The sequence below is a fragment of the Osmerus eperlanus genome, chromosome 1, assembly GCF_963692335.1.
Source record: "Osmerus eperlanus chromosome 1, fOsmEpe2.1, whole genome shotgun sequence".
Lineage (NCBI taxonomy): Eukaryota > Metazoa > Chordata > Actinopteri > Osmeriformes > Osmeridae > Osmerus > Osmerus eperlanus.
This window is the reverse complement of record NC_085018.1, coordinates 16651977-16711971: the sequence shown is the minus strand read 5'-3', so window position 1 is coordinate 16711971 and position 59995 is coordinate 16651977. Positions and strand designations below refer to the sequence as shown.

The following is a 59995-nucleotide window of genomic DNA, read 5'->3' as shown; positions in this document are numbered from 1 at the left end:
AAATGGGGACAGCTCAGTCATTTCCCTACTGCCTGGACTCCTGAGGACATAGCGTTAATTAGTTGCATGCTTTAATGGAGTGGACAGCTCTAACAAGGACACACAAGTAAATTGTGGAAAAGATCAAATAGAAATAGAAAAATGTGTTTTATCGCACCAGTAGATATATTGAAATAAATTCACGATCTAACAAATACAGGACATCAATGTTTTTTCTCATTCAGATTAATTATCATTGTTTTATCCATCATGATAAAGTGCTCTATCTGCATGACCAGTAGAGACAGCATCTGTCTCTCCAAAGCCAGATATGGAAATGTGATGATGGAATAAGTGGGATGGCTGGATCTCATAGTATGATGTGCTCTCATCAACCTTCAAGTCACCTGTGTACCTGTGATCTGTGACCCTGCTCTTGCTCTTCTCCACTGTGTCACATGACAGTTTAGATCATACTACTACTACTATTAAAAGTGACTGTCACTTTTTTTCTACTTGTCCGAGCCTATTCACAGGAGTCCATGAGTAAGTACCTGCAGTACAATACATTCCAGGTGAGACGGTCAGTTGCATCATAGCTACAGTTCCTGGTGTGCTAGCATGCATTCTGGAGTGTCATTTGATCCATAGTATGGAGTCTTTAGAGCAGAGGCACCATTCCAAACCTTTCACCAGACTAGAGGATATGAATAATTGTGTTGTGAGCCCTAGGGGGAATAACTGAGGACCATGTTGTTCCTCTGGAGCCTGTGGAAGTCCTTTCATCCAGATGGACATGGCAACATTTAAGACAATTTGGGACTGGGACTTATCTGTATTGTATTACACTCTGTGTGAGGGTTATCATATTTTACTTTGCTGCATGTTTTCAGGAGTTCTACATGTTCTAGGGACAATGTTTTTTTTACATGTTAAGTCCTGAGGTGCTTATTTTTCTTGTTATAATTGTCAGTCTATAGAGGAAGGCCTTCTTATTTTATGCGAGCATTAACTTCAGAAATGCGTGTGCTGTGCTTTCAATGTTGAGGACCTGGAGCAGGTGGACTCAATATAGTGTGTTTGCTCTATTCATTTTAGAAGTAGTTCTGTATTTAACTGTTGCAGACCTGTATATAGATGAACCCTGCAAAGTAAACAAAAAATCTTTCACACTGTGGCAGCAAGCCTGTGTGCGTGCATGCATGATTGAACGGACTCTATGATAAATAATATTGGTTTATATGATGTTGTGACGATGTTGATGATGATGCTGCTGGTGATGATGACGATGACGATTTTCCTTGTTCTCTTTCATAGAAGCTGACATCAATCACAATAATTACTGTCAAGGTTGCACTTTTGAAGCCATAAAAGCGTAGTTGATAAAACATGTGCCAGCAGATGATTGTTAGTGAGCTCTTGACAGAATGTGTTCACACCCAAACTCATCTAAGATCCCACATAATATCTGTGCGTTAGGCTTGCTACTGTGAGCATAGCCTACTGTAGTTTGAACTACAGAAAATACAGAATACACAGAAAATCTATCTATGCATACAGGCGTGTGGGAAACATTATTTTCGGATATAGTCTACCATAAATGATTGTGCCAAAATGGATTTTACTCAATACGTGTGGATAAGTGCAACAATTTATAATCCACCCTTAAAATACCAATTACTAATTAGCATGCATTTGTCCTCCGTGACAGACAGTGTGGCGCTCTGAGGCCACATCTCTATATTGGTTTGAGATAATTGATGTCTCCAGATTTTTCCATGACTTCAACTGCACTTTTTACATTCAAGCAGTTAAGAACCTCAATTATATGAGATTTGAGTTGTCAGTGTTTAAATTGCAGTAGTATGGATTTTTGCTCATCCAGTTCTGAGTTCAAAAAAGTGTGGAGAAAAACATTATGAGAAATTGTGTAAAGATTTGCATGATTCACCAGAGGAAGTGGCTGTCCGTGTAGATATTCAGAGAAGTCTTAAATAACAGATTTAGGGGCAAACTGAAGAGATGTGTCTTCTTTATATGTTGCTGTGCATGTTCAATCCCATACTGTAGTTCTGTGGTATCTCTTGGAGATATGTGGAAGCCTTGAGGGATAGGAAACCATTTTTTGTAAAAGGCAGCAAACCTGTCCAACAGGCTCTTGATGTATGTAAGGATATATAGTATTCATAGTCCTTCTGAATCTCCAACCTGTACTCTCTGTCTATCCCATTTAAGGGGCACCAAGTCTTTACTCAAGATTTAGAACAACAAAAAATTCACTTTGCAAGAATGTTTTAATCACAAGCAGTCATACTATTGAAACATTACATGCTTGCATCTTACGTATATGGATCAAAGGGCTGTAACCAAGACTTGGCCTTCTAGCTAAGGTTGATGGAAGTGAAGATCTCAGGTGTCAGTGCTGCACTGTGCAGGCTTTTACTACAGCTGTTGACGGATAAACTTTACCTGCCGGGAAGTTCAAGTTAAGGCTATTAATCTTTCAGCATTTAGGCTAGTGCACAAACAGGATGCCCCTTCTGGTGAATGTTGACTGTTGTGCCCAGTTAAGATACCCCTGTCTGTAACCAAACATTTGGTAAATGGTGATCCCCCCCCCCCCCCCCCCCCCGTTTCACTCTCTGTTCTTTATTCAGATGACAAGTAAACCAACCTGAGGTTGATCCACACAAAATACATTTTCATGAGCAAAGGTTTTCATTGACAGCAGCACATATATCATGTTCACCATCATCTAATTTTTACTACTTTCTCATTGCTCATGGAACTGTATTACTGACAAGGAATTACCCTCAGGTTAGACTTGCGTTGCTTGTAAACCTGGCTGAGGTATTTGGCAATTTGGAAAGAACATACTTCAAAATGGTTGTCTCCAAAAGTGAAAATTATGTTTCTCTCTCCATGACTCTCATTTCAGAGCAAATTCAGAAGTTAAATTGCCTTATTGTAATGTTTTTAGATATTTCATTACAGTGTGAAATTATAGATTTGAGAACTGATGAGAACTATGGCTATTCAGCAAAGTTGCCAGTGAAATGTAATGTTTCAGGTCACTGAGGGACTTTACCACGTTTTCTTTGAGTTTTGTTGTGTGTGAAGTGTGTATGAGGAGCACACAGGTACTGTGTGAGTGATGACAGGGATACACACGGCAGAGACAGCTGGAGGTTTCACACCACTGTTTGTGAGGTAACATCACACCAGCCTTCAGATATCTTAGCCCTCTGAAAGTCCTCTTCAAAGAGTTTATTTTAATGCCGAACTGGTGAACACAGGGCAAAGCCATCTATAAGGTATGGCACTGCAGGCAGAGATTATGAGGTAGAAACCTCAAACTAATACAAATTGCTCACATGTTTTCTCTGTTTCATTAGGTTGGCTTATATTCTTCAAAATTGGCAGTTATAGCTATCATATTGACTAGCCATTGTTAAAATCTCCATTACAGTGGCACGATCCCTTCTTGATAATCAAACTAGACTGTGCTCTGTACTTTACAATCTGTTTCTGGAGTTGGCATCTCTCTCATCAGACAAAGGAAATACAGGCAGAACCTCTTTTTGACCCCAGTGTTTCTGCTCTCCCTGCCAAGTAATAATTGAGCAGAGAAGTCTTTTAAAGCCAAACATTTCAATCATTACCTCAATATCATCTCACATTAATTACAATGTTCCTGCCTTGATCCATGCTGATGTAAAAGTAGGCACTCAACTTTGGCTGATACCCTCTAATGTCCCAGCTTGTCTTTCACAGCCATGCTGGTTGTCCTGCTCTAGCATGTTCTCACCAGTAAATGCAGGAAAATACTGTTTGAAAACAAAATTAGCCTCAATCAGAGACGTCTTCTGAGAATGACACAGGTGTTTTCTTGCCTGGCCTCATGTTCAGTCTGCATTATTAGCAGTGAGGTGAGCAGATTGTACAGTTTGTAGGTCAGGAAGGGGAGCCTCTCTGGACCCTTAACTACCTCATAAAACAGTATTGTGAGCCTGCAGATGGCACTCATGTTCTTGGACCCAGCGATAATTAATTCATCTGGCAAACATGCATCTTCAACAAAAAGACTGTTTCAGAATTTCGCCTTGCTTGTGTTATGATTTGTTTGGTTAATTACTGGAATTTTGAAATCACACCTACTAATGAATTCAGCTGTAGGCTACTAACTAATTTAATTTAATACATATATTTTCTCAGCACAGGAAAACAGCATGTCTAGGAAAATATACAAAATACTATTTTTGAAACACAACAACATTCACATATCACACAGCCTACGTCGTATTAGTCACCCGTACATCTGTAGACATTGTGATGTTCGCAGTATGTGAATGGAACTGTCCATGTTTATTTTCAAATAGAAGCATCCTGTCTTTTGCTTTGGATTAAGCCAACATCAACAGAGAGTTGACCTCTAAACAAACTCTGCTGTGGTGTCAGCCCATTGGTTATAATCGGGGGGCAACAGCTGCAAAAATCAGGGAACAGTTCAGAGGGAAAGAAATACTTATTCGACTATGCCACTCATTTCACTGTCATGTCTTTAACACATCCAAGAAAAGCCTTGAATTACACTGAATGGCTGGAATCAATATCATTATTTCCAAAATGATTGGTCGATAAGTTTGTGAGACAAAAAGTCTGGAAACATGATGATTAAAAAATCCCACTGCAGTTAAATGCAAGTAAAGAAAACCTGTCCTCAGGGTAACTTTAGATAAAATCACTCACAGGAATTACGAATTGGGGAGAGGAAGTGCCATGGCAGCATTGTGATTGAATTCCACTTCACCAAGGAACCTTGTGTGGTAGCGGGTCACCATGGCTGGCTGGCTGGCTGCCATTGGGAACACAGAGAGTGTGAAAGGGATGGCAAGTTTCCTCCTTTAGAGTTCCAAAGATGAGAAGCTTAGTGAGGCCTCCTTTACACACAGCAGTACCTTCTCTTCACATTGACTTGAAGATGTGGTTGGATCTCCAAGAACTCTGTCACTTTGACCTAATCCGTTTTTCTGCCTAGCTGTGGGGGAAAGTCACCTATAGTTTGATTACATTTGAATGCAAACAAGGCCGGAAAGGGGCTTGTGTGAGCATCTGAGGGCTTGACAGTCCCTCTGAATGGGAGCCCCTGTAGCCAGGGAGAAAAATGTGACAGGCAGCCTTATCACTGTTCACCAGGCAGACAATCTGAAAATTATTGCCTCTTTTTACTTCTGGGGGCCTAACCCAACACAGCACACTGGTTCGGATCTTTGCTGCTTGGCGATTGGCCCATATGGCCACATTCTAGAGCTTCATTGTCAATGCCTAATTCTGGTTGGGGGATAAGAGGATTAACTCTAACCGCTGTGGTACACAGGGATATACATTCATATGGGTTCCTTTGAGTATACTGGAGACAGTTTCCCCAGGGAAAGTGCACTTAAGTGCTGATGAGTTCTTTAACGTAAACTTCTTGATAAACTTTCAGGAAGGAAAAACGACAGAAGCAAAAGTACAGCTTGATATATGTGCTGACGTGGAAGGGACCTCCAGCAGGTTGTGGTGTCCTATGTAGTGGGTGCTAGTTCTTCTAAGGTCACACTTGGGTTGTTCCACTGACATCGATCTACGCTCTATAAAGGTTTTGTCCATCTTCATTACAAAGGAAAGCATCAGTTTGTTATTCAGCCGATGACTTAGTTTGCAAGAACGCCCATTCGTCTGCCAAAGCCATAATTGTACAGGCAGAATGATGAGGTCATTAGTTAATTGAGACTTAATTAGGCTCCAGATGTGAATGTTCAGTAGTGAGTTGTGATGCGCTGGTCACAGAAATTCCATGTGTGCTACTTGTGGAAAAAATGTACTGTAGGGGAAAAGTTCTATGATCTCTAGAATAGATCAGATTGAAACATTGATTCATCTCTATTGTTGTAGAGTTCTACCCAAGAGTGACTGAGCTCAATGAATACTTCACCAAAAACTAGACCAAACAAAAGGGAGTACCTGGGGCCCCCAGTCAAAACTGATTGCTCCAAACCACATATATTGTTGGTGCAATCCTCCAGCTACCAACAGCGTGACAGTCTGTGGTAGGTTGAATGATAAATGGATGTAATAAGTCTGTAGCTCAGGGTTACACCACACAGATCAAACAAAACAAACTGGTGTGTTTCCATGTGTTTTCAAATGCACGTGAAAACCACACACATGTAGAGAGTAGCTTTGTGGCCCAGAGTCCCACTCTGACTCTGTAAACACTTAATGTAAAGAGAAAGCAGTGCCACTGGTAGAGGATGTGTCTGTGTGGTATCATGACAAGGGTTACCATTTGCAAACAAAAATGACACGTTTTACAGGATCGCGCAGCTAAATATTTGTGTGTGCTCAGGTGTGCGTGTTTGTGTGTTTTATGTGTAACCAAGTATTGCAAATGTTTCTAGTTGGAGAACCAGATAATCCCACAGTGACATTTAACATTTTTAATTCATTGCACCCAGTCAAATGCACCTTCCACTGGGTAAATGCTAGTCACAGGCGATTGACTTTGTTGTAGCTGCCCTGGTAACTGGAGATCAATGTTCCTGTGGAACAGCAATTTATGGTGGTTGTGATCGCACAAGTATCGTCTGACAGTGCCATGCCACATTTTATTTCAAAGAGGTAGCAGTGACAATGGCTTTCAGTAATAATAGTATAGCTTTCCCCTCCGGGAGAGGCAGTGAATGCTATCTTGCCACACCATCTCTTTTCCTTTAAGCCTTGCACAAACCGCTGACATATCACACAAATGCCTCCTTTATTACCTGGCAGTGATTGTTTGCTGAATGGGGAATGGCCTCCAAGACCTCATAGGCATTCCAGCAGAGTGCTACACTGACTCTACAGGGAGCACAGCACGGCCCTTTGAAGGACACAATGCTGCTGGAGCTGATCCTGTGGCTGTGGCCCACAAGGAACCATTGCATACAGTGCTGCGTTGGAAGGAGCAGAGGAATGAACTCTGTTCAGTTTCACTGTGTGCCCAAGGGCACAGGATATCAGATGTAGAGGGTTACATACATAGTGCATTTGTGTACATGTGTGTGTTAAATATTGTCAATAAAGTTCAGTATCACATGAATATACAGTAGACGAGTTGATTTTATGATGCCTAACTGTCCAACTGTTGAGTGCCAGTGATCGGCAGGAGTCCAGAAGCCTCACATACTGTATCTTCCTCCCCCTCCTTCATTACCTTACAGCAAGTCTTCTTTTTCTGTTTCTCTTGAACAGTTTAATTCCATGTCAGTCAGCCTTGGTAGCATGGGTTATTTAATTAACATCCTCCGTCTGACATCACTGGTCTGACCAGCTGTGTTTTTCTGACAGGAGGATGACACAACAACACCTCTGACCTCATGCTGAACTGTCTTCTTAACCAATCAAGTTGTGGCAGGGATCCGCTCGTACAGCCGACCATCACTGGAACACAAGGGGTAAAAGGGGATGGAATTTCTTTTTACATCAATGATCTGGCTTGTAGCACCCGAACATATTTGTGGAAACTATGTGAGAGTGGAGAGATTGAGGGTTTGGTTCGACAATGCCTGCAGCACAAAAGTTAAGAGAAGGTTCCACCTGTTAGGCTGTTAAACTAGGCACTGGTATGACTCTACCCATTTCAAAGTTAACTCTTGGAATTAAAAACCTTCATCAATGATAGGCTGCCTAAGTAGAAGCAAATACTAATACTATTGCGTATGGTCACTATGAAAGGTTCAACACAAATATCAACTTTCCTTTCTTGAAAAAGCCTCAAGCTGTCTAAACAATAATAGAGGGGGAAAGCAACAAGCAACATGAGGCAACCATGGGAAAGGAGAATGCTTAACCCAGAGAAGGGGAGAGAGAAATATACTTTTTTTTCCTTTAGCCTGAAAAGTTGTATTCCACATGTGTTTGCTTGAGTTGTGGAAGTGCCAGGTGCAGAGTCATGCACCAGTGTTGCCCACGCTGTTCTTCCTGTTTGTTGACATTGTGGAATTAAATGTATTAATTTAACAGAAACTTCATATACTTGTTTCCTCCTTTTAAAACTGTGTACACGTTATCATTTTTAAATCATCCATACCATACCTTATAAATTACAATTGCACCTCAAACCCAGTTTTTTCAAAATATGCCAGAATTATACTGAAAGAGTGTTCAGTGTTTATCTATTGACACAGACAGCAGGTCATGTAAACCACAATTTATTGCAACCTGAGCAAAGCGGCAAAGTGTAATTCTATTATGGATTTGTCAGAACACTAGCCAGAGTTGTCAGAACATCAGATGCTGAGGGTGGATGAAAAGTCATTTCAAAGCTGAAGACTACAACCAGATAGACTGTTGCCAGTATTGTTTTCCCTCTAGTGAAAATACCTATCATTACCCTGTCAGAGCTCATGTGATCCTGTATTTAATGTGCCACATTGTCTCATATATAGAATGTATGTGTTAATATGATGCAAACCGATACCACTCAATACTGCCTTTGCTTCCAGAGCAAGACATTTAGCATATTTGGCTGAAGTCTTTTTCCCCTTCAGAATCCCTCCATGTCTTGTCACTTGTTGGAACTTGTTTTTTTAAGCAACACCGCTTAAAGAAAGAGAGTGAGCTCTGAGTTCATTGCTTCGGTCTTGGGCTGATGTTTCTATGTTTCAATGACTAAGCCACGTAGTCATCCTTATTATACCATTAATCTCCTTATTTCCACAGTTGTATCAGGCTGTGCCATTCCAGTGACCTGCCCCTGAACCACAAATTGACAAATCAAGTTTTTTTTTAAAGAAGGAGGATCTGAATCATTTTTTCCACATTTAACAATTGGGCTTTCTGACATTGATGGTGAAAGAATGTAAGGAGAATAAAGCTCTATCTAAATGTTATTTTTAAAGAGGAAATTGCAGAATATATACCAGCAAAAACATCCCTGTTTTACAAATTGTTGTTCTTGTTAGAAGTGTTTCCTCTGTGCAGATGATCATGATCCTCATTTATACAAGTTAGTAATAGGATATGAGCCCAAATAATTCTTTCAACATCCAATTGCTACAATTAAATCAGAATGTACGTTTGATGAGGACCTTATATACCATTGTGCACTGGATGAATGGAAACACAAACGAAAGACAGAACATCAGGCTGAGAGAGAGGCATTGCACAGGTAAGCATGTCCAGGGCAGTCACATAACTCAGAGAGGAAAACAAGGCTCAGGTTTCCACTGCACTCTTAAATCTCAGGGGTGTGGACCAGACAGTGGAAGGTGAGGGGGCAACAAAAAGTCCCTTGAAGCCTTTTGGGCTTGAAAGTCTTGGCTTGATGCTGTACCTGTCATGAGTGACTGAGGCTAGTCTGGTGCCTGTGGTTGGAAATCAAACACTTGGCCATGAACCAGGGTGAACTCTGGGTCAGTGCTGACTGCTACCAGTCATTCAACATGTCACACTGTATCAGTTCTGCAGCGAGGAGGTGGGACTCCATCAAGGGTCATCAGAATCATCTCCTTTGCCAAAAAATATGTAAAGAGTAGAGCTCCTCATAAATTGTGTTACAAGAAATACTATGTAAATACATGCAAACAAAGGAATTGTACAATGTAAAATTACATTTGGCACAGACACTAATTGCAACATATACAGAAATGTAAACAGTGTAGTCAGTAGAGTGTGCATAGAATGCATGACTTCTTCATGTCTTAAGCTCTCAATCCAGTTGTCTCCCAATGTCAAAGCATCTAAATCAGCTATCTTTATTGTATTGATTCATGTGGCATTGCCAGTAAGCAATGAGAATGTATCATTCCATCAAAATGGGATTCAGGCAGGGCCACTTCTGAATGCAATTCATTCATCAACCTAAGTCATTTGAAAAAGCCTCAATTGTTTTAGTGGTATTGATAGTGTTGATCTATCATCATGGTTTTCATTACTGAAAGCTAGTTCAGCCTGACTGTTACTCTGTCCATGTTTAGGTTTCTCTAGCTGTTCCCCCGTCAATGATGATTGACTGCATTCCCCATCCTAAATCAACTGTACATCGTGTGAGGTGATGAAACCGACAAGAGTTTGCAAATTAATTTGATTAATTTATGTACATTGTCTACCTTGTGTAGATTCACCTACCTTTCAGTCCTCCTCGGAGAAGGTGTTGATGGTTACTTTTTCCAGAAACCACTAAGAAGTAACAATCACAAGAAATGCATCACTTGTTGACTAACTTGTCTTCAATATACAAGTTCATGCTTTAGGCCAAACACATGGCTGTTTCTGTCATAATCCACTGTGACTGATACATAATTGTCAAGAAGTCCTTTGATTAAATTATGTTTTTCTGAACACAAGGATTGAAGTAGTGAGCTGGGCTGGTGTTTTCATGATGTTCTTCTTCAAATGGCCACAGGGTCTATTACCTCCCATATACTAGTACCGGAGATCATGAGTTTGACTCAATGTGTGTCATTATTGCATTCTTCACACACCTTTACAGTTAAAGAGGGGGGGGGGCAATATCTTCAGATGTAAACTTTTGTAGGGACTACTCATGATTGTGTTCCTCCTGTGATGTAAGCTCCAATAACAAGTAAATATTATACAACATATTCCACATATTGGCAGGAATTGCAAGTTGACACAAGTGTTGGAGCCATCCTAAGCCTCTTTATACATGGAGTGTAATTTTAGATACATGCCACACATGTTGCAGAAAGGCCCTCGGGAGGAAAATGTGTAATTAAGGGCATTTTGATAATATTTCCCTTGGCTTTTTTTAGGATCAACCCTGCTGTCAATCATCGAAGGAAACAAAAGCTGTTTAGGACCTCCTGTACTGCTGTACCTCCCAGTGTTTAGGCTACCTCAGCAGCACATCATGGATCCACACACTCCTGGGGAAAAAACTGAAGACCTACTGTAGGTGAAAGCACCCCTATGGTGAGGACCAAGTTGGGAAGAAACTGTAGCTTAACCCTTGTGTTATCTTCGGGTCGTTCTGACCCATCAGTCATTGTGACCCACCGTCGTATTGCGACAACTTTACCGCATACAAAAACAAAGTGAAGCATTTTCTTTTAACCGTTGGGCTGTCTCAGACCCCCCACATTGCGAAGGTTAAAAGAAAATTATTTTTATTTGGTTTTGTATTGGGTAAAATTGGGTAAACACAACGATGGTTCGTTATGAACCTTTGGGTCATGTGACCCGAAGGCGGCACGAGGGTTAAATGTATTCACAGACTGTTCAGCTGTCCAAAGTAGTCATCATCAAAGGTGTCTACTGTACATGTTTGCCTTCAAGTTTGGTGTTGGCATATCCAGGTCGGCTTACAATCCTAAACTAGTCTTCCAGATCCTTTTTGGAGAGGGGTTTGTAGTTTAGATGAAATTAGCAGTGAACTGATCATGAGGGACCATCATAACAAACAAAATACTAATGTAATACACTGACTACTACCATAAACATATATTTAATATTATATTAGAATATTCCATTACAGGAAAAACACAGCTTAAACAACAATGCAGATGTTTTACTAAAATACCTCCAAAAGCAATGTTTTATTAATTTCAAAACAATGTGAACCAAACGATATACTGCCTCTGAGATACCTCTTGTGTATCTGGCTCTCGTCCGTCACTATGTCATTGCTCGGTGAGGTATGGCTCTGTGGGACTTTATTCCCCCATAATGAAGGTGCTGAAATAATGACAGTTATTATACATGTTCTGTCATGTATTTGGGAAAGCTGAGTTAGTCCCCCACCTGCTCCATGGCCAGTGGATTCATCCTTAAATACATCTATTTAATGCAAAATATATATTCTAGAATCCTGATCTGAAACATAACACAGAACAGATGTCTGAATCAAGATTGGTGCTGTAAAAATACAGTTCTAATTTGTAAACAAAAGGTCAGTTTCAAAGCTAAGAGGCAGGGCATTGAGACCAGCGTTCACAAAGATAGATGTAGTGGTAAGGCACAATTACAATAACAACTATGAAATGGGCAATGCCATGAATCACTGGCTACTGTCTGTGTACAGGTGTGCACAGTGTAGGCCATCCAGAGTGGCCTTGAAAGAGTTGAAGTGAAAAGAACATTGTCAGACCCAACTACTCTGTTGATACATTAAACACTGAATTCTTTGGTGATGAAACATCAGGGTTTGTTGGAATGAAGGTATGATGCTGTGTCTAGCATGTGTTCAGTAGCATTACCGCATCATGCAGATATGAGTTTTTATAACCTCTGTAGGATTAGGTGTTGAAATAATTCATCCCCACAATTCAAAAATGGTCTGACCCTGAACCTTTCATGGTGTTGGTTTTAAAATGTGTCATTGTGAGATTCAAAGTAACAGGCCACATTAAATGAGAACTGAAATGGGTTAAGTAGTGGTAAACATCTATCTCTTTCCCACTGTGAAACAGGGAGAACATGTTTTTTACCCCAGGGAAACAGTTTTGGTGTTACTCTAACCAGAGCTGTTTGGCCAGCTGCCCTTTAAAGAGCCAGTCTATTTATGCAAAGTTTAGCTGTGGAATGTTTCGTGTCAATTATTCAGGGACTTAAGACCTTCACTATCATGTGGATTGAAATTCCATAAAATAGCATCCCTTACAATTGTAAAGCTCTTTTTTTTCTTCCCATTTGCCTATGGGACTAAATAAATAGCATCCAAAAGTTATCTGGGTTTTGCATAGATCACATTTTGCTAATGGGTAGCCTGGCTTCTCTGAGAAACTGGGGAGCATTTTTGGGGGGCACAGTGCAGTTGTTGTAGCAACGAGAGTGAGTAGTGAATGAAGCAGATGTCAGAGTAATCCATCCCACTGCAGCTCCCAGTCCTCCTGAAGGAGCAGGCCCAGACTGGGACACTTTCATCACTGCTCCCTCTCACTCTATCTAGTACTGACCTACAGACTAGACTTTAATACCACATTTGTTTGTTGATTCCTGTACTGTTTCGACATTGTATGGTAAATAAGAGGTCGATTTTATTTTACACAGCAGTCTAACTTGGGAATTAATTGAAGACACACACAATACTAGTAAACTGCTGAGGCAACATTTATTAACACTGTTTGAAACATGACTCAAAATTCTGTCAAATCAGATAGGACAACACAAACATGTACTAAAACACATTTGGCAAATATTTGCTGACCGTTAAGGTTTCTGTGTCATCATATTGTAAAATAGGCTCTATAGAGACAGACAATTTAAATTTGTCTTTGGTAAAACTGTCTCTATGTCATGATCCATGACAAGATGGTACTCCATGAAGGCTGTTGGTAGTGATTTCTACCAACATGTCAGCCAACTTAATCTGTTCAGCTAATCACTGGTAACAATTGGGCTACATGTAAAACTTGAAGAAATTTTAAATCAACTGATGTAACAGCATCCTATTCTGTCAATGCAGTTAACCAAGCGAGTTCTGTGTACAGGCATGTATCAACATAACATAACTGGCTCTACCCCTATTGTCAATATTTAAACAGATATGGAATGCAGTTATAAAAGGGTTTTTTACACAAAGAAACAAAATAAATAAAAAATTCATATAAAAATAATCTCTCATAAAATATATCCTATCAACCAAGTCAACAATGGGACAATGTCTGGATGCGCAAACATACTTAAGGCTGTGTAGGAGAGAATTAGCTTTAAGTCACTGTTGTCAGTTAAACAGAATCACTAGGGTTGTCATTTACAACCTCTATGATTTTCCAGACAACTAGCAGCAACAAGAGGGGTAAAAACAACAACACAGAAATATCTAATACCACAATTATTCTGACCCCATATTTCAGTAGTTAAAGTATGTGTTTCTTTTTCTAACAATGGAAACAATTTTTGTTCCAAACAATTGTCTTGAGATCTGACATTTGACTTGGCTCGCAAGTAAAGTGTTGTTACTGACTTGATAATCAGCTTCCATATTTCTGTTCCATCTTAAGCATCTCCAGTGTTTTATCTTGGAAAAAGTAAGCTGTGCACATATTGTATGAGAATTAGAGGAGTAAGGTAGAGTATTATTTGTATCTAAATGTGTATGTCATCTGTACATTTCACCAGTTTTAACTATTAATTCAACAATTAATTCTGATAAACATCAGTAGTTTCATTAAATAAATTAATATTAGTCTACTCACAAGATTGAAAAGTAAAATGACTGCCTTTAACATCTCAGTAGATTTAAGGCAAAATATCAGAAGGTCCAATTGTCCAAAGAGTTGATGAACTATGATACAGAAATCTATACAGACATCCAATACAAATGGGCCACACATCAGCAAGGTATCACACCAACGATGGTTTACAAATGGGTCCATAGAGCAGTCCTTGGAGCCATGGACCAAGTCAAAGTTATTCTCAGTGGCAACTCTGTCCAGTTTCATGTCACGGTAGATGTCCATTGGCAGCAGCACAAAATAATTAATTAATAATTAATAGTATTCTCTGAAATAAACTGGTGTTCGCAGGCAGAAAAGGTGTGTGCCTGTGAGGGCCATAAACACTGCAAATATAGGACATGCACTGACTGATGCAGGCCAAAGATCAGAGCAGGAATAATATTTAGGTATTAGGTATTCTTGTTCTTACTGTATGTCCACAGAGAACCCTGTCAAAAGTAAAATACCTCTCTCTCTCTCGCTCTCACACACACACACACACACACACACACACAGACACACACACACACACTACATTCACATAGAGTGCTCACAAATAAACAAACCTAGAATAAATGTGCATATAAATAGGTGTTCAATAAATATTTTCATTTACACGTGTACACCTCTGTCCTCTCACTGCAGGTGTTGCACTTGACGTAGCAGCACCAGAGGAACTTGCAGTTGCACTGCCACACACGGGAGTACTGGTGTGTGTTGTAGCCCCGGCCGCAGCACATCAGGTCACAGCTGTTGGCCTGCTGAGCCGTCTTGTTGCACATGCGGCCCTGAGTTCCTGTGCTGCCCGTCACAGAGTCTGCCTCACAGTAGTTAGGGGACTTTTCTATGTACACCAGATCTGTATCCATGGGCTTGCGGAAGGACAAGGGCTTCTTGAACTTTAGGAAGGTAGGCCTCTTGTTGCGGCTGGCTCTGACAGGTTCCACGTGCACTGCTTGGTTGTATTTGTCCTTCAAGATGTAGCCCAGCTGACGGAACTTGGGCAGGGTGGTCCAGCAGGTCTTGGTGGTGCAGGAGCCTGAGACACCATGGCACTTACACTCCAGCCTCATGTTCTTCTCCAATATCTACAATCAAGGGAAACTGACCATTTAAAAAGATCTGAAACTGTTGGCTATTACTATGACCTATCTATTTAAAAAATTAGTATATAAAGCATAAGAACTTCTAAATTAATTGGGGAATCATAAAATATTTTTCGTGGCATGGGAACAGTGTGAATTTACAGTGAAGGTAGTATTGCATATTTCATGGCATTATTTCAAACAAACAGCCATCAAACATTAACAAAGCCTCAATTGGTATGTGGTCTAAGCTGAAACATATCTGACTACCCCGTTGTATGGACTGTTCTACATAATACAGAGTGGTGTTAAGAATGGATATGATATAAACATTGTATGAATGAAGATTGTCGAGTACCTAAAACAGTAGTCTTGTGTGCAGTATACACAGATAAACCCAGGGATTCATGTTTCAATTTCTTTGTGCTGCCTATACTGTATGTGCTGTATCCTTAAAATAAATCCCATTTATACTATGTATGAACAATAAATACTTGATTTACAATATAAATCTATGGTTTTAACATGTCCACTGTAATCTACCTTTCTACGTAGACTAAAAGACAAACCTTTTGCAAATCCAAAACAAAAACGGCATACAAGTAAAGGACACAAGAATTAACTTCGGAAAACGTGTCGTTCAAATGAGGATATTGGCAGCCCTAAATGACCATTTCAAGGTTAGATCTACAGGTTTGGTTGGCAAGTGTTTGCATGGTGCATCTCTTACAGCACATGGAATGACATCAGCTAACCCTCTTAGTGAGCGGGAACTCTTATGTTACAAAAGCCTCACCCAGCTTTTTAATTATTCCACTCTCTCTCGCTCTCTTGTGACTTCAGACATTCTGGAGTCTCCTGGGTAATTGTCAGAAGCCTTGGGTGCATATCTAGTTTAGTTTGGTCATGCCTCTGTTCCCGGATAAACATTTCATTCAAAGAGGTTATTGAAGTGTCAATTTTTTTTACAATGTTTGCATGGCACCTTTTAGGTCATTGTTTATTCTTCTTAGACACTTACCAAGTTTGCCATTAAAGCACTGGCACCTGGAACACTATTAAAGGTGGCACAACAAACAAATTACAGGCTGCCAACTCCCCTGCAAAACTCATACTGATGCCAGTAATTAATCCAATATCCCCTGACCAGACCACTCAGACATAATTCCTATCTGGCGTATACATATGTAAACACGGAGCAAAATCTATGTAAAGTGGAAGAACATCAAAGACCACATAGATTAGCTATTTCTCCTAACAATGTGTTAGCAGTACAAAAATTCAAGGTGCAATCAAGTTCTTCCACAGACCTCTTTAATCTTCATCTGACAAGCTCCAATTTTATCTGCTCAAGAGTGTGCATGGGATTATAAATCACAACACCAAGGTTACAGTGGTGCAATTGTTAACTTGTGCCATCACAATCCCCTACACTCTACTTCCAGACTTGACCAAGTGGCTTTATGCTGTGGGTTAAACAGTGGGATAAGCTATTAAATTACTGTAGGGATGAGAATGAGCTACAATTACATCTTCTGAGAAATAGGATAATATTGATATTGAATACAGTATACTAACTTCAAATAATTAGAACGACTGCAGAACTACCAATAAGCACAGTCATAGAGCACACCTACCTTACGCCCCGCCTCGTTGTTGTGTAGATTCATCAGTGTCCTGGCATTCTGTTTAATTTCCCGAGCATCCACAAACACCTTGGAGAAGCCCAGGCCATAGCGGATATCAGCAGAGCACCCGCCCCACTTCCAGCCCTCGCCCTGTTGGTAGAAGCCCTGCTTCTCCTTATCACACCCGCAGTCGCTCAAGTTGCCCTGGGTGCACGCTGCAGTTATCGCATGGGCCACACCAGCAGCAATGATCGCATAGGTGAACGCAGCCTCCTTACTGCCTAGGAGAGAAAACAAATTATTTATAATGATTTCTGACAACAAGACCCTCTTATTCAGGCAGTATTAAGCCTCCTTACATACCTGACATAGCTCTTTCAAACCAAATCATAAAACACATGAGCTGAGCCAAGTTTTATTCATTTATCATGCATGCTTAAAACAGATTAATGATAAAAGGGGATGAGGGCACCAAGAGGGCTCTAAGCATTGTGCTGTTAAAACATACAATCAGAAGTGGTTTTGTTTGCACATTGTGGACAGACAAGCTGAAAAGAAACTTGAACACACTCTGTATAATCCTTCATTCTAGTATCAAACACAGCACTAGGAAGAGACCTTCTGATCCATGGTTGCAATTTCAAGGAATAGTCAAATGTTGAAGGACTACAATGACCAAATGTGACTCAAGAGATAACCCAGAGGAGTTATACAGTTCTACAGTATATGTTTAGACTTCAGTCTGGCCCCTGTCCCAGCTTCTGTCACAAGTAGGTTCCACCCTGTGGAGGTGAGCCTGAGAGGCATGCAGACCCTCCCTAGATGGGCTGGCAGATAAAATTGATTTCCACTCTATAAATCAGTGCTTCCAGGTCAACAGCATTCTTAATTAAAACACAGATACCCCTTACAGGTCAAAAGCTGAACAGTTTTCAAAAGCATTAAAACACATGCATTCTCTAAAAGATTACAATGTACAATCTTGTGGGGAGATTTTCCTGTATAATGTAACTGATAATAGTCTGGATTCATACATTTAACACTCTTAATGACAAAAAATATGGATGTGGTTTCTATTGTTAATTTTGGCACCTCACGCCAAGCCAACCCCAAGTTAGGTACTTTATCTCACTCAGTATCTCACTTCATAATTACCAAAGAGACCATAGTCAATGTTCTCACTGTTAATTATGTATTGCACATTCCATTTTGTATGACCAATACAGTGCAGTGAATATATTGTGCTGAAAAGAAAACATGTAGAATAAGTGTTTTTCAAAGTGAAAGACGCCATTTGAAAAACAGGACGTGTGACGCTTCTGTATGAAGTCAGAATGTTTACACATTGGTATAAAGATTCAAGCATAATCTTTTTGTACAAAGTAGTATCCAAAGGAGCTTGGGTACAATAGTGTATGTGCTGACCTGCTTGCAATTGCAGTCTTCAAAAATCCAACTATACACATCACTTATGTGTATACCTAAGATTGACCTGATGCCAATCAACAGGGTTCATATTTAAAAGAAATGTTAGTTTGGATGCTGGAATACAGATTTCTTCAACATCCCATCCATGAGTCAGACAGTTGTTTTTCCTGGTGTGTTGGTTCAGAAATGTACACTTTTATCAAGATAAAAGCACAAACATAACTGATAAAAAAGCTATAAAACTACTCTGTTATGACAAGAGTTTCATTACTTTTCCAAAGGTATCTGAATCAGTGGCTTAAAATGATATGTCAAACTTCCCTTGCCAAAATCTGCTAATGCAAAAGGTTAATGTATAAACCCAGCACATTTTACTTGTCTGGACTTGAGGCATTTATGCTTTTAGGGGGAAAGTATTTTATGCACATACTGTAGTGGTTGAGCTGAACTAAAAAGGGGTGTTCTACAGGATAAAACAACAATATTATGAATATGTATTTAAAGATATAGGTATAGCAGACACTCTGAGTTTTGCTAAAGCATTTAAATGCATATAGTATGTTATCCACAAGCACCAATAACATAAGGTGATGTGTTTAAATGCTTTTAATCCCAAAGTGGGATCAATCTTTCCAAATCTAAATTATACCTCCATCTGGACAACATACCAGCACAAACAATGATATTTAGCATGCCCTTCTTCAAGTGTATGGGGTCTACTTTAACCAAAATGGCAACCTTGTTAAAGTTTGTTCATACAGATCTCTACCTGAAGAACTGGACATTTTTCTTTTTCAATTTGATTCAGTAGCATGGACATTCAAATGTTACCTTGTATATTCAGAACATACAAGGTATAGAGTTTTCAATTCTAATGAAGAACATCTAAGTTTTACACCATGCTGAATCCAATCACAAGATCATGATTGAGACGTAATATCCTTTGGGTCTCTGATGCAGAAGACTAAAAACAGATGCAGTCTCAATGTGGGAAAATTCAATAGAGAATTTCTTTGTGCCATATTAAATGACTACAGTGATGACAATGATGAATATTGCACTGCATAAAGAGAAAAAATCCTATGTTTATTTCCGGGACAATCTGGTCATTTGAGAAACCATTCCCCCAAGTCATGTTTTACAGACAACCAAGAGGCAGTAAGACCTATTTTTTGGTACTTACTAATTAAACAGGTGTAACCAATAGCAGTCCGATCATTATAGCAAAGGTTGACAAAGTGTAACAAATTCCACCAAGTTCTAATAGGGATCCCATTTACACCTCTGCCTCTTTCTCTACTGCTTGATTCATTTGTTAAGATTAGGTAGTTACAACTCTGTAACTCTTTGTAGATAGTAACAATGTCCAACAAAGAATGATCATTCATAAAAATATAGCCTATGCATTTAGGATATGAGTTGACTCAGGTGCATACAATGTAATTAGGTCTTCAAATGTTTCAGTAACTTATTAAATATAGGTTGAAAATACAAGCTACGTGTATCAATTAATTGGTGTAATTATTTGATGTACGGTTATCGTAAATTAATCTGTAACATACCCACTTTCAGCTCTTTTCCAAAGACAGTTCTCTCGCCCAGGGCAGAGCAGTTCCATCTCCCATGTTTGAACTGAAATTGGCACTCGTTTATCCCCATTTGAGCCCCCTCTCCGATGACTATGATAGCATCGGGTCGGCTTTGACAGATAGTCCTTTGACGAGGAGCCAAACCTGGAATTTTGTTACATATTATACTCGCTCCCAATGCAACCACAGACGAAAAGCCCCTGTAAAATAAATACATTATAATGGATCACTGATGAATAAGACCATACGCAAATTAAGGAGGTTATAATTTGTCCATCATTTTGATATAGCCGATATATATTTATTATATATAAAAAACCTATCCTCCTATGCAGACCTTGCAGGGTATGGGTATGATTAGCCTAAGCGTGATTTAAAGGTGAGGCCAACCTTTACCAATGTCTACACAAAAATAATTTCCCCCGAAGTTTTCCATCTAACTTCTACCTTCTTGCTCTACACACTATCAGGTCTGAACATGTACGAATATGCGGGCTACTCACCCAATTTTCAAATATACAATTCCCAAGCAAAGAAAAATGTGAAAAATCCAGCGGCGTGTTTTTCTACTCATGGTGTTCAGCCACTAGATTTGAATATGATTGCGATAATTATGCTTTGCTCTATTAAGCAATGATCCACCGGTGTCTTGCTCGTCACACGCGGGAACTCCAGTATAAAATATCAGCGGCAGGACCACATTTCTTGAGACAAATAAAAGTCCCTTTGAAATAGACGCGAAATATCCTTGAGTTGGTCTTGAGTTCGAGTTCATGTGGCATTGGATGTCTGTCTCAGGTAAATCTGCGCGCTTTCACCCGCACTTCTGCAGGTTCTAGGTGTCTATCTACCTTGTCTTTGGGGCGTGTTCCCCAAATAAATATGCCTTTCTTGGAGGTGCATTTACCTGTTTAAGAATAAGTGGTAAAGATTCGCAGAATCCCCCATTGAAAAGTGTAGGCTAGACACCCATATCAATATAATAGTATTGATTCTTGAAGCTATGAATTAATATTTATATATCAAAATTGACTTCAAAATATGTTTGGATGTTTCTTTTGAAGAGAAAAAAAAACGCATCCATCTACCAGGACATAACTCCGCCGATCTAGACCGTTTATTTATTCTCCATCTCTCCAAGGCCCCTCCCACTCCCGAGTAAAATAATCAATTTGACTTTTGATAGGCTTGCCTGAAAAGACAACCTTTTGCCCATCAGGACCTTAAAATGGTTAAAAAACGTCAACAGCATTTGTATTGGGTTTAAAAAGTTTGTTTATCATTAATCATAATGATTATTTCTTGTATCAGTGGGCCAATTCTGACATTTGACATATATTCACATCGTAAGACATACGGTCTACAGCGTAGTTAATCAAATTGCACTCAAATGCATTATGGTAACTTGGTGTTTTTTTGTCACCTGTTGTGAGTGTGGTATTATTATTTTATATTTTTGGAACGTCCAAAAAATACTTAATTGTTTGTGCAGTCTCATATATTTTACAATTGCACCATCTGCAGGTGGTAATGACCTACTGCAGTGGCCTGAGTTCGTACATAAAACATGTTTTACTTCATTAATCAGCTGTATTTTCTGAAGTAAACTGTATACAAAAAACCGCCTACTTAAAAACGCATGAACACATTCAATGACAGCAAACAAAGCATTAAGTCTTTTCAAAGATCAGCATATCTTTATATTGCATTACCTCACTACATTTTCAGAGCTACAGTAAGTCATTCGGTTTTCAGGTTGTTCCTCCAACTATAAAATCAGCTACAACTACACATTTTAGGCCATCTGAAATCTGTCTTGTCATAGGCATAATGGTTAGCATGCAAGCAATTTATAAACTACAATTACCCAATTTGCATGCACCGTTGCAGATCAGCATTGACCATGCAGAGATGCATTTATGGTATTGTAATATAAACATGTCTGTCTGAATACAACTTTGAGAACATAAGCAGTCATTCAAATGGTTTGGAAAAGATGATGTTCTGCTTCTCAGGGAAGGCAATAGATTGTATAGTTATCATCTAAAAAGGGTAAAATCCCTACCCTTGAACTATACAATCTACTACCTCACACTGCTTAAGCAATAACTGACTTGTAACCAGGCGATACCCTACATCACTTTCTCAGAGGTGAACAACATCTATTTTAGTCACAAAAATCTTCTATCATAAAAATAAAGGTTGAACAAGGAATGTAATATAATTTGAAAGTTGATTGTTGGACATCCTTATTCAAAATCAAAAGTACTAAAAGCAAGTTGGAGACAGAAGTATCAGTGTCACGTTGAGAAAGACAGTAGATTGTATAGTTATCTCCCAGTGTGGGTGTGACCCTAAAACTATACAACCTACTACCTCATCCCACAGTGCAACCCCATTCTCTGTCATCAAACAACTTTTAAATGTTGTCCAGGCCTGCAAACAACCCCATCCTTTGGTAATGGCCCAAGTCCACTAGATCTTCAAGTCTGTCCACATTTCAAAACAAGGACAGGGGTCATAATCTGTGAGTAGAGAAAAATAAGACATGTTAAATGTGATTAATAATTCACATCAATCGTTATCATACCTGGTGATGTCTATGCTGGGCTGCAATCTGCCATAACATAAGACGAAGACGAGTCTGTAATCTACAGATCTGTAATCAACAAAATACAATAGGTAATTTTCTGCGCATTGCAACTACAGGCTATCAAAACTCACTACTAGTAATTTAACTACAAACGACTTGCCATTGGCTGCCAACGTTAGTCTGCAAAACACACATTTTATTTTGTTTAGCTAGTTAACTGCATCCAAACGATACTGCGACAGCGGGAATGTTGGGTACTTAACTTTAAGAGCAAGATGGTTTGTACTAGCAGTGCCTAGGACTGAGCTAGTTACACTCGTGTGCTATTGTTTGACTGTTAAATTAGCTAAATTAGGTGGGCTGGCTAACTGGCAGACACCTGGCCGTTTCCCCACACACAGGATTCCTAGATGAGCATGTGGCGCGCGAAAAAAAGGTGATTTTGCAGGCAGGTGAAGCTATCTCAAAGTTCTGATACTCATTTTAAAGTGTCTCTGAACTAGGATTACATACCAGAATGCATAATGTTTACTAGCTTTATGGTATCCTCTGCCAAACTTCAATGATGTTGAAGCAAACTAGGCACGCTACGCGGCATAGCTAGTTAAGCGTGCATTCTACGCACTAGCTAGCTGAACTGTAAACGGGCTAGTTCACTTCACAATTGCATTCCAATACATGTAGCTAGAAAGCCTGCTAACGTGCTAATGTTGTTAGCTGGCTAGCTCACGTGTGCTTTAATAAAGAAAACAACAAAGATAGGATAATTGTATCCGCAGATAGTACAGATTATAATTACGATGCAACGCATGGTCAATAGACTATTTAGCATGTTACCCAGCAAACGAAATACCATTTGTCTTCCTGTTTGCTTACCTGGTTAAAAAAAACTAGCTAGCTCCCAGAAAAACAATCTCGTCCCCGTCAAACATCGGCAGGGTTGCCAGGTGTGTAATGTTATCTCCCCCTATCAGAGCTGTCTATTACGTGCATGACAACGCACGTCAGCGATTTATCCGTCTATTTTATGCTATTGCATTATTTTAACCACATATTCAACACATATATTTTAGATATGCAATGTTATAGGCACACACACACAATAATAGATAGATGTTTACTGACCCAGCAAACACACCCAGTTTGGCACTGTAGGATTCCACTTTTGGGCTGTAATTAAAGCCCGCCAAAAGAGCTATTGTTTTTTGGCAAATAGCTGGTCCATAATTATTGGCCAGGTCCTGGCAGCCCTAGTAAAGGTCGACAGCCCAGTATCAGCTTGTAAGAAGACAAGTGATGTAAGTACTCGTATTTCTATACTCTTTGGTACTAATCTACTGTACTGTGCTAACCGTGAGCTAACATGTTGTATGCGCTAGCTTAGATAACCTGCTAACATCTGTAGAGCTAACTGCTAGACTAGTAAGTGAAAGTTCGCAGTTGCACTTACTAATACTGATTTTTGTGGTTTCTATAATATGTATACCATATTTCTTTGAATAAACGCCGGCGTTTGTTAAATCACTTCATTTTTGGTGCGGCGTTTATTAGAGGGCGGCGTTTAATTATTAAGAAAGATTTCGTGAATTGTAGATGCAGTGCAGCTATAGACAACTTCTGGCATTGTGACAAATGAATCATGCATTGCAGCTATAAACGCAGGTTTCATTTACTACCGCTGACCTCCTTATCTATTCTTTGTTTGTCTCTGAGTGCAGCAACTCCCTTTCTCATTGGCTAGGTGTGCGTAACGTTACATTGTGTAGAATTCTGAAGCAGCATGCCGAAACGTTCATGAATACTCCTTAGCTTTCAAACAGAAAGCTGTGCAGAAAGTTATGTACATGTGTAATAAATACTGGGGTTGAATTTAAACAATTAAATAACCGTTTTCAGATTTTTTTGGTGTGGCGTTTATTCGAGGGCGGCGTTTATTACACAACTTTCATTTTTGGTGCAGCGTTTATTCGAGGGCGGCGTTTATTCGAAGAAACACGGTATATGGAATCAAACATCTTTGGAATTAGACAGATTGGGTTATTATTCACTTTAAAGTAATCTCTACTTTGTTTGTCAACCGGGAAGCAAATCGAACACAACATTTTAACATTAACCCTTGTGTTATCTTCGGGTCATTCTGACCCATCAGTCATTGTGACCCACCGTCGTATTGCGACATCTTTACCGCATACAAAAACAAAGTGAAGCATTTTCTTTTAACCGTTGGGCTGTCTCAGACCCCCCACATTGCAAATGTTAAAAGAAAATTATTTTTATTTGTTTTTGTATTGGGTAAAATTGGGTAAACACAACGATGGTTCATTATGAACCTTTGGGTCATGTGACCCGAAGGCAGCACGAGGGTTAAACTTAAACTTCAGTGCTAGCCCAGGCTAGCTAGTTCATATTAGTACTAGAGTACAGTGGCGGCTGCTGGTCTTTCAAACAGGGGAAGCTCGTTTTCGGCCTACATCATATACATTTTCAGTTCACTGGCTAGTTCACCCCTACTACACTAGCCTAGCCTACTGTATGAATGAATGAACGAACAATCTAACCAAAAAATATTTAAACCCGAAGGAAATATGGGAATTAGGTTAAACTGAAACAAGGAATGTGATGTATAATTGTATGAAATGTATGATGAAAATTGGCTAGCAATTTCGCCAAGCAAATACCAAGTAATAGGTTGCAGCAGTTTGTCTTTCAACTACAGTTGTAAAATCCGTGATGGGACTGAGCTTGAATAGCTTCAGCGACTTTTTATAGTACAAAATCGCTGTCAATCAAAAGGAGATGCAGTCTTTCGACAGGCCCTCCAATCATCACGCGGAAGCCCAGCATCCAGGCCAGCCCACTCCTCCATTCAACCCCAGAGACGCTGAGCGTCCAGGGCGGGACATAATCGCAGCATTTATCCAATGACCGTATAGTTTCGAAGCACTGAAAAAAACTGTTCAAAGCAGCCCCATTGAAGTCCATGAAAGCTGAGCTTCAACAGGGAAATGCACTGTGGCGCTACGGGAATGTATGAGATGAAAATCAGTCAGTCGACCTGCTAATATATGTAGCTGATTCTGAACGAACTCGTCTTCGATATGAACGTGTTCTAACGCATTTAAAATGTTAACACAATAGTAAATATTTGACCATGATTTTTTTTGAAATGTTAGGGGGAGCTGAGCTTCCCTTGCAGTCTTAAAGAAATCGCCACTGCTAGAGTACTAATATAGCTAGTAGCTACTTTTGGAATTGCTAAATTCGTTTAATGGGGCAATGGGGTTATCACTAACTGTAGGCTATCAGAAGGCAAATTAGACGTCGTTATTTAGTCACACAAAAGCCACTAAAACTACTTTTATAGCTACCATGTACCATGTTTCCATCATGAGGTGTTTAATATGGGCGGAGCTTATTGTTGATTACGAGTGTAGTAGAACATTTAGATTATAACATTACATTGCTATGGTAAAGAATGCTTTTTGAAATGACTAAAAAAATATTCTGGATCTTAAGGCACTTGATTATAATGTGTACAATGTTTACTCAGATGTTTATGGACGACAGAAAGGAACATAAAATGGAAGCTCTCTGCAAGGAACTGTCCTGTCCGGTGTGCTTGGACCTTTTCACCCCACCAGTCATAGAGTTGCCGTGCGGACATAATTACTGCAAAAAGTGCTTAAAAGAGACAGTTGTCGCTCAAAAATCTACTGAACCAAACCAAAAATTTCCCTGTCCAATGTGCAGAAAGGTAAGTAACATGATTATGCATTTTATTATGGATTTTTCTGCAAATATATGTCAATTCTGATAATATACTGTATTTTAGGCATTTGCTCTGGATCAAAAAGGAATCAATGGAATGAAAAGGAATATGTTTGCTGAGAATGTTCTGGATAAAGTTAAAGAGGGAAAGATTCTGGAAAATAAGGAGGCAAATCATGTGCCAAAGACACAAATGTGCCCTGAGCATAATGAAAAGATGTCCCTGGTAGGTTTTGAATACGCTTCACTTCATCTCAACATGTTGGTAATTTAACAATTGTTATACAGATTTGGAGTACACCATCAAACGGCTAACTACATTATATCGTCATGTGTTATTTAATTCCAGATATGTCTTGAGGAAAATGCACTTATTTGCAGCTCCTGCAAGCTTTTTGGAGATCACAGCACTCACACAGTGTCCAGAATATCTGATGTGTATGAACAGAGAAAGAAGGGCTTTATTCAGCTGATGAAGAGTCTGGAAGACAAACTGAACGTCAATGCAAAACACATTGAGGTACAAAAAAAATAGTAATAATGTGCTATTAATTACCCCCCCCCCTTCCTTCCCCATATGTATGTAAGATGTTCAGTTTTTATATCATGTTTAATTGATAATTAAACTTATTTTGTCAGAATTTGGAGCAGCAAAAAGGGGATCTGCATTCAAACACCAAGGACATTGAGGGATTTCTTCAAAAACTTGGCAATTGCATGATCAAGGAGATCCAGAAGAAAGTGGCTAATATGATTCTCAAGGTTCACACTGAGTACTCCATAAGATGCAAGAGTTTGGAGGATGGCAAGGAAGAGCTTAGTGCTCCTCAGGAGATTTATGCAGTAATGAAGAAGCACCTAGATGTCAACAAATGCCCCACTGACTTTTTGAAACAAGAGAGAAGACTCTTCTATGAGGCTGCGAAGATTCTTGATCCTAAAGATCTGTCAGCCAACTACAGAGAAAATATTTCCCTTGGCAGGTATGTGGAAGACCTCCTGAAGGGCATAGATTTCAAGAGGATGGGCACTGTGAAAAGGAGCAGCTTTATGAGGAAAATATCTCAAGATCTGAAAGCATGGAAATCTGGCCGCACCAACTTTGACTTAACTGCCTACAGGAGTTTGGATATGATGCTCATTAAAACAACCTCTCTTGAGTCTGACTCTAACTGTGATGAAGACTGCAGTTTGAGTTGGGAGATCCAGAGCTCCTCTGACGAGGAGGATATATAAAGACAATAACAAATTGGGCACTTACTTTTCAATAACATATTCAATACATAGGCAGCATATTTAGTGAATTGTCTCTGCTTCATTTTTTATTATTACTATACTGATCAAATTCCCCAAACCACCTCAAATGTGTGATATCTTTTTATGAATGTGTACCCTCTGATGTACACAATTAACTGTTTATACCTAGTCAAAGTTTAATTAAAGATATCTTGAATTTCATACCAAGCAAAATTACTTTGCAGATCTCTAGTTAAAAGTGGACACGGTAACTTTTTGATATCAGAAATTTGTTTTGATAAAATAAAATACAAAGAGTACATGAATGAAATGTTAAATGTTTTTTAATGTTGACATAATAAATGTAAAAGAAAATGTCAAACCACACTTAGCACGTCAAGGACATTTGTTGTCGGTAAATTATTTACAAAATGTAACAATGAAAAAATAGTGCTTCTTGAAAAGTTCCATAGGACATGGAACTTGAATGAATTCTTTGTTTAAGTTGATCTTGTTAAATTATTTCTGCACATTAGCAGTGTCAACAGCCCTACATGACATTGTTTTGTCCAGAGATAAAATGAGGTCAGAAAAGGGTAACTGAGTCTTCAAGGCTACAGTGTTCATAAAGTACATATCTTTAGATATGACAACAGTTACTAATAATAAACACATTACAAAACAGACAGCAGCACATATTAGTTTATCAGGCCATTAAAGTAGAGGCAGAAAGCATTTAGCAAAATGCTATAGTGGAGGCAGGTTGATGTCATAAACATACTTCCATCTTTTCAGATATTTTTCTTTTTTGGTGTACAGTAAGCTTAGTTGGAATTGCTTTACAGATAAAATTGGCCATCTTATTTGCATTACAGTAGCATGTGTGTCATGTTTGCATTTTAATCTAGCAAAATCAAACTCACTATCAAAACAATGCAAACCTTGCATTTGTCACACTTTTCAAGTGAAAAGAGATCAATAAATAAGACAACTCATACACAACGAAACAGAAAACGTATTAAAGTTTTAAAGTTTCAAAATAAATTAAATGTTTCCTTAGTTTCAGAATATTTTTTTTTCCCCCAATCTTATTCCATATTCATTCAGATTTTCTTTCCAATCAAACTTTATGACAAACAATAGTATATTAAGTGTAACATTCCATCCCACAATACATATTGGATCAGGAGACATGACAAATACAATTGTGAAGTAAGTATTGTGGCACAGTAAACATTATGGCAGTTCTTAGGTAAACAAAGACAAATACACAGTGTGATGGAGAAATCACTAAGTTTTAAAACATAAATAAAGCATAAAAACAGCACAGTAATGTCAGAGAAATCTGTTGATTAACAATAATGCCCATCATTATCTAGTCATAACCAAACTCTTTTTAGAAGTTCTGAACATCCAGACAGTAGAACCTCTTTTTTACTTCTGTCCCTCCTGTGGCAATAAACCAATTAGGGAAGATCAGGACGCTTTAGTGCAGTGGCTTAAAGAGTCCATCTCCTCCTTGGCTTTCTCTCGCAGCTCGTTCAAGACTGGCACCAGAATTGCTTTCAGTGTCTTATATAAGGCCTGGTCATTCACTGAGACAGTGTGATTCTGTTTGGAGATAGAGAGCAAAATCAACATATATCAATGGATGTGACTCCCACAATTATATTCATAGGCTAGTTTGTGAGATGTATTTTGTCAAACCCACCTTAGTAAACACTTTAATTGTACGGTTAAGAAAACCAGCTTCAACATCCTCTGGTATTGTCAGTAGATGGGCCATACAGTCCAGGATACATAGCAGGGTCAGTCTGTGGACCTGAACACCCAAAAATGAAAGTCAAATGTTGACAATCAACATGCAAAATGCATTTATAGTGCATGTGGCATTGTCTACCTTTTCAAGCGAATTAAGGGCTTGCTGGGGGTTGTAGTGTATGTCGCTGAGGGCCTGGACATCCTCGCTGGTGATAATGGGTTCTTTAAGCTGCTCAAGCCAAGACCACATCAGGCTGGAAAGCACCAGGGGATCTCTTTCCATGCACATTCTCTCCCATGCCCCCTCTCTGCTGTTAAGTTCAGTCTGCAAGATGATATATGGACAGTACAGTACACCTACTACACACAGCGAATCTTTAGAAACTGGGATTATCTTTGGTATAATTACCCTACCTGCCACATTGCAACCTTGTTACTGAGGTCGTCATCATTCAAGTCCATTGCTAGAGCTTTGGCCACCAGTAGACGTCTTGTTTCCAGGGATAGCTCTGCTTGAAGTGTGATGAGAGGCACTTCTGCTGGCCTCGGTCTGTCTTCTCCATCCTCAGCTCTGACCACAGACGCATCCACACCTGAGGTCTTCCCGTTGGCCTCCACACTACCCTCTGCTCTTAAGGCGGACAGTACAGCATTCCAGTTGGCATTTCGCCCTTCCTCTGAGAAACCCAAGGACAGACTGCACTGTCCTTTGCGAATACATTTTTGACGCTGAATGGGGGATGTGGTGGTCTGGGACACTTTGCTATTCTGCTCATCAGTGACAGAGCCAGTGGACAGATATAGAGGGTCCTGGTTTGGGATGTTGTAAAGGGGCTGCGCAGGACATATGGATGAGTCAACAGATGGCAGGTTATTCTGAGATAGATAGTGCTTGTTTGTGAGATTGGCTGATGCCTTCTGGATAGTCAGAGGGCTCCCAGACCGGTTCCGTCTGGGGCCTTGTTTGTACAGTGCTGAGTCGCTGTAACTAAGGCTTCTTTTACTGGGTTGAAGAGGTGTCAGGGCCCTGCCTACGTTCTGCTTCCTCCACAGCGGGTCCAGATCATTGTCACTCAATAGAGGTTGATCATGGAGGGCTTCAGGGTGTAGTGCATGGAGGGTGAGTGGGCCACATGGGCGGGGTGAAGGCACTGGGATGCCCTTCCCTCTCATCTCCTTTCCCAGCTGCTGGATGGCCTGCTGGGACACCGTCTTCTCCACCTCAGCCGTTAGGTCTGGGATCTCCAACACCTCCTCTTCCACCACCTGCCGGTTAGCTGCAATGTCCATGAGGAGTTTACAGACCAACTGCACAATCTTTGGCAAGTTCTTCATCTGCCGTGCCTCATAACCGTGCAGCAGGTGGCGCTGGCGAGTAAGGTACTGGGATAGAGTGACAGCATTGGCTTTGGGCTCGGCACAGGAGAAAACACTTCTGAGGGGAACAAGGAACTGGGCAAACTCCCTGACACAAAGCAGCTGACCACGGGTCTGAATGGAGTTTGGCCTCTTGGCTCGAACAAATAGGATGGCCTGATCAGCACTCATCCTGGACGTGAAGACCAAGTAACAGGCCAGCAGGACACCTACAACAAGGTCCATGCCATCATTCACTACAACATAACCATTATCAAAAGACTATAATTTCTAATTTAAAACAATTACAATATTGTGCTGGATTTTACAAACCTGTCCTTCCAAGCCCAGCATGACAGTGGACAGCCATTTTACCTTCCTGGATTGCAAAGGACATCACCTTTACCATGTCTAGGATTGTAGTGAGAGATGCCACTCCATAGTCCTTCCATCCAAAGTTGTAAAAATAAACTGTAAATTAAAAAGATTACACATAAGTGTTTCATAATGGTCCAGGAATTTATGATGAATTGATTGAAGAGTGATCATGAAATATGAATCCATCCAAGGAAAATATATTTAACCTTCAAGAGTGACAAGAAGCCTCGTTAAAGTAGGTATAGTTAGGTCATTCAACAGGTCTCAAAAGAGCTTGTCAAGCAAAGGATGCATATAAAGGATCCCACAAAGGACTAACAAGCACATGCATAATTCCTAGGTGTGTCAAATAAAAGAAGTACTCAGTGTGAACCTTGAGAAATAATAAATAATAAAATGTTTGTAACTGTATCGGTAAGTGAGAAAAATAATCTGAATAAAAGATAGAAAGCGAGAGAGATACTCACTGCCAGCCTCCATAAAGGTCTCAGGTCTGTAGGTGAATCCGCTCTCCTGCTCTACGGGGTTACCACAGCTGGCGTGCTCTCCTGGGCGCTGTAGGTTAATTACCGTCCTCAAGCCACACCTGAGCACGGATAAATGTCAATGTCAGCATGATAGTCACTGGCTAAATACAGAACAATCCAGGGGCCAACAAAATACTCAGCACACATTTACAGGGTCATAAGAAAGACATGCTGTTAACCACTGATATATATATATATATATATATATGTATTAACTCAATCTGTCAAATCTGGGTTTTTACAGAGAATAGTTATTCAGATACAACAAGATGGGTGAAAATACCTTTGGAACTGTTCAATGATGCTGTATTTTTCTATAATTTCAGAGGAAGGCCTTGCCATAGCAAGCAAGTTGTCAGTAATCCTGAAGTGGAAAAAACAACATAGTTAAAGATGTGCATTTGGAAGCCTAACAGGAATGTTTCAAGTCATTGTTATACCAAAAGACAGTGGTAACATGATAAACAAAGTAGCTAAGATTTAATTACAGACACATTATGTTACTAAAGAGGCTTTTGTCAGGCAGGTATTGACTTTTTTTCTGTTTACTTATTGATCAGGACTTAAGTGTACATACGAGCCATGACACCCGGGCTGCTATACAAGTGCAGTATAGTTGAGCACAGCAATGTAAAACAATCACATAAAACAAACACATGCCAAACAGAGAATAACATCTATACAGGATATGAAGAGTGCATCTTACCAGGATGAGTACAGGCCTTTAATGGCTTGCTCCTCATCACTCCAACGAGAGGGGTTCTCATATTTACAGGCTTTCCCTCCACATGCCATTGAGCACTGCATATGACCAGGGATGACGTGTCTCAGTGTTTCTCCCACCTTGGTGTACTTGGCTGTGGGCACCCTTGTGCTGACTGAAGAACAAAAACAAAAGCATAGCGCATGTTACCACAAACAACCGCAACACATTTTTCCTATAGGACCTGCCCACCTTCATGTTTTGCTAATAGATTAAAAGGACGGAAAATGAGCTCCATGTCATGGCGTCATTACGTCTCCTGCCCTTGGGGTCTGTGCGAGCCCCGGCTATGCTGACGGCCACCATCACCCTCTGAGAGGACGAGGACAGGATCTCCACTGCCGAGCTCCGTCTGCGCTGCAGGACCTTCAGCAGGACATCTGACGCAGAGTGTCTCCGGCTCTTCCTGATGCTGCTCAACACACCTCCAGTTGAAGAGCCTCTGCCAGGTTGCTGCATCTCTCTGAGCTCCAGTCCTGCCTCTGACTGTGACAGCGCCCGATCTATCTACTAGTTCCAAGAGCTCTCTTTCAGCAGTGAATCATCACAGACAATTGCCTATTGCCGCAAAAGAGGCACCAGAGGCGAATACAATCCATCGGTCCAGCAGTTGCTTTTGAAGTGTCGCCATGACAACCAACTTCTAAGTCATCAGTGGGTGGCTGTGTGGGACCTTGTCGTGCATACACACCCTGATGGACTCATTATGAAGGGATATAACACTGAGATCCATTTCTCTAAAGGGCATGTAGTTATGTAACACTCTGACTAAACACAAAATGGGCATCTAATTAGACCTAAGCCTTTTTTCCTCAGTATTCCATCTGATCAACAATTAGATCAAGTGCTTTATGTAACTCAAAGAGCACAATGACATGCAGTTCAGATAGATATCTAAAAACGTCAAAGAGTTCAGAGGCCTAACAAATATATTTTTCTGTGAAAATGAATAATAATTGTGTAGTCTAGCTCACTGAAACACGGCATGACCTAAATAAGGCTGGTCTATTTGAGCTAACATCTTATCTTTAATTGCTCAGTCTAGCTTTTGTTTATATTTAACAAGGCATCAAGTGTAATATAGCATAACACATCAATAATATGGATAGACAGATACTTTAGAATCAAAGTTGTGTTACCTGGTTCCATTTCAATGTTGAGCTCTCCACTGTAGGCTTCACTGGAGGAGTAAGGCAGGTCACTCAGCAGGCTGACTCCAGCTGCCATGGCAGGCTCTGAAAGTGTGAATAAACATGGTGTCAAAAGAAGCCAACAAAAAAATTGAAGCAAGAAGGAGCTAACCGATGATAAGAGCAAACAATGAAGGATGCACACAAATGAGTTGTTAGGATCATGAAGGCTGTTGCTCGGCAGGAAGGCCCACAGGGGAAAGAGAAATGTGTTAAGTGAGGTACCATGTCATAGGCTCATGTGTCACAGCCTGTCCCAATGCACCTCTGGGACTGGAGGAGGGTGGGGCATGGCAGGGGCGGTGGGAGCTAGGAGTGGATCTTAGGTTGAAGTGCTGTGTTACAAAACCACACACCAGTTTACTGGTGAAGCAGAGTTCCCACTTATGCTCACCATTAGACAACCAGGCCATTTAGAAATGTACATTAGCAAATGTACATTTACATTTAGTCATTTAGCAGACGCTTTTATCCAGAGCGACTTACAGTAAGTACAGGGACATTCCCCCGAGGCAAGTAGGGTGAAGTGTCTTGCCCAAGGACACAGCGTCAGTTGGCATGACCGAAAATCGAACTGACAACCTTCGGATTACTAGCCTGATTCCCTCACCGCTCAGCCACCTGACTCCACCAATCCAAATGTAACTTTGCTACTGACGATGGTTCCTTGGGGAAAAAAGCACAGGCTGAGATTCATGGACTAAGGTTATAGGCAACAATTTAGATATGAGTGGGAAGCAGGTGCATGATGTAGCCTTGGCCTATTCTAGTCAAACAGGCCAATAGATGTTTTACTCAAGCCCACATACAATCTACCACAATCTGACAGCTATGCTAAAGCCTTGAATCAAAGTTTCACAGGTCAAGAGCTGGTTGAGGTTTAGCCTACTTATTATTATTGAAACAAGCATTGGATAGCAAATGGTTAATTTATGCTGTAAAGTTAGAACACTAAGGGTGTAGAGCAGAGTTTTCAGACCTAATTTACATTGTAACATACACTAATACGGATAACTGATACTTCAGTTCATTGAGATGGACAGAGGTTGAACACCACTTCAGAACATTCAATCAGTTGTCAGTCTTTCCAAGTGGAAATTCAACACCAAATTGTCCTTGATAATAATGAAGCCATTCTTTTTTCTTCCACAATAAAGTCTTACTCATGGACTACCACATCACCATCCAAAAGCATGCTTTACATTTACATTTAGTCATTTAGCAGACGCTCTTATCCAGAGCGACTGGACATATGCTCTGTTTGCCCAGTATGTTGTTGCTGTACATTGTGAAGATATGTGTGCATGTGAGAGACTTTGAGAAGGATATTGTGATGAGATTTTCTGGTGAGAAGTTGCCAATGAGTCAAATAAAGCGTGGGATGTGAGTGCTATCAACACTGGGCTTGTTAATAAACATGCCCCATAAGTGCTTTTCGCACAATGCTCTTTTGTTATGCCTCTATTTTATAACTCTATGCCCGGGGATTAACGATACAATCTCAATAAGACTATATTTACACTATTCATGAGCAGAATATTAGTTAGGTTACTTTTGATATTTAGAATAATTAGGCTTACAATATTAGTTTACAGCCCTGGTTAACCAAAACTACCACCAATAAAATAAAAACAGAGCTCTACTGAATAGGCCTAAATTTGAAAGATGTCTAACAGTTTGCAAGTCTTAGAGTTATTTAGTCATTTGAATACTTCAATTTCAGTATAGAATCAGTATCAGCAGTGAAAATGGTTCATTGTGCATTCAAATGCGAATGACAAAATGTGTTGCAACTTGCACTACACTTTGATACATTCATCTGTGAGTAGGCATATACCATGCCTTGAAATAATAGAAGAACTGGAGCTGATCCCCTCATCTATTATTCAAGACAAAGCAACAGAGGTAAACACGAGTCCTAGTTGGGTTTACTAGATTTAAGTTATGCTAAGATTTAGTTAGTTTAACATAATTATTTACACAGCAAAATACATGTTATATTGCCATTGCATCTTTTAAAAGCCAGCCAATTTTCAATCTAAATCATCCCTCCAAAGTTTCTAGGCTAATGTCTTCTAGCCTGGCTAGATGCTGTGTCAGAGTCAGAGCTGCATCCAAGCATGCATGCAGCACATCGTTTTCCTAATCCTAGGCATCTTCATTAGTTTGTGCAAGAAATGCCCGCTAACGCCAACACTGGCATGGCTCTTTTTTTTATATGGTGGTGCACATTCAGCACAGCTCACCATTGTATCGACTCACAATCAAAAAAACTTGCGTGGCTCATTATGTAGTTTACCTGACTACCCATGGCAACTAGCTAGCATCCATAGCGCTCACCAGATAGACTATCTAGGCTACAACTGTAGACTAAACCCCAATGTCTATATTCAAGACATCTAGCGATCTATGAAACTAAGATAACCTTTAATTCTATTTCGTGATAATATTTTCTATGAATTGCTGTCCAATTTGTTGCGTCTACAGTTTATAAAGCTAAAGAGGCATGATAAAGGCATACAAAGCTAGGGAAAGGCTGATGTTTTCTTGCTAGATTTGGCATGATGTCTCTTCTGTAAGGCAGCTATAGGCTAGCTGTCTAGCTAGCATTCAGTTTCCTGTACCGCGTTAGATACCACTGCAGCTAGTACAAAATAGCTTAGCTGTAGTACAGTACCTTTATTCTTCTCTTCTTCTGATTGTGCCTTCGCTGGGACGTTTTGGACAGTTGTGATTTATCTAGCGACATTGTATTTTCAACAATGCCATGTTTTATACAACATTTGTTAATTACAACTGTAATTTAAAAAATGTACTGTAGCTATTCCATAGTTGCTAGCAAGCTAAGCCAGCAACCTGACATGTTGTCAAATGAAATGCATCGTTTTTATTGGCTGACCCCAATGGATGTGGCTACGCCCAGTTTGGTCAGCATCCTTTAGCGCGAAATAAGAATTTATATTCATCGCCATCCATCCTGAACTGTAGGACACACAAATAATGTTTCTGTATTTAGTATTCCTACTACTGCAGCTAATGGGTTATAGGCGAATTCACATATAGCTATTATCAGCACCACATAGCGCCTTAAGGTGTTCATTTTACATGGGCTATTGATGGGAAATAGATCCACTTGCCGTAGCCTATCCCTTGGGCTTGCATTCACATTCTAACAATGTTTTAATGGAATGAAACAAATAACTGTTTTTCATGCCAAAATTACGCTATAGTCACTTCTCGTAGCTCCATCACCTTTACCTCGCCATGCACACTGGGCACGTCGGCTCGGCAGATATCGAAGAGCGGTCTAATAGTGCATTCTAGTGGTTGTGAAAAATAACGTAGTATCCTAGTCTTTTAATAGGCTACTTGTAACCTTTTTTTGAACTTGTTTTTGAGTTAGCCTATAGAGTAGGCCTACTGTTTTGAAATAAAATGGCCTATTTCCAATTAAAAGTATGTTTAGCCTACTATTCAGGTGTTACCTTACAGTCCCTTAAGTTTATCACAAAACGACGCATTCTGACAAATTTTGCCTAGACAACACATATTTTCTTTGTTTTTTTTCAGAGCTCATTAAGCAATAGCAAGTAAATCTACGCTAATTTAGGTCAATAAGTATTCAGACAAACAAATTCATGCAGAAATAAGACACGTTTTGCATTTGACTTTGGGAGAGAGCCGTGTAGCCTCGGAAAAAGGAGGGGCATAGCCTATGGACGAGACTCATAAAAGACATGATCTCATTCTTCAATTCAGAAGCAAGGTGACGCTTTACGGACAGATTGGGGCTGTTTCTTTACACTGCATACGCACGTAGTCTACTTGCTGAAAACTTTTGGAGGTTTGGTACCTGATCAAACGCCATTGGAACACCTCGATACGAAGAGGACATCGTTCAGACTAAATAGGATTTCATTTGACCAACCCTGACCATGCTTCCCCTCAGCCCAGATATAACGCAGACCCAGTCAATTTGAAAATATTAAAGAACCTTCAGATGTGAACGCATCAGGGGGCTTTTCACAACAACGGACTATAAGAATCGTTTAACCTGTTTTGCACTGAAGTTGAAATACAATGCAGCATCACTTGGACATGGGAGCACATTACTATCCCCCGGAGGCACATCCTGACCATAGATCACATCGCTACAGAAGTTTCATGATAGAGGAGATTCTGACTGAACATCCGGATCACAAGGTGTCTGCCCCGGCCGGTGAGCTACTCAAATTTGGAGTACATGCTCTGTTATCGGCTCGCCCGTTCCACAGCCATTTGGGTAAGTTTAGGCCATTTTGATATCACTTTCTGATTTAACAATAGGCCGAAACTGCATTCAGCCAAACTCAATTTATACTATTAGACCTGTTCCTGTCATATGTTATTTATCACACTTACTACCTTGCTTTATGTTTCTAGTTTGCAGAAAAGGCATCCAATATTTATCTCAAAAGATTTAGGACTGTCTTGGTGCATTAACATTTTTGGTACTCCATCTTTTAATTTGGAAAAATATTTTTTGTAATCTAACTTTTGTAGCCTAGCCTACTATGTGTTTCCAAATGAACTGAAACGGTAGGCTAAGCTTAATACAAATGTTAGATACATAGACACGAATAGGGACCCAGGATATTTCTCAAAATAATGATTGTGTGAAACCTAAATAGGCTATTATGTCGATTAGTATGTAGGTAAAATTATTTGGAACATTGTGGGAGAGGGGAATGTTAATAAAGGGTAATGTTCCATATTGTCTATTTCCACGTAAACAAGGCTATTTTAGCCTATATGGTTCTATATTGTTAAACTGCATAAAGCACCATTAATTGTGTGTGAAACAAAGTAGATAGTCATCAAAAAGGATTAGAATACCCTATTTGGTTTGTTAATTCAGACTGCGTCTTTCTTGTTTGGCTAGACTTTTCTTTTACGCGCGTCCGACCTTGCCAACGTGTGCATTTCTACGTTACGTCTTGATAGCCTGTTCAACAAAAACATATATTCCAGAGCAAAAGGTGGAACACCCAATTCCTATTATGCCACACAGTTTTCCTATGTGTCGATATAATACAATGGATGTTGGCCGCATTCAGTTATAGGCTAGGCCTAAATGTCTTTCAGCATTACGCTATCACAACTGATCGCCATATAGGCCAGATGTGGAGATTTCCAAGTGACTCCCCTTAAAATGTTATTTCATGGCTGTATTTCGCCATCACTATTTCGCCTATATTTGACAATGTTGGCTAGTCGAGGCCTGTATTAAGTTCATGTAATCATATTAGGCATATTACGCATACTATGTGCCTTATATATATTGTTTGCATCATCCTTATTGCATAGACCTATATTATTATTATTGAAATTGTGTGATGTTGTACTTGAAAGGATGTTATTGTTGCACTGTGCCTTGTTCCTTAATTGTCATCGGCCCACTGTTAAATTGAACACTTTTAACTTATATTAATTGGTGGTCCCTGTATGTGCATTTCTGTCTGCAAAATGAATAGACTAAATGTTAATTATTGACTTATTATTGATGATATGACTTGTAATAATAATGTATTATGCCTATGATGAAGCCTAACACTTTTGTGTTTAGGCTATTGCTAATTCATTCGTTATTGTGCCCAATTCTTGTTGAAATCATATACTTTGGTAGGCTATATTCAAATATCAGCGCAGGGCAATTTCAATCGCAAGAGTGTATCGTTTGTCCTATCAAAAATATTGATACCCTCCATGCAATATTCTCTACCTGCAGTTTTGAAGGCCGACCAGACGGGCATCCTGAAGTTCCCTATGTCCCCACTTTCATGCTCACTGGGGGCGCCTTTAGGATCTTCCCTATTATCCGGTGCTCCAGGTCTACAAGTCGGCTCGGCGTCTCATCACCTGCCGCTAGATCTCCACCTCCGCAATAAATTGGAGCATTGCGCAGACAGTGGCAGCAAGACTAAAAAGGGCAGGAGGAGTCGAACAGTCTTTACTGAGTTGCAGTTAATGGGCTTGGAAAAGAGATTTGAAAAGCAGAAGTATCTCTCTACACCAGACAGGTATATCATTGTCCATGGCCCATAGATTGAGTCTGCAGTTATTATGTTGACTAATCCATGTTTTTAAAAAAAGTTCCAAATAGTAGGCCTAGTTGATGTTCTAGAAGTCTAAACATTGGAACATGACAGACATATAAATAATAAATTCAAATTAAATGTTGTGTGTGTCACAGAATAGACCTTGCTGAGTCGTTGGGCCTAAGTCAACTACAAGTAAAAACGTGGTACCAGAACAGAAGAATGAAGTGGAAAAAAATAGTAAGTCTTGACGCAGCCTGCAATGGCACATCTTGTTGGCACACCTAAAACTGTACATTAATGACATAAGAAATACTATTTTGCTCAATTTATAGATTAAATAATACCAATGCCATGCAGGTGTTACAAGGAGGAGGATTGGAATCACCAACCAAACCTAAAGGCCGTCCTAAAAAGAACTCCATTCCTTCAAGTGATCAGCTCTCTGAACAAGAAAGGTCTCGCGACCTTGACCGACAATCCGACGGTTCTACTTCTTCACATTCAGACAATAATCAAGAGGAGTAATGTGGCTCTTTGAGATGTTGTCTGTCCGACTATTTTAGGCATAAACTCTCGGATGCATAATTGTCGTCCATGGACTGAAGTCCCTCAGTGTTGAGTCGACATTTTGACATTGTGAACCTCTATTGGCATTGGTCTTCCGAATAGCCTATCATGTTCATCAAATGCGTCCCGACTCCAACGCTGTCGAGTTGTAGGCTACAGGAAGGAACAGAAACAATGATCAGTAGGTCAACTCATATTTCATTGAATTTGATGGACTCTGTTTTATGTATGTTTGCTTTGTTGGGCTCTATGTTATCAAAGACATCGAGGAGTTATTAAATATTTTTTCACTAACAGTTTATTGTAGCCTTAATTTATTTTCGTCGAAGAAAAACGTTTTAGCCCAAATTTAAGTTTATGTCACAATTTTCTCACTAGCTCATTTTTAAATAAATAAAGCCTACAGGTATTTCCTTTCTACTTTCATGGTAGACTGCATTTACTTAAAAAAAACACACATTAGTCGCCGTTGTCTAAATATAGCCTTATTTATTACTTTAATGCTTGATTGGAGGCCATCGAGGTGCTGAGTTCCGGTGCTATTGGCTAGTAAACGTGCAACCCTCATGCCAAGTTTTATGTGATTATAGACTTTACTGAATCATGTACAGTTTATAGCTAGCTACCTAAATAAGCTCTTGATTACTCTTGAAATATAGAAGTTGCTTTTAGCCACATCACAGGACATGTCTCATTGGACGAATAATTTTGGTTGGTTGTGGGAGAGCTTACTTTATCTTAGAATGTTGTAATGGTATGTTTACAGTGTTCTGTAAATATGTGGTAACACAGTATTTTCAAAGCTTTGCATAAATATTTACAAAAATCTTTCTCATCACAGAATTTAAACTATGAGTCATGCCTGTGTAATAATTATGGCATTTGTGGGGATATACTGAATGAGTGACGCATGCCTTGGATCACTTCTCCTATACTTGATATATAGCCTCATACGAACATCTACACCGTAACTCCATGTTCAGTTTAAACAGCGCGATATGTCTTGCAAATATAATATTGCTATTTGAATAAGAACAGTCTCCTTCAATCAAATGAAGGGGGGCACAAGTCATTCGCATAGGCCTAATGTATAGCCAGATTCGCTTCTTAAAAATAACATGTTTTTAATTCCTTTAAAAGGGGATCATATAAAAAAAAGTTACCAGACAGAATGCCTAAAAAAAGACATGAGGTAGACCTATAGTCAGGTGAAAAAGTGTGGTCAGGCGCAGCAGAAACGACTAATCTGTGAGGAATAACAGAATAGCTCATGGAGGAAGATAATCCTTTCCCATAAAATTTAGAATGTTTTTTACAGCAAACAAATAGCATGTTTTTTTATGAAGTTGTGGCTGGATGGTTTATTAGAAGTTAGAAGTTGCTGTAGGTCATGCCAGTATTGTATTTATTCTCAATATGTTGAGCATCGTTTTATTTAGACACTTCTAAAAATGAAAACACAATTGCTTTAGGCTAATTAAGTTGAAACACATTTTTGTTCCAAACAAAACATGAATATATGTCAAAACATGGACCATCATCGTGCCTACGTGGAAGGATGTCCTTTTAATTAAGTTGAAGTAAAACAAAATGTGGTCTTTTTTATTGTCTTATAGACAGTTGCAGGTCATGTGTTGTCATGCGTTGGGACTGAGAGGGATAAACGTAGGCCTACCATTGTCAAACGCCATTGGAACACCTCTGTCAAGACAGTGTGTGGACCAAAAGGCCTTGTCCATAAAGAGCTAGGCCAAGTTCAAAATAACATATATAAACGTGTAGCCAAAGTGTTTGCAAACCACCCAAAACTTTAACTTGTATTCGCTTCAAGTAATTACATAACTTAATAGGCTAAAAATCCATCATGTGGCACTGATTTCGTTTTCGACGCGTCCCACTTAAACTGGTGTGCATTTGCGGTTCCAGCCCTGAAAGCATTATTCTCAATGGCAAGACGCCGGGTCCTTGCTGAAAGAACTTTCACGGCTGCATTTTAAAGTTGTCAATATATCAGGATATTGCAATTTCTCAGTGTTAACAAACATGTTGTGCTTTGATGCATATGTGCCCTTCGACAAAATGGGAGCATGACAAAGAGGTATACAGCCTTTAACTATTCTATAGCGATTGTAGCCTGAGTTGGAACAGCGTTGGCTGTGGTCTGATTTTTGTTCGAGCCCAAAGGGACACAGATTAATCTGAAAACTATCTCTCCGAAACCCAACGTCAAGCCTAATAATAGCCTAATAAAAATGTAGTTCATGAGAATCCTAAAATCTTGATGTGAGTGGAACTGTGAGTTTTAGATAGCATGTGTCTTCTAGCCTTAACATAACATCTTAAGACTTTATGTTAGCCTATTTTGTTGATGTTCAGGCTTGGTAGTCTATTGAGATGCTTCATTTGATAGTATAGACTGAATTTTATGAGACAACATGCAAACGGAATTTATATGCACATTTTGTCCACCGCCTTTTAGTCGCAAAGTGCAATAATTGTTGACATAGGCCTATTTCCCACATAAACAATCTGACAACTAACAAAAATACTATTTTCAAATGACAAAACATACATATGTACACTATATGTACATTGATATGTTTCCGAGAACGAAATAGATGCGCAAGCAGGTGTCATTTAACAAGGCCATTATTGCGCGTCTCGTGTAGGCCTACACTGTCCTTCAACACAATTAACCGCCCAGTAATTTCTAAAAGGCAATTAGGCCTACAAACAACTCGGCAAATAATGTCACGCATAAAATTGTATGTAAACTATATCATTTGTCATTTTTGTTCTTGATCGGTGTTCTGTTCTTGGTCCATAAAGGCTCAGATTTGTCTCTTTCAAAATTAAAGTATGAAGATAGAAGGAATTTTTTTTCTCGTAGTTTCACAGCTCAGATGATGGGTGGAGGAAGTCAGCACCATTCAACCTTATTTAGGCCTAACCCAGGCACATCACACGTAGGATATTGTTCTAACTGTTCATCAGATGCTTTCAGTTCGCATACATGTTTCTAATTTGTGAAAGACTTCATTGATATGTTTTATAGCCTACGTTAAACCACTAGGCCTACTAGGCTTATTTATCGATATAAAATCTTAAATTCCCCAATAACATAAATAGCATATAACACCCCGCACCAAGATTAACTGTCACATTAATATCAATACTAAGTATATAGGCTACTTATCGTTGCCATGGCCTATGTTTATGAACACAATTTAACATTGTGATCAGCTCAGTTATTTCTGCTTCAAGAACAATATACAGGAGGTGAAATACATTTTATACATGGCCTATTTGGAGACATGGCCTTGTCTTGACCATTAAGAGCTGAAAAGAAACATTGGTCAAAAGTGTCAATCCTGTTACTCAAATGTCATGGGTTGTAAACACACAATATGTAGTCATACAGTGCCATACATGTTAAATCTAACAGACACATAAACATAATTATTACTTCTCTGCTTAGTGCATCAATGGAATCCCCCTTATTTAAACCATGTAAAAATCATTGTATTTACATTACCTAGAACTTAAAAATATACTTAATCATCTCAAATTGGATGTTTAAAATTCCTGCTGATCATCCAAAATATAAAATGTTCAAAGAGCACCTCCTAATAGCTTGGTGGTCCTATGTAACAGTTCTCAATTTCACCCTAAAGTGCTCTGTCTGACATGGACATCTGTAGTTCCCTCAACCTCCTCCATCTCTAGCAAATGGATAATCAGTCCTTAATGTTCACTGGCATGTCAAAATCATGTCACGGCCTAATCATATGCAGATTAATGACAGGTCAAACCAGATATCAGACTGAAGGAAGGTAAAGCATCACAAAGCTCTATACATACCAACCACATTTGAGTCAGGACACTCATATTCATAAAAACAATTTTGGGAATGGAAATAGGTTTGACTTTGGTGGAGTGGTTCAAACTAAGGTGGAACTGCCTTGGAGCAGCTAGTGATGCATACCTGCATACAATAACAAAGCAGAGAGCACATGGTATAAATTCCCCCGATGGACAGGAACAATATAGCCTAAGTGTGGAGGAGCTGGAAATAGTGGAGGGTGGCAGCAATTAACACAATATACAAGTACATAGCAACATATGGAACTGTGTGTGAGTGGAGGGAACGTGCACAGGTACGGGCTATTGTTGCCTGGGCAACAGCCCGTTGCCCTGATTGGCTGATCTGCCCCTCTGGAGAAAGAGCCTAAATAAACGTAGTAAAGTTAAATAAAATAAAATTGCGATATCATCCAGTTCTGTGTTAATTTATTTTGCCACCATAATGTCAGCATTGCCCTCTGCCCCCAGCCACATGACATTGTTTGTATTCTCACGCCGGTGCACTGGGTGCACTGCGAGTGAAGGAGATGGAAAACCCTTCCACTTTCACGTGACTTTTTGAAGTCATGGAGATAATGTTGATCGCTTTTTTGAGCTTGGTGGGGGGGGGGGGGGGGGGCTTTTTTCATTTTAGAGCAATAGCCCCTCCAAATGTCTGTGCATGTACCTGTGTGAGTGTGTGCTGCTCTTTATTGTCACCATGGGGTAAGGCCCTATGAAACTGAACACAGCTGTACTGCAGTGCTATTTGAAAATGCGCTCACAGAGTTCCCTGCCTGAACTCTTTTATATCAACAGATCTCATATTATGTGTAAGTCCATGCTTACTAGTGAACTATTGGTAATATAGGCATTATGCATAAGCACATTTTCTCTCATGGCTTTAGACCATGCTAAGTGACAGCATTGACTCCAGTTACCATTAAGATGAACAGTTGGCCTTCAGAAATCTTCAGATTTGGAACATCCAGGCTCATTGTAGTTTAATCACTAAAGGGACCTCTCTTTGTTGTGGCATGATTGCATTTGGTGCAAGCAAGAGGGGTTGACCCCAATTTTAGAGGTGGGTGTTTATGGAGTGAAAAGGTGGCTGCTTAAACAGAGCCCAGACAGGGGGCCTGGGACTGAGCGTCTGCCCAGCAACACGGGAGGATTTCACTCCGATTAAAGCTCCCCTGATTAATGAAACAAATGTGCCATAACTGCAGTGTATGATCCCAAACAGACTGAAACCCAACTCTGAACAGGCCCAGCTCCATATTAGCACTGCCATTTCTCCTGTTGTTTTCTTTGGAGGTCCCCTGACAACATGCCGTTTTTGTCAAACTGTTGTAAATGAAATTCCAAGCAGTAATTCCAACTGAATGATGTTGAGATTAAGGAAGGTATGTTATCATTACTCTGTATTATAGTGATGGGAATGCATGCAGAGCGTTGACAAGGGCTACAAACATTTCCTAAATCCATTTTGTATTGGCCAACACACGAGAGAAAAGGCATACAGCCATTACCGTTATTTTTACTGAGTTTTTGATTCAAATCAATTTCCAAATGATTATTGAGTCCAGACTACAAATTCCCTGTATGTTTTCTGACAGATATATCCACCTTGCTTGCTATTGACAGGTACACTTACACACTTAGCAGCAGTCCTGCTGATCTTATAGCTTTACACATAATATCCACTTTAATGAAAGTCCCATTCATAATGGTGTTGAACTTTTACCACTTCTATGAGGCAGTGAACTGGACAGGACTTATTGAGGAAAATGTTTGAGTTTTCAAGTGATGTAGAATAAGGTCCTGACTGTTTCTCTGTTCACATAAACCCATGCCAGTGAGTGGGCACTCACCCAAGGCTGCAGTTTAAAATAAACACCATTTGTATGTGTCCCCAGACATCAGAATTTCACTTTATAATTCGCAATGACCCAAATGCACATTGTACCTTTCATATCCACCTACTGTAGGAGACTGTGGGGCTTAACAAAAATATACACATAACAAAATATACCCATTGGTCTTTTTCTTCTGAAGACCAACATACATCGTTTTGTTGATATGATTATAATAAATGATAATTGCTCATGGTCTTGAACACAATATAATACTATGTGTGTGTGTGTGTGCATATATATATATATATATATATATATATATATATAATTACATTAATACATAATTTTGGTGTTATAATAATTGCAAGTAATATTACTGATAATAATAAAACATTAGAATGATTGAATATTAGCATGAGTTCAAGTAAAATATTTAATAAAAAATGATCATGAATGAAAAATCATTAATCGAGCAGCCCCTAATTTTCCTGGTTAATGGACTTGTTATTTCCTCTCCTGCAGGTGTCAGGTGATTTCCTAGCCATGAAATGACTGCTCAAAGTCATGCTACTAATGGGAAAAGGCATTAGAGCACATAAACAAGAACACATCACTCTGTCTGATAGTTTGCCAATGTGATGTTCCCTTTTAGCCCTCCACCCCCCTGTTAGCCTTGTGAACACAGTTTGAAGGAAACGTCAACCAGTGTGATTGATTTGAGATGGGCGATTCCCTGACTTCATGCTTGTATAAAGCAAGACAGCTGTTGGGAGAAATCAAATTCCTGCAGGAGCTGGAAAGACATATTTTTTCCATCTCTTTAACTGAGCCATTGGCTTTCACCAGACGAGTAAATAAAAAAACATGGCCAAGATGTGGCAGGAGGTCACTGAAACCCTCATTATATAGCAATTACTGCACAAAAACCCTTTCCTTTCAAAATCCAGCTTGAAAGTCAATCCCACTTTCTACGGCTTTTAAGAAGTAAGACATGACAAGGGAGCAAAGGATATGCCTTTTCTGTGTCTGCTTTTCTGTATCTTTGGTAACAAGTTCAAGATGAACTTATGGTGCATAGCAAAAGGATTTTCCCAATCATTCTTTTTTGTTGTTTTCTGTGATTCCACTCAGCTCTTTTGTTTTACAACAAGCTTGTTCCTCAGACCTTTCATGCATCTTTTCTTAAATGATTTCCTTGTGAGAGGCTTTTAAGTCCGTTTTGTTTTGTATATTTTTTATATTAGACGGATAGTGTAATGTTACCCCAATTTTTGGTGCAGCTTTGTTAACACACTGAACCTTTTGTCTTTAACAAGTAAAAGTTAAATAAGTAGAGTTTGCTGTTTATTACCAATATATTTCATGCACACATGAGCTTATAGGTTTGAGCCTTCCTGAATCTAACAGAAGCTATCGTATCTTACATTACTGCTTCCCATTATAAAATATGAATGTGCCGACATCTGTGTAGTGCAACTCTACTCCCTAAGTTTCAATAAAATGTGCAAGCAACTGAAGGAATTTACCCTAATTGTTAAAATATGTTACTCACCAGTGCTTTAAGTCAATCCCAGTGCTGCTGGTGATGAACAAATTGTTATTAGAAGGATACACAGAACACACAGATACCCAAGTCATCAATCTGTGGCTGCTGTGGATTCATCAAAAAGTGGACTTGCACTAGATGGTCTTAATTACTTTAATTAATTTTACTTTTCTAACCTGATTCTTATTATACATACATATACCTTAGTATAATGTTCTAAGATATATTCATGACAGAATGAAACAAAGTGTGTGACTGATATGTGTTTAGGTGACAATGTGCTAAATATACTGCAATTTGTTGCTCTGTTTTTAGCCAAATATTTCAATTGTTTGAGCATAGTGTGGGTCAGCATGACTGCGGTTTGGGTCCAGAGACTTGCCATCATTAGTGGCCAACCAATGAAATAATACATTACTGTTTTTCTGAACTGTAGTATATTTACTTAGATACTATCTCACATCCTTGAATTACTTCTATACTTCCACTCATTCTGATCCCATGAGTTTTGAAACAGAAGTGCTATGGAAAGGAGCTGTGAACACAAATTTGAAATGTAGAGTTCATTGGTGTTTTGTTTAAAAACCTAAGACATCCTTAATTCACTTCCATATATTTTTTGCTAAATTTTAACTTTAAACTTTGTATTTTGCTTTAAATTCACATGATTTTATATGTAGACAGGCGAGTCTGTTGGAAACACTGATGGGAGTGCTAAGCAGAGTGTCCATGAAGCAGCCAACTTGACAAGTCTATGCCATGTTTAAGTTATTAGAAATGTCATGGACCATCATCTTTTAACAATTTTGAATAATATTTTTTGATGATTAAATGTGTATTGAGAACAAGAAAGACAAACGAGAAACATAGCTTGCTATTTCATACTGTATAGCTCTACTGTAAGAAGCATGGTGGTCGGTCATTAGCTGGGATTAGAAAAGCATGAAGCAACCATGTTCCCTCATTTCATGCAATTGTTTTTAATTTATAGAACTTCCGAAGTGTGTCCAATCCTTTCTCATTTTGTTTGATTGCAGGCTATAGAAATATTCATTGTGGATTAAAATAGCAGAGGTCCTTTGTGTTTGTCTGAGCCCCAGGCTTAGTCATGTCCCAGATGTTCCTCACATGGGACTTGGATAACGTGGGGAAGTTTCCTACATTTGTGGATTTCAGTGAAAACAATCAGGAACTCTTGGCACAGCCGCCGCAAGTAATTCTATGATCTGTTTTGAGACAATAAGTAATGGTGACGGTTATAATTGCTGTAGTGCACAATGAAGTTAGAATCAGTGTTTTCATATGGACTCGTTTTATGTAAATGCATACATTTACACACATGAGAAATACTACATGTTTAATAGTCAACTAGTGTTTGATACTCTCAATGTTCATTGTTCATTGACTATAGCCTAGCCTACGTGTATTACTACTGTATGGGGTTAGACAATTTGTGCGTTTATTCTTAACAAATCCTCTTTGCTAGCTTTTGTTTTTTTAGGCTAGTGAATTGACATAAACAAGACCAGTATAAAATGTATCATAACACTATTACTGTTGGATGGACAGTGAGAAAGAGACACCGGAATCATCCATTCCAACTTACATTTGTTTGTTAGTTTGGGAAGCTAATATTATTTTATTTACTCTATTATTTACCCTTTGTATAGTATCTTACAGCAATTCAAAATGTTTTGCTGAATTAACGAATGAAGCCATGTAACATGAAGAATTCTCCAGCTAATATGCCAAACACCAAACCACATTTCAAGAGCCAGTTCTGAATTGAGCAGTGATTTCTGAAGTGAAAAAAAGTTAAAACAACCTTTTTCGTTCCAAATGGCCACCCAGTCCAAAGTGACACATTTTAGTATTACAGTTACTTACAGGTCATTTAAAAATGGATAATTGGACATTAATGTGCCCCCCAAAAGAACGTAATAACAAACCTTTTGCCAAGAATATCTTACCTTGCCTTAGACGGAACATGTCTGTAAAGAGAGAGAGAGAGAGAGAGAGAGAGAGAGAGAGAGAGAGAGGAGAGAGAGAGAGAGAGAGAGAGAGAAGAGAGAGAGAGAGAGAGAGAGAGAGAGAGAGAGAGAGAGAAGAGAGAGAGAGAGAGAGAGAGAGAGAGAGAGAGAGAGAGAGAGAGAGAGAGAGAGAGAGAGAGAGAGAGAGAGAGAGAGAGAGAGAGAGAGAGAGAGAGAGAGAGAGAGAGAGAGAAAAGAAACCGATTTGTAAAGGAGAACCAAGAACTATTTGGCACAAGATTTATGACATGTTAACATAGTTTACGGTGAGCCTGGTTATGCCAGTGCATCCCACCAAAGCACAAGACTGTGTGCATTAAGGAGCTGACTCTCTTAAACATGCTGATCAAAATATTAATGGTACCCATAAACAACAGGCCTTTATCTGACAGTGATTTATGTTACATAGACCTTAATCCACGAGCACAGCAGAGCTCCTCTCATTAGCTGTAGCCTTTACCTCACACTTTGGGGCGACACACACAGGTGGACTCTCAACCCAGAGCGACTATTGTGTTTATGTTATCTTTTCATAAGCTCTGTTTGAAATTTGTCAAACTGCATCATTGTTTAACTATATGTCATTCAAATGCAGGGCTGCCAGATGGGTGCCTTTCTCCTAACCTTGCCCAAGGCTGTTGGGTCACACAGACAGTACAACACTATATTCTCTCTCACTACCCCCCCCCCCCCCCCACCCACCCCCCACCCCCCTTTACAATAGAACTCTGGCACTGACTAAAACTCACCATTGTGACACATTTCATTTTATATGAAAGCCTGCACTGACAATAAATATAAGTTCACATCCACCATGACCTCGGTCTGCATAAACAGTCTCAGTATACAGTACTGCTCAGAATCAGAATCAGAACTCGGTTTATTCGCCATGTATGTTATACAAACACGGAATTTACTGTGGCAGGGAGGTGCAAAACACTAAACATATACAGATCTTAAATTAAATAAAATATATATAAAAATAAGAATAGAATGAGCAGCGTGAATGGTCAATGGTCTGGTACTGAGATGTACTCACATGTTACACATATGTATAAACTGTATCTGGGTGGCATAATCCCTGACAAAGTGAACACAGGACTTTTATTATATGACTTGGTGTCAGTGTTTATGGAAGTGGCAAAATAAATTTGCAATGAAATAATATTTTGTCTCAGCAATTAGTCACTATTTACATTGAATAATGGGACCCACCACAGCCTCTGTGCAGTCCAGAAATTCATTTTCAAAGCATTTCAGAGATTGCTAAATAAAATACACATTTCTTAATTTTGTCTTCATCAAATAGTGTAGTGTAGTGAGTTTAAAAATGTGTTTTTAACAATCAACTAAAGATTAAGGATGTTAAAAGGCATCCCAGTGGTTTGTTTTGACAAGTTGAAATATTTCTCTAAAATAATATTTATAAAAGACAAGCATCTTTGCACTAGACAGTGGATGAGCTCCGTAAGTGCTTTGCATCAATTTAGCCAGCTAATGTTTAAGTCTGAATCTGAACTGTTCTCGTGTGATCTGAAGACATGAATTAGGTTTAATCTAATGTGTTTTCATGCCATGTTCTCCACTGTTATTGTCTGTGGCTAGATCTAATAAAAGAGGCCCAGCTGGACCTATCAGACTCAACTCAGTCTAAACAGATTGACATAGTGCAGGTGTCCACAAGCTATGCTGGCACCTTTGGAAAACATTAGGTTATAGCAGAACTTCCTCTATGGCTTTTAAATAGGGGTTCAGGTCAAGGGCTCCCGTCGCCAGCCTGATCAATACCTTGACCTTCTCTGTCAGCCACACTCCATTGGAACACTGGGAGGTGGAGACCAGGCATTAACCGATGACCCTTCTGCCTAACTACCTGGACCTACAAAGGATATGTCTGATGGATAACTTGTGAGATTGCTTTGGTGCGTATTTGTGTATAAGAGCAGTGATTGGACTCGTCTCTGGACCTACTCAGACAGACAATCATCAGCAGATTAGTGAACCTCCTGCCCCTTCAGTCTGGGGTGTGAAGGCAATGTTACTGCAATTTCATATGCTTCAGTGCTGAAAAGATGTTCCTCTGTACCCTTTTCCTGTCACACTGAAATGAATAACTGTTGATTTGCATTGAATGCTCAATTTCCTCTATTACTACAGACAGAACACCACAGGCTAGAATGATCGTGAGAACCCCCACCACCCTCACCCACTATTGTTTTCTCACTATTGCTCATAGTGCTTATATTGGTGCTTTGAGTGCTTATATTACAAGCAAGTCAATAGCTTTCTATCAAGGAAAAACATTAAGGTTTGGTTAAGCCTGGGCAGAGGGAAAGATGGAAATGGAGAATGGAAAGGGGGGAGATTACTGGAAGCAGTAAAACAGACCTGAATCAGCCCTGTAAAAGGCATGTAGTTAACTTGACTTTCTGACAAACATTAGTTTTTTTGCCTGTAAATCAATTTTTAATGTTCATACAATATGTTTAAAGATCGCACCTTTCTTTCATTTTGGCTCTGCATCATCAACTTTGGCAGAATTTCCAGTCATTTTTCAAAAACCATACCTTTCAGTAAAACATTTGTCATCATCTGTCAAAGTCTAACATCGGGACAATGTCCAATCCTTTTCTGTTGTAATGGATAATATAGTGTACAACTGCATTTACAATTATATCCTAAATAAACCATTGATTAATAAAATGTGAATGTTTATTAATTTACTTGGATTTAGATGAGACTTGAGTTTTTCTTGTATTTTTGTTAGAAGGTTTTCATGTCATGAGCCTAATCTCTCAACATTAAGCTGTGGAACTATTCTCCTAAACAAAAACTAAATGACAGATTTCCATCCGTACTCAGGTCACACCTTGTGTTTTACGCAGTCAGACGGAACAAACAATAACTTTGCACAATAATGTAATTGCTATGCTCTATAGTTCATTCACCTTCAAGAGGAGGTTATAAACACACAATCCGACATACAGGTATGAGCACTGTGGAATTCCACAGATGTCCAACTGAACTTGTGAGTGGTGTGACGGGTCTTTTAAATGCAATGTAATTATCCCTTCTAGAAGACATGTTTTTGTTTTATGAAATGCTGTGATATGAGTTATCAGTTCATCGCTAATCACAGTTTTCAGAGGTTGTTATAGGCTGTCGTTTTCATAGCAGCATTCCACAGTGACAGGTCTGGGGCGTCGATCGTGACTCATCACGCCTCTCCTCATTCGGATCCCCACCTGTGGCAGTCACAACAACTGATGCCCCCCAACATGCACCTCCGCCTCACTCTCAAGCCCCTCTGTGTTGTTTTGACAGACAATCCTGACAAACAGCTGCTGGAAGTGTCTGGGTGAATTTAAGCCATCATGTAAAGACTGTTGAAGTGTTGGATGACATAATCAAAATGCAATCCATTAAAAGCTCCAAAAGGATAACAGACCAGTTTGTTTGTCATCAGGCGCTTTAATGGCTTTAATGCTCACTGAAGTCTGAATAGTGATGTAATGGTGTTCTGCTTGAACATGAATAGATATGGAGCAATCAGGTTCGTTGTGACATGCTGTAATTAAAGACTGGGGAATCCATTTTTCATGTTTCTACAGGTTACTAAGTGAATTCAGAAATTACATGTCTTGCCTCTTCAGTAGGATCACAGTATACACACACTAAATGTAGATTTTAATACTGAAAACACAAAGCCAGAGGCAACTGATATTTAATTATTCTAGATTGTAACCATTTATGGAAGTGCATGCTGGTATAAACTTTAGGAGTAAATCTTAGGAGTACATTGGGGGAGAGAACATTTGTGTAAAACCCGTCTTTTTGGCATATTGGCTTCTGTTATTGTTGCAGTATCATAGCAATTGGGGTGTATTTAGCTTCCAGAGGCTTGGTTATACTGGCTGACTGACATGAACCTTTGTTGGCCCCTCTTAGGGAGGACATGCTGATCAGGTAATCACCTGTGTACACAAAGCCTCTTCCCCCCTCTCTCTACACAGTGTGACAGACATGAGTGGATGACACAGTTTTGTTTTCACACCCCCTTTTCATCACTAAATGCATAACAGCTCTGTAGCCGATGTATTGGTAAAACATATTTACCATCCTAACAAAGAGCCATCAGGTGTGGTCTGCCTAGGTCTATTATCATCATGAAAAAGTAAATGATGAAAAGTTAATCTTTTAATGCAAGTCAGACAGAGCTGACAGACCTATTAGTAGCAGTGCTGTGAATCCTGCACCTGTGATGGCCAATGAGGCCTCACCTTAACATCAGCACTACAGCACAACCTTGGTGGGAGGTATTATCTTGAAAAAAAGCAAGAAAGATAGGCTTTACCTATAAGTATAGGAAAACATGACACAATTCAATCTGAAAACATAATAGTTTTATTGTTAGTTAAAGTTATCAACAATGCAAGACTTTCCCTGAAAAAAAGACGTGTTTGATTTGGGAGGACAAATCAGCACCGTATCTGTCATCGGTGAGACCCGCTGCTTTACGCAAATGTTATCATAGGGCACACGCTGTTTCACCATTCATGGAAATCGGTCCTAATTACCTTTGCACCCCTAACAGATCAGCCAGTATTGTAAGAAGAGAAAGGGCCGTGGTGGGAAGGTGGGTCTCTGAGGCCTTGTGTGGCTCAGATCTGTCACTGCTCGGCAAATTGATTCAGTGGCACGCTCCATGTTAAATACAAGAAAAGAAAGGGGGGTGGGGGCTAACAGACTAGCAGTTCATTCATTAATCACAGAGGTAAACAGCCCATCCAGTGACACCTGGTAGGGTTAATGCCTGGGACCTGGAGTAATTACCCCTCCCCCCAAAAGCAGCCCGGTCAGCCACTCACATGAAAGCTTGTGATTATAAAGGAAATGGGAATTAGCAGAAACATTTCGGAAAGTCGGTCTCAAGTTTGCTGGTAGCAAAGAGCGCTTGCGAAAGAAGAAAAAAAGTATTGAGCTGTGGGCTGATTGGAGTGTTCCCCAGGGGCGCGGGAGGGGAGAGGAGGAGGGGGCCATAGGTCAGGCCTACATCAAATTAGTAGTGTCTGTTATTTGAAACCAAAATAAAGCAGGAGCAGAAGTAAATGATTTCCCCAATGCTGGAGTGGCTTTCTGAGCTCTCTCTTGAAATTACTGAGAGGCCACCTCGCAATTAGTGGTTTGTTTCTTTTAGACTGAAATATGGCCATAATTCATAGCTTTCAAACCTTTTCATTGGAAAGATGTATTGGCTGGCCAAGTGAGGAGGTAATTGTAACACATGATATGGCAATTTGTTACCTAAAGCAGCAAGTACACAAGGTATTTGCATGGAGCTGTATAAAGGTCCAGAAGGATTCCAGTGAGTAAAACACATTTGTTTCCAATATGTTGTAATTGAAAACTGCCTGTTAAAGTAATTACATCTCTATTCATTAGAGTGGTATGAGGCATTACGTTTTGATATGCTGTTCTGCTTGTAATGGTTACAGTTAATGTCTTAAGTGTCAAAATATACCAGGATCATACAGTACAGAGCTTACATTTCCTGTAGACAGAAGGCTCCAGAGTTGGCAGACAGCAATATTCTGTCTAAAATACGAAAAACTACAGCTTTCAATTTCTTCATGTTTATGACATAAACCATGAAAAATTACACTCCTTCTAATTTTATAATTCTGGACATTGTGTGTGCATTCACTGTTTACCTCGGCTTTGTTTTCCAAGATTTAACTGGCTAATCTTCTTGGAACGAATCATTGCCCTCTGTATGTACATTACTGGGTGAAGTAATGATGTAAATGATAGCATTTCCATTCATAATGGTTCTTTCATTTTCCACATTGTAAACTTGGCCCTGTAGCACAGGCCGCTTTTATCAGACAGGACACGGAATATTGAGCTTTCCCCCTTTTTTAGAGACCAAGACATCCCATTAGTAGTTATAATATTTCAGCAGAAATGTTGTCATTTTGTTAATTCATATATTGTGTCAGACTAATGAATGTATATAATTTTTCTCTGGCTGCACCTTGGGGCTTAAGCTCCAACATCACCAATGGGGCTATTACATCAAGTTCCTTAATGACACTTAATGATTTAATTGTGTAGAAATCATGGAAACTAAGTGATACATGACTTACTCATGTTGACGTTAAGCAGATCCAAGTCCATGTGTTCTCTCACCAAAGAGAGTACATGTAGGCAACCCAGTGCTAACTACTGGTGGTCTGTCTATTTCTCTCTCTCTCTCTCTCTCTCTCTCTCTCTCTCTCTCTCTCTCTCTCTCTCTCTCTCTCTTTCTCTCTTTCTCTCTGATATTCCTCCTCCTCCTCAGCTTTGAGCCACCTGGAGTGTACTCTTTTTTATTAAACCTCATGTGATGTGTGTAATCATTACTGGTACACATGCAAATAATTCAACAATGCAATAAAAAACACAACATTTACTAGTTATATATGCTACCTGTATTAAACGTCCACAGATTTTACTCTGCAATATTTACTGTCTCCATATTGTCTTGAAAGGATTGTTATGCATGTCTTTCAGCAGATCTGAGAGCAGTGCAGATTGCTGTTGATTCTCTTCCGCTGGACAATTAATGTCTTCAAGGACTGCAAAGTTGTCCTGTTTGGAACTAGTTAAGATGATAAGCAGATTAGCAATTAATCGCGTCATTGAATTTCTTAGGGATGAGTGTGCTCTCTCACTGTGCACAGTTAATGTCTCCTGAAAGAGTTTGGCAAAGCATGTCTCTCTGCACATCTGCCTGGCTGGACCCTGAGCAGTGATGAATGGAAAACTACACTTAACATCCTCAATAGGGCTACACTTGTTTTTTTTATGGGAAAGTTTACAAGTGCTCTACAATAAATGAGGCCTCAAGTGCACTTAAAATGACAGCGGGAGTGGATTTAAATGTCTGCGCTGCAACAAGCCCCGGTAACTGCTCTAGTAGATGAGAAACTGTTTCTCATTCTGAAGCTTGGCCAGAATGATTCAGTTAAATCTGGACCAATTCCTGGTATAAGAACACATCTCATTATTACAAATGGTATCTAGTAATTACATGTTGTTTTCCCAACCTCATGCAACCTCACCAAAATTTCCAAACAGCAAGTTTTCCAATCAAGCAAAAGCAGAAAAGTGTACAACAAATCAGTAAGTGTATACATTTCTGTTTCAGAAACCCACAAAGCACCAAAAACATTTGGTGTCATTTCCAGTTGCATATAATGTTTGGATCACACTTGGCCCTTCCTGGTCTTCATGAAGCACTTTTAAAGAGCAGGCGTGAGGAAGTGCAGGTACCCTGATGAGATATGTCTTGTATACAAAAGAGATTTTATTACTCCATCGTTCAGACAAAGCCCTCTCTATGGTGCACTTTTCCTCTGAGCTCCTAATGTAAATTCCTTGTCAGTGTTTATAATTTCCATACATAGCAGGTGATTCACTCAATCAAAGTCGGACAGTTGCAGTTCCCTCGTACACTGTATGAACTAATGTATGAATTACAGTACATGTTGCTTCAAACACGTCAGTTCATTGTGGAAGTTGACAGGCTGCTTATTCTGATACATAATATCCAATGCATTCCACACAAAATTGTATATCTGTCCAAGTACAACTTTTACCAGCTCAGGAGTTACTTTTATTCAAAACATCATTGAGTTCATCACATGTAGCTTACAGATGAAACTAAAACAGTTAGCCAGCCATCTGCCTGGCTCATTGCAGAAAGCATACTAACCCTCTACGCTGAATTAACAAAGGTTTCTGCATCGATAATCGTCAATCTTCCATGGCAGGAAAGGGTCTATGCTGCAGGTCAGAGGCTGCCACATGTAATCATGGAAGATCTTAAAGTCTCTAGGGGAACTGGAGAGACTCTTACCGATCCCAGATGGGATCTAACTCACCCTCACAGTGGCACGTGTACATGAGCATTACCTCAACTGTTCTAAGCAAGCGGCAGTATTAGTACATGACAAAAGGAACAAACAGTCATAATGGGTCATCTCCATGACATGATGGCTAGGACCAGCAAATAGGCTGACATTCATCAGATATAAGCAATGAATACCTTCAGGAACCTTGGCAGCAGCCATGCAAGGGATCTAATGAGTGTAAAGTCTTTCATGACACAACATGGAAGGAAAAGTAATGATTTGTTTCAACATCAACCATTTGCAGTGCAAACAGTCCTTATAATAGTGTCTATCAAACAGACTTAAACATAGCAACAAGGGACATGGCGGCATTCTTTCAGTTTGTTGTTTAAATTGGCTGTCAAATAATCTGAATGTTTAGCCATCACTAAGCTCCTTCAGTAGAATGCAAATATTCACCCTTGGGACAATAGGCCTAAATGGGATGGGAGGAAATGTTATATACATTTGACAAAAATTATTTAAGTAAGGGTTCTGAGTTTATAAAAAAAAAAATGCATTTGAGATGATCACATCTACAACCCTGTACACGTCCATAGCCGGCATCCTCTTTTCGATTTAAGCAAATACTACATGAATATGAGAGCACACAATGTTTACAATGCACTACAAATGCTAGGACCAGCAAATAGGCTGACATTCATCAGATATAAGCAATGAATACCTTCAGGAACCTTGGCAGCAGCCATGCAAGGGATCTAATGAGTGTAAAGTATTTCATGACACAACATGGAAGGAAAAGTAATGATTTGTTTCAACATCAACCATTTGCAGTGCAAACAGTCCTTATAATAGTGTCTATCAAACAGACTTAAACATAGCAACAAGGGACATGGCGGCATTCTTTCAGTTTGTTGTTTAAATTGGCTGTCAAATAATCTGAATGTTTAGCCATTACTAAGCTCCTTCAGTAGAATGCAAATATTCACCCTTGGGACAATAGGCCTAAATGGGATGGGAGGAAATGTTATATACATTTGACAAAAATTATTTAAGTAAGGGTTCTGAGTTTATAAAAAAAAATGCATTTGAGATAATCACATCTACAACCCTGTACACGTCCATAGCCGGCATCCTCTTTTAGATTTAAGCAAATACTACATGAATATGAGAGCACACAATGTTTACAATGCACTACAAACGCTCTCTTAGGAAAGTGTAGATGTTTGGTGTTAATTGCATCATTGCACAAACATGAACGCCCCTCTACTTGCCGTCGAAAAAGAAAGCAAATCCTCACTCCAAGCTTAACTCTAGTCAAAACAGGGATGGCAGCAGAAACTTTAGTCATGGTAAATTAACCAGCCTGCTTGACAATCACAAAGGATTTCATGTCTGACTTTAAACATCTGCATACTTTTCAAATCGAATTTTTGCTCATGCGTTTCAAAGAGAAGACGGATTGCCATTGATAAGCCAGCACATGTCAGGTGCACAAAAGCATGCTTCCATGGAAACGTGTATCCGACAGTAAAGTCTATTCTGCGTTGATAGCCTAAATATCCACCATGTCTATGGGTTCGGTGGAGGTGGCAGGGTGGGGTGTGAGATTAGTGAGACGTTTGTTGCAGTAAATCTACAGTATTGAGTGATTGTGTAAATCACAATTAGATTACGGGTTTAGATAATTTTTTCAAACATCGCTTCGCTTCTTTAGGGTGTTCAACTTTTAGATGCTTGTCATGTTTGTGGTATTGCCACAATGGCTTATTGTTGTTTGACAAATGTCACATGAAGCTTCATCGTTGTTAACTGGAGTGAAATAACTCCAGATTATGCTTCTTTTTCTTTCAGTCATGACCGCAGCAATGCACTCGAATCTGCGCTGAGTGTGCCTTCACTCGCTGAGTGAGAGTGAGAGAGCGCGGCGCGCTGCCGCTGATGAACTCATGATAAGCACAGACACAGCGGAAGAAAAAATAGTTCCCATTGACTTTCTTATTTAAGTAAATTTCTATACTATACGACCTACTACTACCATAAAAGTATTCTAAAATCACTTGTTTAAAAGAAATCCCAGGTAGGATCGATATTTCAAATTGAGAATCGATCCTTTTGATACCATGCTAGTATCGAAAATATCGATACTCTAGTATCGATCCTCCCATCCCTACCTCGGACTACTTGTATACATTTTTTTAACATTGCTGATTCATTTGGTAATACATTTTGTGATAGATTTAGCATAACAAAATTAATCAAATTCATTGTGCCACCATTTTTATAAATATCAAAAATGTAACGACAATTTTAAATACAGCATTATGATGTTTGGTAGTCATCGTACCAAGATGCATACCGAGAAACACACTTGGAAGGTAAATTGAGATTTTCAACCTGTAACCTCAACTGCAAGCAGCATGATAAAGTATTTGGGGTAGAAAATTTGTGATGGAAATGTAATTATTTTCCTATTCATCACCTAAACGACAGGTTTATCTAAGAGGAGGACAGATCTTTTGAAAACACGATTTTAACTGGATGTGATTCATAAAGACTGACAATGTGCAGTCAAATGAAGAAAGATGGTTCTTGTGCAAAGTTAATGGCCCATGGCAAAACCCAAACACCAAACACTGGCATAAAACTAGTTTGTAGAGAATCATAAATCTCTAAGACACCCAACATGA

General features: G+C 39.4%; 4 protein-coding genes and 1 long non-coding RNA gene across 8 annotated transcripts; 2 read left to right on the top strand and 3 right to left on the bottom strand.

The window, feature by feature from the left end:
• Nucleotides 1-13050: 13050 nt before the first annotated feature.
• wnt7aa (wingless-type MMTV integration site family, member 7Aa) lies at nucleotides 13051-20996 on the bottom strand. Its single transcript, XM_062464280.1, has 4 exons — nucleotides 20417-20996; nucleotides 19887-20113; nucleotides 16906-17177; nucleotides 13051-15271 (listed from the first exon to the last, which is right to left on the bottom strand). Exons 1-4 carry the CDS (start codon nucleotides 20485-20487, stop codon nucleotides 14792-14794), a joined length of 1050 nt encoding a protein of 349 aa, XP_062320264.1. The 5' UTR covers nucleotides 20488-20996; the 3' UTR covers nucleotides 13051-14791.
• A 594-nt stretch (nucleotides 20997-21590) lies between these two features.
• On the bottom strand, nucleotides 21591-23364 carry LOC134022612 (uncharacterized). The gene is made up of 2 exons (XR_009930661.1): nucleotides 23020-23364; nucleotides 21591-22438 (listed from the first exon to the last, which is right to left on the bottom strand). It is a non-coding gene; the product is annotated as an uncharacterized LOC134022612 (long non-coding RNA).
• On the top strand, nucleotides 22319-27772 carry LOC134022601 (tripartite motif-containing protein 54-like). Of its 3 annotated transcripts, none has more exons than XM_062464266.1 (5): nucleotides 22319-22440; nucleotides 26057-26260; nucleotides 26339-26500; nucleotides 26624-26794; nucleotides 26914-27772. In XM_062464266.1, exons 2-5 carry the CDS (start codon nucleotides 26057-26059, stop codon nucleotides 27508-27510), a joined length of 1134 nt encoding a protein of 377 aa, XP_062320250.1. In that variant the 5' UTR covers nucleotides 22319-22440; the 3' UTR covers nucleotides 27511-27772. The 3 variants fall into 3 exon arrangements, with proteins under 3 accessions (XP_062320250.1, XP_062320239.1, XP_062320228.1); XM_062464255.1 differs by lacking the exon at nucleotides 22319-22440 and adding an exon at nucleotides 23699-23804; XM_062464244.1 differs by lacking the exon at nucleotides 22319-22440 and having other exon boundaries at nucleotides 25860-26260.
• Nucleotides 27773-27919: 147 nt separating this feature from the next.
• On the bottom strand, nucleotides 27920-36357 carry ptpdc1a (protein tyrosine phosphatase domain containing 1a). 2 transcript variants are annotated; one of them, XM_062464231.1, is made up of 10 exons: nucleotides 36163-36357; nucleotides 33435-33530; nucleotides 32239-32410; nucleotides 31816-31896; nucleotides 31473-31591; nucleotides 30961-31098; nucleotides 29686-30857; nucleotides 29411-29596; nucleotides 29222-29332; nucleotides 27920-29121 (listed from the first exon to the last, which is right to left on the bottom strand). In XM_062464231.1, the coding sequence occupies exons 2-10, from the start codon at nucleotides 33520-33522 to the stop codon at nucleotides 28987-28989; spliced, it is 2202 nt and encodes a 733-aa protein (XP_062320215.1). In that variant the 5' UTR covers nucleotides 33523-33530; nucleotides 36163-36357; the 3' UTR covers nucleotides 27920-28986. The 2 variants fall into 2 exon arrangements, with proteins under 2 accessions (XP_062320215.1, XP_062320207.1); XM_062464223.1 differs by lacking the exons at nucleotides 33435-33530; nucleotides 36163-36357 and adding an exon at nucleotides 32550-33040.
• An 897-nt stretch (nucleotides 36358-37254) lies between these two features.
• Nucleotides 37255-40445, top strand: barx1 (BARX homeobox 1). Its single transcript, XM_062473039.1, has 4 exons — nucleotides 37255-37767; nucleotides 39253-39544; nucleotides 39718-39802; nucleotides 39923-40445. Exons 1-4 carry the CDS (start codon nucleotides 37566-37568, stop codon nucleotides 40088-40090), a joined length of 747 nt encoding a protein of 248 aa, XP_062329023.1. The 5' UTR covers nucleotides 37255-37565; the 3' UTR covers nucleotides 40091-40445.
• The last annotated feature ends 19550 nt before the right edge of the window (nucleotides 40446-59995 follow it).

What these genes read in the sequence shown, in the direction of transcription:
- ptpdc1a (XM_062464223.1), bottom strand. Translation starts at nt 32,754, where the DNA reads ATGCAGCAACCTGGCAGAGGCTCTTCAACTGGAGGTGTGTTGAGCAGC. An exon ending in GACCTTTATGGAGGCTGGCA is followed by an intron (nt 31,099 to 31,472) that starts GTGAGTATCTCT and finishes TTTAATTTACAG; the next exon opens with TTTATTTTTACAACTTTGGA. An exon ending in TGCTGGGCTTGGAAGGACAG is followed by an intron (nt 30,858 to 30,960) that starts GTTTGTAAAATC and finishes ACCTTGTTGTAG; the next exon opens with GTGTCCTGCTGGCCTGTTAC.
- barx1 (XM_062473039.1), top strand. Translation starts at nt 37,566, where the DNA reads ATGCAGCATCACTTGGACATGGGAGCACATTACTATCCCCCGGAGGCA. An exon ending in CCCGTTCCACAGCCATTTGG is followed by an intron (nt 37,768 to 39,252) that starts GTAAGTTTAGGC and finishes CTCTACCTGCAG; the next exon opens with TTTTGAAGGCCGACCAGACG. An exon ending in GAATGAAGTGGAAAAAAATA is followed by an intron (nt 39,803 to 39,922) that starts GTAAGTCTTGAC and finishes AATGCCATGCAG; the next exon opens with GTGTTACAAGGAGGAGGATT.
- LOC134022601 (XM_062464244.1), top strand. Translation starts at nt 25,982, where the DNA reads ATGCTTTTTGAAATGACTAAAAAAATATTCTGGATCTTAAGGCACTTG. An exon ending in CCTGTCCAATGTGCAGAAAG is followed by an intron (nt 26,261 to 26,338) that starts GTAAGTAACATG and finishes ACTGTATTTTAG; the next exon opens with GCATTTGCTCTGGATCAAAA. An exon ending in ATAATGAAAAGATGTCCCTG is followed by an intron (nt 26,501 to 26,623) that starts GTAGGTTTTGAA and finishes ATTTAATTCCAG; the next exon opens with ATATGTCTTGAGGAAAATGC.
- wnt7aa (XM_062464280.1), bottom strand. Translation starts at nt 20,487, where the DNA reads ATGAGTAGAAAAACACGCCGCTGGATTTTTCACATTTTTCTTTGCTTG. An exon ending in ATTGTATATTTGAAAATTGG is followed by an intron (nt 20,114 to 20,416) that starts GTGAGTAGCCCG and finishes TTTATTTTACAG; the next exon opens with GGGCTTTTCGTCTGTGGTTG. An exon ending in ACAACGAGGCGGGGCGTAAG is followed by an intron (nt 15,272 to 16,905) that starts GTAGGTGTGCTC and finishes CCTTGATTGTAG; the next exon opens with ATATTGGAGAAGAACATGAG.